Source organism: Nicotiana tomentosiformis, chromosome 10 (assembly GCF_000390325.3).
Source record: "Nicotiana tomentosiformis chromosome 10, ASM39032v3, whole genome shotgun sequence".
NCBI lineage: Eukaryota > Viridiplantae > Streptophyta > Magnoliopsida > Solanales > Solanaceae > Nicotiana > Nicotiana tomentosiformis.
Window position 1 is genome coordinate 15,578,726 of NC_090821.1, and position 72,089 is coordinate 15,650,814.

At 39.5% G+C, this 72,089-nt stretch overlaps 2 protein-coding genes across 4 annotated transcripts; one reads left to right on the plus strand and one right to left on the minus strand.

Annotated features, from left to right (window-relative positions):
• Nucleotides 1-11,984: 11,984 nt before the first annotated feature.
• On the minus strand, nucleotides 11,985-21,335 carry LOC104109377 (uncharacterized). Of its 3 annotated transcripts, none has more exons than XR_001971826.3 (7): nucleotides 21,248-21,335; nucleotides 20,052-20,429; nucleotides 19,584-19,660; nucleotides 19,119-19,479; nucleotides 18,627-18,839; nucleotides 16,939-17,531; nucleotides 12,558-12,650 (listed from the first exon to the last, which is right to left on the minus strand). XR_001971826.3 is itself a non-coding variant. In XM_009618655.4 (6 exons), exons 2-6 carry the CDS (start codon nucleotides 20,403-20,405, stop codon nucleotides 12,324-12,326), a joined length of 1,332 nt encoding a protein of 443 aa, XP_009616950.1. In that variant the 5' UTR covers nucleotides 20,406-20,429; nucleotides 21,248-21,335; the 3' UTR covers nucleotides 11,985-12,323. The 3 variants fall into 3 exon arrangements, 1 of the variants encoding a protein (XP_009616950.1); XR_004510296.2 differs by having other exon boundaries at nucleotides 13,485-17,531; XM_009618655.4 differs by lacking the exon at nucleotides 16,939-17,531 and having other exon boundaries at nucleotides 11,985-12,650.
• Nucleotides 21,336-30,494: 9,159 nt separating this feature from the next.
• Nucleotides 30,495-34,145, plus strand: LOC138899801 (uncharacterized). The gene is made up of 4 exons (XM_070186496.1): nucleotides 30,495-31,075; nucleotides 31,298-31,529; nucleotides 31,704-32,057; nucleotides 33,687-34,145. Exons 1-4 carry the CDS (start codon nucleotides 30,495-30,497, stop codon nucleotides 34,143-34,145), a joined length of 1,626 nt encoding a protein of 541 aa, XP_070042597.1.
• Nucleotides 34,146-72,089: the final 37,944 nt, after the last annotated feature.

Here is a 72,089-nt window from a genome sequence, read left to right on the forward strand (position 1 = left end):
AAAAATTTTGCTGCTGAGGTCGGGGTAATCTTGGAGCTGGTGCCCGTACTTGTTGATTGGGAGGATGAGCATATGATTGAGCATTAAACACTGTATATTGTGGCGGTCCCACAGAGTACTGAGGAATTGGTGGGGGATAGTAATGTTGAGGGTAGCTGGATTGCCCCTGCTGAATTTGCACATAAGGATGCGATGCCCCTCTTTTAACTTCCCTGGATCCCGAAGTCATCATGGACCCTTTATCTCTCTTCTTCCTATTTGCCAAACTTCCCGACCCATTTTGGATAGCTTGGGTGGTGGATTTGAGAGCAGCTTGACTTACAATTCTGCCAGTCTTGAGGCCATTTTCGACCATTTCTCCTATTTTGATCGCTTCTGCAAAAGGTCTACCCATTGCGGACATCATGTTCTGAAAGTAATCTGGCTCTTGGGCCTCCAGAAAAACAGTGATCAACTCGTGGTTATCCATGGGTGGCTTAACTCTAGCTGCTTGCTCCCTCCACTTGATTGCATACTCCCTAAAGCTTTCAGTCGGCTTTTTCTTCATATTGGACAGGGAATTGTGATCCGGCGCAATATCTATGTTATATTGAAATTGTTTGACGAAGGCTTGGGCCATGTCGTCCCAGACATGCTAGTGAGAGATATCTTGGTCAATGAACCATTCAGAGGCTACCCCCACAAGACTTTCTCCAAAATAAGCCATCAGCAATTCTTCTTTTCCACCTGCACCCCTCAGTTGGTTACAGTACCTTTTCAAATGGGCGATAGGGTTGCCGTGTCTATCATATTTCTCGAATTTTAGGGTCTTGAACCCTGGTGGCAAATGGATGTGAGGGAACATGCATAAATCACTGAACGAAACACTTTTGTGACCCCCTAATCCTTGTATGTTCTTTATGTTCTGTTCAAGACTTTTCATTTTCCTGGCCATCTCATCCGACTCAACCGTCTTGATAGGCTTTTCATTTTCCACTGGTGGCTCGTACTGAGGAGTCTGATTATATGGAGCCGAGACCCCGAAAGCCATGTTTGGAGAGTAGTATTGGCCATCATAAGCATGAGATGGTGGCTCGTTGATTGGCCTCATCACAGGATGTGGAGGCGGGATTGTGTATGCCGTCGCTCCAGACACGACTAGAGGAGTGTTCCTGACCGGTGCGACTGGAGGTCGCACATTAGAGGTACCAGGAGCAACATGGAGGCTGTAGTTTGGCACATACCCTGGTGGTAGGATGTGGTCGCTCGTTGCATGGGGCGGTGGTTGAGTAGCCAGGGGTACGGTGGAAGTTCCCTCTGAGGGACCACGGGGTGGAGGCTGACCAGACACCCAAGCTTGATACACATCAGACAATTGCTGTCTCAATTTTCTTATTTCCTCTGACTCCTGTTCAACTGATTGACCCTGGGGGTCGTCACTGATCAACTCGATCTCATCATCGTTGGCCATTACTACCGCTCCCTTAGATCTAGTGAAGTAATGATGTGTTGCCAGTTTCACCACAAACCAACCACCTTAAGCTTACTAAATAAGAGACAGCAAACGTGTTAGGGTTAAGCATTTTATAGATATGAATCACACATAATGTGCCATGCTCCTATCATTGTCACTATTTCTAACATGCTTTTGGAGGCTTCATGTTTCATTCCAACTTATGGGGTAGCTTCTTATTGACGCTCTTATTATTTATTTATTTTTATTTTATTTTATATATATATATATATATATATATATATATATATATATATATATATTTTCACTCACGCCTCATTTTGATCCCTCATCTTAGAATCATTGAAAAATATTTTGATCGAACCTTTTGTGGGTTGCCTACGTATCATGTCGCCGCATGAATCAGATCATTACGTAGTTCAGGGGGAAATAATAACAATTTTTTTTTTCAAATTGACTCTAAAGACACAAAAATGACTGAAAATGCGACAAATATAAAATTAAAAATACGACAAATGCAAAATGAAACTAAAAACTAATTGACTGCACTTAAACTTTAATCTTCAATGGCATTCTTTCTTAAACTGAAATCATCAATGGTCTGCATCCCTTGGCCTCCACTCTCCCCCCAACATCTCGTACAAATTCTGAAACACTCCCGGCAATTGTGGAACGAGGGCACGTGCCTGTTGACCAACTTTCTCATTGTTTAGATGACGATGATCATCATGGATATATGCTGCTTTCTCTGCCAATTGAAGTACTTGCTCTCTAGCTTGCCCCATATTCATGTGACAATTCTGCAACCATATCTGGGTAGTGTTGAGGGCGTTACCCATCTCAGTCTCGCGTCCCTCATATTCTTCAATCCGGCGGTTTAGCACAGCTCTCTCAATCATCCACTGACGCCGCTCTACCTCAAAATCTACATGTTGATGACTTTTCATTTCTTCCAATTGTGCAAGAAACTGACCCTTTGAACGTATCGAATGGGCCCTTTCTCTTGCAAACTGCTCTCTCTGTTGATCAAACACCAATTGTTGTTGGTGCGCATCCTCTTCAATGATACTCAAGTCTTCTTGCAGCTTATGCATTTCAGCATTTTTATTTGCCTCAACTCTTCTAACTAAACCAATAGTGCTTGCCAATTCTTCTTCTAAGCGGGCCGCCTCATTTTTAGCATACTTTAGATCTTTATCCATGCCCTGTAAGGCCGATTGATAATCTTTCTCAATATTTAAACGAATCTGAGCGACTCCGGCTTGCAGTTGGGCTTGTTGTTTAGATATGGTCATCCGGGAATGCTCCAATTCCTCTTTTAACCTTTCTATAGCTCTTTGATCGTTTCTCCTCCTGTTGGATCCTTCAAGCCTATCTCTAAGAAACGAAGGGTTATGAAACCAGGTAATATATTCAGGGATCACCTCTCCATGATCTCGGTCTTCTACCATATCATTCAACTCCGAGACTTTACTTGCATACCAAATTTTCATAATTTCTTCTTCGTCATGAGGTTGATCTTTACCAAAATCATAACAGAACTTGCTCATATCTCGTGTTGGTGGCACCTCCTGTAGTCGTGCAAATTGGCGCATTACCCGAAGTGGAGCATAAGACTGAACACCATCCAATCCTATGAGTACCAAATAAGAGTGGTATGCAGACTCACAAATGACCTCTTTGGAGGAGAACCAATCGTAGTTCCAAGTGATCCGTTTGGCAGACAGAGTAAGAAGTAGTTCTTTCCAGGCGCCAATCCCCTCTGGTAAGTCACATTTATCAATTCTTTTCTGGTGATCATAAGTATGATTGGGCCATAGCTCACTAAAATTAGTGATCGTAGGATGACGATAGAAATGCTCCAAAAACCATATCTGTAACAAAATGTTGCAACCATCGAAGTTTCGCGCGCCCATTTTACATCTAGTTAAAGCACGAAAAATGCAAGAAAGAATCATAGGAACCAAAGTATAATCACTCCCTTCTGAGGTCAGAGCCTCAACTACACCTGCCAAGCGGATGTCAATGCGTCCCTCTCTTTCCGGGAAAACTACACGCCCCAAAAAAGTGACCATAAATGCAAACCTTCTATGTATCTTCCATGTTTCCTTATCTTTCTTTGATTTCAATTTTCCCACATTCCTTTCGAAATTGCATTCTAGGCCATACAACTGAAACAAAAGGCCCAACTTAACCCATTTGCCTCCTAGACCTTCATATTGTCCGTAATTTATGTTCAAAAGCTTCAGAAACCTACCCTCATTCATATTTTTTGGTACTATGGGCCTTTGGCGGCGAAGATTGCGGCCCCACCCCCTGGAAATGGGAGATTTCCTCCAAGGTCGGAGTCATTTCACAGTCGGTAAAACGGAACACATTATTTTCAGGATCCCAATGCGGAATCAAAGCTTCAATCACATCCCTCCTGGGCTTTATCGTAATCATGTGAACCAAATATCCCAAGTATTTCTTTATCTGGTTCCGCTCATATTCCTTAAAATCTCTCCACCAATCCCACAACAATTGTGGTATCTGATCGACAATCAGAAAATCTGGTATCCCTTATGATCTGGGCCTCTTTTCAGACCTACCTCTTTCCCCACTCATGGTATACCTGTCTAACCAGACACGGGGTTAGGCCTTGATCAAACATATTATTAACACACAAAAATTCCGATTTCTCGGGTTTTGACTCCATAAAAGAATATAAATAAATAAATAAAAACTCAACTGTGGGACTATAAAAAATATTTTTGGATTTAGTATTTTTTTTTTTGATTTTCTAAGGAAAGAATTGTAAACGGGGAATTAAGGAAAGGAAAATATTTTTGATTTTTTTTTTTTTTAAAAATTGGGACCGGAACCGATGAGGTTTGCCTACGTATCTCACATCCGGTGAGAATCAGACCCGCGTAGTTCGGTGAAAACTGACTATGTACTTCTTCTCTTTTTTTTTTTATATGAAAATTAATCTTTAAGAACCATATGCACTAAACCACATTATTTTTTCTCTCTTCGTTCAACCGATATATGCTAAAGTCGGTCGACAGGTAAGCCTCCCAAATAATGCAACAAGTAGCACATAACATGACATAATGGTCTCCACAAGGTACCTGTCCTAAAACAGAACTTGGCCCATGAGTCGAGCGCTGCTAAGTCAAATGCACATGATACAAATAAAGCGTAGCCTACTAGGGATATTCATTGCTTGTGGCTTGTTCTTCTAAGTATATAAATCCTAAAGGAGATGGTATCTAAACCTGGCTTACCCGGGCGGACAACCCGAGCCGAGGAGCGTCAAGCATTACCAGTAGTAGAACAGCACTGGCTAGCTAACGGCTCTCCCGCCTAAACATGTGTGACTAAATCCTTCACCAGAAGCTGGTAGGCTAACTGGCTTTATCTCAAGACAGAAATTTTGTGATGCTGGTAGGCAAACACAACATAACTAATTATCAGAAGACTCAGTGGGATGCGAGAGAGGATACAATTTATATATACAGTTCAACAATATCAAGACAGTAAAAAATGGACAAGTAGCACATTAGTCCCAAATAAATCACAATATATACAAAAATTAATAAAGCCAAATAAAGTCAATGTACAAGCTCGAATTCTTGAAGTCCCCAGCAGAGTCGCCATAGCTGTCACACCCCTTTTATGCCTCCCCCAAAGATAAATGTGTATTATGGATGGTGGGTTAAAGAGTTTTTCCAATTAAAGTGACAATTTTTTGAAATAGGGATTATTTTATTTACAGAGTCGCCACTCGGAATTGATTTTTGGGTGTTCCAAGTCACCTTTTATTTGAATCCCTAGTCAAAGAAAAGTTTGACTCTATTATTATTGGTCTGCAAAAATAAAGTCCGGGTAAGGAATTTTATTGACGGGGGAGAAGGTGTAAGTCATTCCTCGAGTCTCGTGGTTCTAACACAGTCGCTTTATTGACTACAACTTGGCTTGATTTAATTTTGGATAACACTGTGATTTATTAGTTTCCATATTTTATTTATCCGCTTTTAATTATTAAAAAAAATAATTATGTAGTTTATTTAAACAAGACGCGGTGTCGCGCACTTGTTATTTTTTGTACACATCGCAAATCATGCTACGTAAAATGTACCCGTCATTCACAACAAGTTTGTTTTAATTATTTGAAGTTATGGTCGAGTCACGTGAAACACACACTCGAATTGGGGATTATGTATCACGACCATGCCACGGGAACCGTAACTATAGTCGTGATAATTTATTATTAATCGCGTTTAAACCATACTAACGGTGTTTATGAGTTGGTTCATTTTTTAAGCTGATTTGAAGTTATGAAAAATTATGTGGGTTAACGCGTGAGTTCTATTAAAAGGATGTCTGAACTTTAGCACAATAGATTTACTGACTAACCTGTGTCTAAATTATAAATTATACTAGTACTGACCTATGGCCAAAAAGAAAATTACTCAACTGTAATGGTTAAAGGCATCACCAAACAATTCTAAATATATGCTACTACACACTTAGCACAAGTCCTGAAAAACAATACCAAACATCTTTCTTGGAGAAGGATTAAGATAATAGCTATTTGAGTATCAAGGTAATCAAAACCATTTTGACAACAAATGAAACGCTCAGCGCAACACCTCCTGTTTTCAGCAACGCGCTTCTCACTTTTCACTAATGTAACTCAATCATGTAACGACGTACTCTTTTAATAATAAAGACAAACAGAGCAAAAAAACAAAGGAGTAAAACAACAGAATTATACATACAATTACCATCTTAAAGAAAACTTTTGATTGAATGCAACTATATTGGTTTTTCAACTTAAAAGAAAATGCTTACCCGAAAATATAACACAAAAGATCTGGAAAAGAATAGAGCGAGTCAATTTGGGTCTTGATTTCCTCTATTAATGAACCTGAAGTTGAGAGCTTGTAACTCAATAGACAAGATGAGACAACGACCAAATGAACAACAAATAAACTCAACCAACAGGAACCATCGACCGGAGAACTTCTACGTCGACCTCGACGGACTCGAACTCAATCTTGAAGCTGCTATTTTTGTGCGAAAAGAGGGTGTTCTGGGCCTGTTTTGGGAAGTTTTAGGGGGCCAAAAGAGGGCTAGTTTGACAGCAGTTTTGTTAAAGATCTTGGTCGTTGTTTTGGTGTTGTTACCTTTGTTTTTATGAAAGAGAGATGAGAGCCTGGTCTTGTGTGATTTAATGGCTGAAAATAGGGTATGGGGTTTGTGAGTGGGGGACAAGCATGAGGGACAAGGAGTGGGGAACAATGGAGAGTGGAGTAGGGAGCAAAGTGTGGAGTGGACAAGCATGGGGAACAAATGGAAGTGGAGTGGGGACACGCCTGGGAAGATGGGAGCGGAAAATATTCAAGTACGGTAAAAAATTAGGTGCTCACAACCGATATACCACTGCTCACAATAACAATGTTCACAATACCAATATTCACAATACCAATGTGCACAATATCAATGTTCACAATACCAAATTTCGTTGAACAAGATAAAAAATCATAAATAACACCGAAGCAAGTACTCCAGTATTGAAAATCTCACAAAGTGGTGTACGAAATCTGAAGTTATTAATGAGAAATCTTCTCTTGAGGGACTGAATGAAACACCTAAGGATCTTTGATTCTTTACTTTATTTTTCTATTTTATATTTGGGTGTATTGATTTTATTGTTAATTTTTTTTAATATTTTGTTGGTTTTCTGGTAGAGGTATGGTTGATTTTACCGGAAGTGTTGTATGTCTGCTTCAATAATAATCCCTGGCTTATTATTATTATTATTATTATTATTATTATTATTATTATTATTATTATTATTATTATTATATGTAAGCTCTCATCAATGCTTTATATCCTTTACGGGTATTTTTTTATTTATATGATTTCCTTGTTAGTGATTGTATAATTATAACTGGTGAATTGGATGGAGAGAGTCACAATTTATGGATAGACACGTATGCAAAATTATTAGGAAAGTTGTTACGTGGGAATGGATTCCTAGAAGCATGTGATTCACAATATCTTTCTTTCAACTCCTAACAATTCGTGTATCTTTTAATAGTTTTCTTAAACTTACTTTAAAGAGTATTTTATGAAGATTAGTTTATTATTTTGTTTTAATTTTTTTATTATTATGGGTGTTTTAATTTACAGTAAAAAAATATTACTTATTCTTAAAGTTGATTCTCTGCTTCACTTCGACAATGGAATTTGAGCATAGAAAATTACTCTCTCCAACTTTGGCTGTAGTTAAGAAGCGGGAGTGATTATGGCTTGAAGTACAAGAATCCATCATCTTTAGTTACAAAGAAGGAATGCAAATTATCCCGTTGAGTGAGCAGCTATAGCATTTAGTTCGGTAAGTGTTTCTTTTAGAAGTTTAATTGATAATTTATATTATTTGTTTTTTGCTATTCTTAAAGTCAGTATTTCTACAATTTATTTCTCTACAAATAGTATCTATTATTAGGTTTAGAATTAGTAGTAGGTAGTTATTTGAAGTCTTTATTTGAAATAAGGATTTTCTTTACTATCTGTCTAGAGGAAAAGATAACAAAACTATAAAAAGACCAATCATAAGTAATGATGCAACTTATGATGGAGTAGCTTCATTGCCTATGTCTCGATGACTTTTGTTGAGTATGGTTTCTTCCTTTAATGTATTGGTTAACCAAGGTCATTTATCATTTTCATGAACTTAAATATTTTTCTTTAATTTTTATTTTATAATTTAAATATAATTTTAAAATAATTTATCAATGTGATTATTAAAAAGTTTATGTTTATTGATATGGGTACACGCACAAAGCGCTTACCCAAAGACTTATATATACTCTATACTATATTAAAAATACGAAACCCCTTATCGAAATATCGTTCGCTTTTTTAACCCTTGTTATGTGCATTTTAAGTTGGATATAATTGTAACTGTGATCATCAATAATTTTAATTTTGGAGAAAAATAAAAAACTGCCGTGCATTTAGGGATCGATAGGATTCTTTAAGTTTTTCTTTGGTTAGGATTAGGATTTGTAAAGTTAAATTATTAAAACTTGAATAGAACACAACAATTACATATTGGCTAAAAATAGAAATCCAAAAGTTACGACTAGGTCCCAATTTCTGACGACTCAACGTCTCCTATTTTCTTCTGACATCAACTTTGGCACTATATTTTCTATATATCTTCTTTCTAAGCTTGATTTATTTTTTCCTATTGAGTTGGTGAATATTATGTTATTTTCTTGATTTTATGACCAGTAGTCTAAACATATTGATCCAAAGTATCAAACGAAAATTAAGATGTTAAAAATAATAAACTGTCAAGTCTTGAGATTGATTTTGATAGCAGAAAGGTGGTGGAAAGAAAAAGATAAGAAAAAAATAAATTTAAAAAATAGAAGAGATTTCAGTGGGATATTTTGAAATTCACAAATGGGGATATTTTGGAATTCACAAGTGAGGTTGGCTAATTTTTAATGTGAAGCATGTATAGATGACAAATTGGTTCGATGTAGCTGAGATATTCCATTGAATACTAAAGATATGGATAATGGATTAGACTTTGATGAGTTCAATCACTATATTAATGTAATACTCATTTTACCATTTAAATGAATATAACGTTTATCTCGACGGCAATTGCTATTATCCATAATTCATTCTTACTCTATATTATATATTCTATATTTTTTTCTTGATAGATGCAAAATACACGTGCAACGCACGTACACTAATAGCATGTTTGGCCAAGCTTTTTTTTGGGTGTTTGGCCAAGCTTTTAGATGGAAAAAAGTGCTTTTGAGGAGAAGCAGAAGCAGTTTTTGAGAAGCAGAAAAAAATAGTTTCTTTCCAAAAGCACTTTTCTGAGAAGCACTTTTGAGAAAAATACACTTAGAAGCAGTTTTCAAAAGCTTGGCCAAACACTAATTACTGTTCAAAAGTGTTTTTCAAATTAATTAGTCAAACACAAACTACTTCTCACCAAAAGTTCTTTTTTGAAAAGTACTTTTGCGAAAAGTACTTCTTAAAATAAGCTGATTTTAGAAGTTTGGCCAAACATGTTATAAATCTAGTACTATATTAAAAGCACGAATGCCCTATCGAAATGTCTTTCGCCTTTTATACCCTTCAAAAGTTAATTTCACATTAGACAAAATAGTAATTTAATTATTTTTCTAATATCTAAGAATAGATATTTAATAATTTTTCTAATATTTAGTACTTCTTTCTATTCTTTTAGGTTTAGGAGACCTTTTTTTTTCTCATAATTTGATAACCTACTAAACTTTAAATTCAAAGGGAGACTTCTCTTCGTTCGTTCATTTTAGGTTTAGAAGTCGTTTTCTTTTCCATCATATTTTGGAACCTATTAAACTCTAATAATCTACAGAAACTGCAAGACATATCCGTAAATTATGAATTAATGTTGCAAATATGTATAAGTTGCAGATTGATGGCTTGACACGACAGGTTAGTAGTATTTCATAAAAACTATAATTCCATGATTTATTTTTTGAGATTGATTTATTTAGATAGCAGTTCTTCTTTAATTGCGGTTCATAATTTTCTAACACTATATTCTTCTTTTATGTTGGTGTTTAATCCATATCTATTAATAGAGTTTTGGAGAATTCTGTTGCAATAAAAGGAGCTGGAACAATGACTCCCTTATACTTTAAGACACAGATGTTGAAAAGCAAATATGGGTAGGAAGAAGCAATCAGTTGATATTGTCATGAAAAATAACTTGAAGGATTTCAAACTTTTGGTACCATTCTGAACTATATTTTTCTATCTTTTGGTAGGGTTTAGAACTACTTTAATTCGTTGGTGGCTATATATATTTAACCTTTTAGATTAGATTTTAATTACCACCCTTGATAGCCGGGCGATTGATATATTTTTACTAAGGACAAGAGACAAAAGAAATTTTGATAAGAGATTAGAGATGAAAAGAAACTTGATAATTTTAATTAGTTAATTATAATTATCTTTTATAACACACAAAAACTCGTAAAATGTATATATAGATAAAAATAAATACTTTAAACACTACTGTGATGATTTATAAGAATATTCATGTTATATTTGCATGAAGTTTTAATAGACACGAGATGACGAGAATTATATTACATTACGATACATTTCTTGTTGGATAAAATAATAATACACATTAATTTTCTACCTTATTTTTTTATGACAATTATTCTATTTCTTTCTAGAAACAATTTAGTTGGGGTTTAAATATTACTAATCCAATTATATTCTACGTATGTTAACTAAAGCTAACAATATGAAATTTCTTTTTATTTTTGTATTCTCTTATTTGAGTTTTGACGGGAATACTTGAAATTCATATTGGTTACTCGAGTAAATAAAATTTCTAAGTGCGACATTAATTAGAATACTTTTGCGTTACGCAATTTTTTCTTTTATTAAGTTGGCTAAATATGATTAATATTCTTTATTTTCAAAAGCTTGTGCTTTTTAAATTTTTATTTTATAACTCAATCAGATGGTTTATTATATTTGTATAATTTTTAAAATTTTATATTTATTGATATAAAGTACACGCGCAACGCGCGTACCCTAAAGCTAGTAGTTATATAAAGATGTAAATCATAGTAGTGAAAATATTCGTGATACACTATGTATATAGGTGTAGAAGATTCATCAAATACCTATAAATAATATATCAACCTTATATACAACAGTGTATAAGAGGTGTTTATACATTATTATACAAATGAATCCTATCAAGGGAGCTTCACGTGTTCTTCTTCTTCCTTGGGCATCCTCTGAAATTTAACTCAAATCAAGCTTAAACCTACTACAAATCAATTCAAATTTAAGTTTTGAACTTCTCTTGATGATTCCAATCAATTGGGACAACACCCAATCCAAACAACTACCAAATCGAAAAACCCAATTTCTGAAATCGAAGTTTCGAACCACCTTTAATGGTGAATTTTATTTTTCAAAATTTTAATCAACCATTGGGATTAAAATTACATGTGGAATGAGAATAAGAACGAGACAATGCCAACACCTTCTTTCTAATTTGATGATCCAACAACCTACTAAGTGAAACTCTTTAGAGCATGACAATAAACAGAGATTTCCCCATTCCAATGGAGGAAGTGATCTTCATATGACTCCAAAAAACTAATTCTTTTACGTATTTTTTTTCTTCTTCACCCAAATAGTGGTTATCAACTTTGAATCTGGAAGAAGAATTGGAGAATAACAATGGTAGAAAAATTTTGGGGTGCAAAGTCGTGACACGGAAAGAAGAACAAAGAGAAAAAAAATAATTAAAAGAGGGTGGGCTAACTGGTAAAAAATAATTTTCAAGTAATGTACAACCTAGGCTACACTAGGTAAGAGCTTCAAACGTGGGTCATTTTCTGACGGGTTGGGCCAAGAGATAAGAAGCGTAATTCTCCCTTTTTTTATAACTGGAAATCCCTTCTAACTTGAAACTCGATGGACAATGAACTCACTTCAATCATCATCCTCGTACTTCATTGAGATAATATATTCACAGGTGAAATAAGAAACAGATAATACATTTATGTTCTTAGTGCAGATATCATGCATACATCTGCATTGCTAAGTGCTAACTTCAGTCAAATGCAAGATGCGAGGCAGTAGCTGTTTAGTCCAGTTAAAATGCATAACTGTGTAATCAAAATGCGAAAATATATTAACTAGCCGCGTACCTCAGCATGGAAATTACATTTACAAGGAAAAGACATAATATACTCCTATGAATTATATTCTTAGTGCAGATATTATACATCTGTACTGCTAACTTCAGTCAGATGCCGCGTGTTAGTCAGTCGAGCTGTTTAGTCCAGTCAAAAGGCTCCCAAACTCGGGAAAAACTTGCCACAGCTTGTATTTGTGTCTCCATTGATTCATGCTGCCGACGCTGATGCATGTCCTTAGGCGGCTTCAGCATCCCTCTTATAACGTTGATGCCAAAACTGCTGCTGAACTGTTTTTCGTCATCGATTACATGAACAAACCCCTTGTTTAGGCCAAATTCGACATGGAAATAGGGAAAATCTTTTGGGATTGAAGCCCGCAACCCCTTTGCACTTGTATCTATGAGCTTCTTAGCATTATGTTGACTCCATTCGTCTTCTGCTTCATCAATCGCCTATAGTGAACAAAGTTGTTAGAAGCAAGTGTAAAAAAGAATATATCACCTCAAATAGACATAGCAACATAGATAGGACATGGAGGAGGCAAAGAACAAACACACAATCACTCTCATGCACAACCATGAATATATCTAACAGTCAACGTATATCTCATACTTGCAAGGGAAGACAACTGAACAACTTGATTCTAAACACAGTGACCAGTCTATTTAAGGGACAACAGGACAATTAAGTGTTCTCTCTCCAAGAAATAAATGGAGAAAATTAGAATTCGAATAAGCCTTGTACGTCCTAAAATAAAGTAACAGATAGAAAAAGAAATTCCCGAATACATGATGTTTAGAGAATATGTGATTCTTTACCAGATTATCCAAACTTCAAAGTAACTAAATTATAAAAGAATGATTCAAAACATCTTTTCAAATAAAATTCCTAATTATCATCTCCCCCCCCCCCCCCCAAGCCACCCACCCGTGTCCTTCCTTACTCCACCTCAATATCCATGCATGGGAATATCTGCGAGTCAATTCCTAGAACCTGTTAAGGGATGAGGAACAAACATGAGGAAACTAATTCACTTGTGAACAGCCCACCTAGTTGGTATGGTTAAACCCCAACCCTTCTTTTTAATATACTAGGTGAAGGGTGCAAAACCATTCTGGCGAAAACTGAAACAAGCATTTGTATTTCCAAACCAACAGCTTAACCAACAAAGCATTTCTATATAAGATTACAACAGAAATAAATGGATTCAAAAGCAATAACAACAACAACAACAACCCAGTATAACCCCACAAGTGGGGTCTGGTAAGGATAGAGTGCACGCATACCTTACCCCTACCCCCAGAGGGGTAGAGGCTGTTTCCGAAAGACCCTCGGCTCGAGAAGAAAAAAAATAAACAATAGACAATAGGTCAGTGACAACAATAGAAGATAAAAAATATTAACAGCATCGTAAAAAATAGAAAAATAGATGTAAAAGCAATAACTATAAACAACAATACTACCATAGAAAATAGTGAGGAAACTACATAAACCACTAACAACCCACAGCGAAACAACAACAGGCCAGCCCCGCCCCCGGAACAACCCTAACATACAACCCTAATGCTCGACCTCCACCCCTTCCTATCCAGAGCCATGCCCTCGTAGATTTGAAGTCGCGCCATGTCTTGCCTGATCACCTCACCCCAATACTTCTTAGGTTGTCCTCTACCTCTCCTCGTACCTGCCAATGCTAACGTCCCACACCTCCTAACAGGGGCATCTATGCTTCTCCTCCGCACGTGCCCGAACCATCTAAGCCTCGCTTCCCGCATCTTGTCGTCCATCGGAGTCACGCCCACCTTCTCCCGAATATCTACATTCCTAATCTTATTCAGCCTAGTGTGCCCGCACATCCATCTCAACATCCTCATTTCTGACACTTTCATCTTCTGGGTATGGGAATTCTTGGCTGCCCAACACTCAGCCCCATACAACATGGTCAGTCTAACCACCGCTCTATAGAACTTGCCTTTGAGTTTCGGTGGCACTTTCTTGTCACACAGGACTCCAGGTGCTAACCTCCATTTCATCCACCCCACTCTTATACGGTGCGTGACATCCCCGTCTATCTCCCCATCTCCCTGAATAATTGATCCAAGGTACTTGAAACTCCCTCTCTTAGGGATGACTTTAGAGTCAAGCCTCACATCCATGTCCGCTTCTCCCGGCTCATCGCTGAACTTACACTCCAGATATTCTGTCTTAGTCCTACTCAACTTGAAACCTTTAACCTCAAGGGTCTGTCTCCAAATCTCCAGCCTCTCATTAACGCCACTTCGCGTCTCATCAATCAGTACTATATCATCAGCGAACAACATACACCATGGCACCTCCCCTTGAATATGGTGTGTTAGCGCATCCATCACCAGGGCAAATAAGAACGGGCTGAGCGCAGACCCTAGGTGCAACCCCATAACAACCGGAAAGTGCTCCGAGTCACCTCCCACAGTCCTAACCCGAGTCTTAGCTCCCTCATTCATGTCCTTTAATACCCTAATGTAAGCTACCGGCACACCTTTCCCCTCCAGGCATCTCCAAAGAACCTCCCTAGGAACCTTGTCATACGCTTTCTCTAGGTCAATAAACACCATGTGCAAATCCTTTTTCCTATCCTTGTACTATTCCACCAACCTCCTGATAAGGTGGACAGCTTCCGTAGTGGACCGACCCGGCATGAATCCGAATTGGTTGTCGGATATAGACACTGCCCTCCTCACCCTTCCTTCCACCACCCTCTCCCAAACTTTCATGGTATGACTTAGTAACTTGATGCCCCTATAGTTGTTACAATTCTGGATGTCACCTTTGTTCTTGAACATCGGTATCATCGTACTCCACCTCCATTCATCTGGCATCCTCTTCGTCCTGAAGATAACATTAAATAGCGCGGTCAACCATTCCAAGCCTGCTCTACCCACACACCTCCACAATTCCACCGGAATTTCGTCCGCCCCGGTCGCTCGGCTCCTACTCATCTTGTGCATAGCTCCCACGACCTCCTCAACCTTAATACGCCTACAATACCTAAAGTCTTGGTGACTCCCGGAGTGACCCAATTCTCCTAGCACAATGTCTTTGTCCCCTTCTTCATTCATAAGCCGATAGAAGTAATCCTGCCATCTCCGCTTAATCTGGGCATCTTTCGTCAATACTCTACCTTCCTCGTCCTTGATGCACCTCACTTGATCCAGGTCACGAGCCTTCCTCTCTCTAGCCTTGGCCAGCCGAAATAGCTTCTTCTCCCCTCCTTTGTCCCCCAACTCCTCGTACAGATGACCAAACGTTGCATCCTTAGCCTCCGTGACCGCTAACTTCGCCTCTTTCCTGGCTTCCTTATATCTTCCTCTATTCACTCTCCTCTCTTCCTCGTTTGTGCTCTTCACTAACCTAAGATACGCTGCTTTCTTTACTTCCACTTTACCTTGGACCACATCATTCCACCACCAGTCGCCTTGGTGCCCGCCATAGTAACCCTTCGAGACCCCTAGTACCTCTCTCGCCGCCTTTCTTATACAGTCTGATGTAGCTGTCCACATCTCGCTAGCATCCCCGCTACTCCTCCAGGCTCCCATAGCCATCAACCTCCCCTCCAACTCATGAGCTTTATTCCTCGTCAAGGCTCCTCACCTGATCCTCGGTTGACCCTGGACAAAACTCTTCTTCCTCAATAATATACCGACGTCCATCACCAAGAGCCTATGTTGTGTTGCGAGAGTCTCACTCGGGATAACCTTGCAATCTACACACAGCCGCCTATCACATCTCCTGAGGAGGAGGTAATCAATCTGAGTCTTAGCCACCGTACTCCGGAAAGTAACCAAATGCTCCTCCCTCTTCGGAAAACTAGAGTTCGCGATCACCAACTCAAAAGCTCTAGCAAAATCCAACAGTGAGGTACCTCCTCCGTTCCTATCCCCAAAGCCGAAGCCACCATGCACCCCGCCATATCCATCAGCAGACGATTCTATATGCCCATTGAAATCCCCTCCTATGAATAACTTCTCCGCAAGCGGCACGCCACGCACCATCTCGTCCAGCCCCTCCCAGAAGCTTCTTTTAACCTCCTCATCTAAGCCCGTTTGCGGCGCATATGCGCTAATAACATTCAGAGTGATCCCACCAACTACTAACTTAATCGCCATTAATCTATCGTTCACCCTCCTGACCTCTACCACTGACTCTTTGAGTTCCCTATCCACCAAAATACCCACTCCAATCTTACCCTTCCTGCCTCCCGAGTACCATAGTTTATACCCGTCCGCATTCCTCGCCCTCGACCCTACCCACCTAGTCTCCTGAACACAAGCTATATTGATCTTCCTCTTCTGGAGGATCTTCGCCAGCTCTATAGACTTACCCGTCAATGTCCCTATGTTCCACGATCCAATTCTCAACCTATAGGCTCCCTTGGTCTCCTTACCCCCTTTTGGCCCCGTCACTTCCCCTATCTCCTGCCTTCTCCCCCGCCCACCCCGAGGACATGTCCTTACTCCACCATTACAGACCCCAGCCACTGAACGAATGGTAACCTAGGGAAAACGCTAACACAAACAACAACGGTCCAACTCTAAGCAAAAAGTAGTATCTACTGGCGCTCTACTAGAATGACTAAACTAGAACGTACCAATACGGCAACAGTATAACTACACGAGTATAACTAACACGAGAGGAATAGTCTAACTAACACAAGAGGAGGGCAAATAAAGAGCGGGAGGTACCAACTCCCGAGAATAGAACCTGGAGTGCCGACTTGACGTACACCCGAGACTGCGGAGTCCCTTAGTAAATCTCGCCGACCTGCTCATCTACGTTTGCGCGTGCGTCCCGCCCGTCTCCAAGTATCGCAACAAAACAACCTGAAAAACACTCAAACACCACGGGCCAACAAGAATGGGGGGAGGGGTGGCAGGGCAGTCACTGTACTGATGTGACATAGGGAGTCTGGGGTGGTCTGCCTTGGAGGCGCCGGACCGGACTACTGTCACCGGTCTGCAGTCGCCGGAGAAGAAGAAGATGCAGAAGCCAGGGTTCTGACTCTAAGGAAATAGAAGAAACAGGGGAGAAGGAGAGAAGGACAGGGGGAGAAGAGAGAATATAGAGAGAGAAGGGGGCTAGGACTGGAAAAAGAGAAGAAAAGAGAGTGGTCGGCGGCGGCACAGTCGCCGGAAATGCCACTGCTAGGGCTTTGAGAAGAAGACGAAGAGAAGAAAAAAGAAAAAAAGGGGACGAAGAGGTGGTCGGGGAGAGAAGGGAAAAAGAGAAAGAGGAGAGAGGGTGCTTACCTGGCCACTGGTTGTCGTCGGCGCCGGAAATGGATTCAAAAGCCATATCTCCAATTTGCATCACAGACCATGTCGGAAAATTACAGAGGCTATTTTAGCATCAATCATGACTTCAGACTAAATTAATGTACGTTTAAGTGAAAGTGCAATAAGAATCACTATTTGTTTACTAAAGTAGGATCACTATGGCTCTCCTAAGTGTAAACAGACAAGGGGAGAAGCTATCAACAGATATAGCAGACGTTAGAGGAAGTGAACTATTTGTGCATGGGGTTCGTAGTGCCAATTGTAGATATTATGGAGCATTCAAAACACCATATATTAGTTTTGGAGGGAGCTAGAGTGGGAGAAGAGTCCATGGGACTTAAAGTACATTTGTGACTTATAATTGTAGCAGTTTGATGCCTCTATTAATTGGTGAAATTCATCTTATGATATATTTAATTTTCTATAGCATGCATAATTATAGGTGATAGCATGCAGCAATTGTTGTGTCTCTAGTTGTTAGCCTTAGGGTGGAGCGACATGCTTTTCTCAAGTGGCATTAATTAGGAGATCATGGGAAACTAATTCATTGAGCAGAACTCTTGGTGCTGTATAACTAATAAAAGAAAAAAAGACTGAATACATCACAAGATGTAGTAATATCTCAACAGACCAAGGGAAATGACAATTGAAACTTAAATACTACTGTATCATAAAATAGAATTTTATATTTCGCTTATTCCAACCAAAATTCCAATTATATTTGACGAAAAGCCCAGTTATTAACCCCTTGATATCATATTTAGAAAAGACTATGTTCCAACAATAATATCAATAACTCAGCAAGAGAGTAGAAAACTAGACAGACAACTTCCGGCTCACTCCAGACCAAAAGGTGATATCAATAATCCCACTAGTGGGGTCTGGGGAGGGTAGTGTGTACGCAGACCTTACCCCTACCATGAGATAGAGAGGCTGTTTCCAATAGACCCTCGGCATCATTCCCTCCAAGAACTCCTCACTTTGCTCTTGGGGTGACTCGAACTCATAACCTCTTGGTTGGAAGTGGAGGTTGCTTACCATCAGAGCAACCCCTCTTGTGATAGACAGTTGCTCAAAAATAAAATAATGGCTGACGTAAAGGATAGGTTCACAAACCTTCTTAAAGAACAGGGGTGCCTGCTTTGCAACTTGCCGGGTCAAAGGAATGCATTCTACCAAACAATGGCGCCTTTGCTGGGCCAAACCCATCACAGTTTCAAGAAACACAAGATCCTTCTCCTGCTTTGCAAACATCATAACAAGGCATTTCTTGAAGTTCCGAATCTCCTCCCAGACATTATCATCTAAAGATCGTGTAGCTGATTCATGCTGTTCAGAGAAGGCAGGGGTCATTTACAACAAAAGCAGCAGAGAGAGCCATATGACAAAACTGCACAGCAATAATGTTCAGAAGTATCTAAAGAACAACATATACTTTCTAGTGACAAAAATAACTTCCATGAAAAAAGGTAGACAAATCGGGAGTTCAGCGCTGCTTATAGGACATCCTAGCCCTGGAGAACTAGCACATTAAAGACATCCTGGCCTACAAGAATGAACACAAAAGATAAAAATATAGATATATCATCAGAGAAGAATCAAAGTTACCTGTATAGTCAAGATGCAGCAATGACCAGGAACAATTGGCTGCCACATTGGCAATGATAAGTAAGTGAAATTAGCGATGGTAACCACCAGGTGCTTTGGTCTTGTTGGATTCTCAAAGCAAAATTGGCATCTCTCCTGCTGAGTCAAAATGTGCCTTGCATGATTACTTATGGCAGCTAATTTATGATTCTCCACACCCGCTTTCTTCTGGATCTTTCTCCTTGGCTCATCATCATAATCATATTCATCAGCCTGACAATATGCACTGTACTGTTTGTTTTGCACTATCTTCTGAGCAAGATGCACATCAGCATCCTCGCTTTTCTTCTTTTGCCAAGCAGATAGAGCATGCATAACATATCTAGACAAAGCAAAAGAGCCATAAATTTAACATGCTGGCGAGCATTGAGACAAGAACATCCAATTCAAGGCAAGCTTAATTTACAAATTCAGTTTCAAATTTACCTTGTGCTCCTATCAATCGGTTGTCTGCTTGACACATCATCAGCATTTTGCTTCATTTTCGCAGCCTCTTCTTTGTTCTGGATAAAGAAACAGAAACTCTAAGTTTGATATGGTTGTGGAAGCTCAAGCAATCATTCTCAAGACTAAGCCTCATTAAGTCTTCTATAACGTTCTAAAAAAACAACCAAAAGAAAAAGGTCATCTTTCCGTAGTTTACTTAGCTTAGAAGTCAACTGCCAACAGAGATAACTTCTTTAATTTGTCATCAATTCCAGTAAGCAGCAAAGAAAGCAAGAAGTTAAGGTCTGATCAATGCCATAAATTTCAAAAGAATATATACTAGCCAAGAATAAGATCTAGAGAACATGAAATATTTTGGCACCTACAATCAAGTTGATAAAACAGATAACACTTTACAGATAAGACTATGCTTTTGACTATCAAAAGAAAATGGAATATATTGCTTACCAAAAGTTTGTATGCTTCGTCATGCAACCCTTTCATGCGAAGCTGCAGCACTTTTGCAGCTAACTTATTTGAAGTCAAAGCTGGTTTGATGGTTGTTGCATCTTCACTTGCATTCTTGGACACTGGTGGATCTGGTTTTGATTGCAAGATTCCTTCTAACTTTGACTTGGAAGAATCATTAACATTGCTCGAGTCCTTCTTTTGATGCATAAATTCCCGCATCAAACTTCGATCACTGGAAAATGTATTCGCAATAGTTGGTCCAGCAGCGGTGAGCCCAATATCCATGCTCGATTTATTTTGAACTTTCCCTTTACCCCATGACGAGGAATCTTCAAGCTTAGGCATTTGCATTTAAAAATGGCAAGGGGATGAGTCCTGCAAGCACTTTTTTTGTGAGACTTCTAAGACTAGTGAAATAGACCACATAGCCATTGAAAAATTAATTTTCCTTTTGAATTCAAAAAAGAACAACTCAAGTAATAAAAATCAGTTTCATAGATATCAGACTACTCGGATCACATTAAAACAATATACAAACAGTAATGATGGAACTCATTAACTTGTCTTTTGGTGACAATAGAAAACACTAGGTGAATGCTAGTGGGAAATTTTCTTTAATTTGTTCAAGTAGCGAAATACTTATTAAGTAGCGAAAGTACCTTTGGTGGAGGGGGTTCAATCGAATCCCCATCAACGGAAAATTGCGCTGTGCAAAAAGGGTTAAAACAATTTTTTTTATATGTATATAAACTATTGAATCCCCTTGACATAGGTTCATATATCAGGTGTAACATTTTTGCATTTTTGGGAATCTTTTTACTCAAATTCCTGGCTGTACTAAATGATAGTGCAGGAGTAATACGCAAAGAGCATTTTTTGATAATGAAGAAGTTTAATTAATATTCAATAGATATTATTCATTACCTACGTACACATGTCTTGTGTTGAGAATTAACAAAGAAATTAATAGCAATCTAACAAAAAAGGCTATACGCACAAATAGAAACTAAACTATGCAGAACAAATCACCAGAGACAAGAAGCTACAATAGACAACCCAATAAACTACAGCAGAATTAAGCACAAAATAGCATACACAGAATATAGCTCGCACAAAATAGATAATTGTAGCAGAAATTTAGCCAAAACGCAAGGAAATAAAGCGATGAGAAACGGAGAAAGACAAAATCAAACCTCGGGCCTGGATATGTGACAGAGCGGGCGATGGAGATTGATCGATCAAAAACCCTAAAGCATTATGGTACCATGTATAGATTCTAAAAAGGAGCCCTCCCCCATGCGAATATATAGCACCATTTTAAAAGGCATTTTTGGGACTGGCTCAGCCTCGCCCTCGGTGCCCTGCAAAAGGGCTCATTTATGGGGTTTAGTTGTGTGAGGGCTTACTTCTGTGAGGGCTTGCGCCCAAGCGTTCAATCGTGCGCCCTAAACACGCCTAATCGCTTAGCGCTCGGGGCCCGCTTAACAGTTCTAACGCAAATCACATATTAAATTTCCTACTTAATATCGTTGACCCTTAAAATTCTTTAACAAATTAATGATAAAAATTCTATTCATCGATAGAAATATGAAGATTAAGCATAACTCTAATAATGAGATATAGTATTGCGAATTTATATCTTCACTTGTTATTGGTGGTGTCTTAGTTCATTTGTCCCTCCTTGTTATACACTTTTATTAATTTGATATCTTAAACTAATTTGTATTTATTCATAAAGGAGTAATATTTTAATTATCGTACTAATAAGACTTTATTAATTATTTACTTTTAGGAAGGTAAAATGTGGAGTTTGATCTTTTTTTTAAAAGAAATTATAAGTTTTAAATTATTTGAAAGTTAAAGACGTTATACGTGATTTGTATGCATTAGTTATACTTAAGAATCATGCTAGATATTTTTTTCTATGAGTTTCTTTAATTTTCTTTTAATTTTTAACTTTTAATTTATATTTTATATTTTTTTTGTTAATATGTTATTTTATTAATTTACAAATTAAAATTTTTAAAGATCCATGGGGCTTACGTCCCCCCCATCCCCCCTCCAGGCTTACGCCTCTCCCCATATCAAGTAAAACGCCCCACCTCCATATAGATAATTTTATTCTTTTAGACTCAAATTAATTGTGCTTGTAAGTAACGTATAATAGATTGTTTTGATTAGTTTTTTGTGGGGATGGAGCACACATATATATAGTTTTCTTCAATTTTTATGCAATTTTACTTGTTTATAAATATTTACTGTCATTATATTATTTTATAAAATATTAAAAATTAAATACATATGGGGCTTACGCCTCGTTGAGGCATATGTAAAAAGCCTCGCCTTACGCCCCTCGCCTTTTAAAACACTGATATATAGTCGACCTCTTTCCGATTCCCAAAAGGTTTTAATGTTTACCAATTAACATATAGCATTTCCTAAATCCCAACTTTTCTATTTTAGGAACGTTTATTGTCTGAAACTATATGATGACATGATTTGTTATTTTGTTTGGGTTTTCCACCTAGAGTCTCGTATTTGCAAACAGCTTGTTTGGATGGTTGTTTTGAATGTTTGATAATGTATATTATAGTATTGTATTGTTTTGTAGTTGATGTATATAATGTTTGGATGAATTATCTTATTTGACGTCATTTTATTATGTCATACGCCAATAATATGAATAAGAATAAACTCGCAGTATAAAGAAAAAGTAAGGTACGAGGTAATATTATCATATAAAAAGTTAAGGTTAAAAATAAAATGAGATTATTTAATAATAAAAAAGGGCAAGATGAGAGAAGAAATAAGATAACAATGCGAACACACAAAATCGGCCGTTTCATAAGGTGACACTTTTCGTCATTACGTAACAACAAATTTAGTGATACGATACAATAAAATTTAAGTAAAAAATCAAAACAAACATTGTATTTAAAATAACAATACGATACAATACAACATGTAACAACCATCCAAACAAGCTGGGCTTTGATAAAAAAGCTTAATATTTTTTTTTTTTGAATTTTTCACCTGAAGTCTTTGGGCTCCTATTAATTCAGACTTGTATCAGAAAGTTCTATTTTGGTAGATCAAATGCTTCATACCAAAGGTGATTACATTTTGATGGCTCAAATCTGAAAAGTCTCATAAAGTTTAGAGGGGTATTTTATCATTTCACCATAATTTTCTGTGATCTACCCTTGTCGAAAAACGCTTAACTTTGAATCTGATTTAATTTAGTGTGTTAGTGCTGATTTTGTCGCATCTAATATTTCTTTTAAGTGTTACCTTAGATTATTCATTTTCGGAAGAATCTATCAAGAAACATACTCATGTTTATTAATAGGAGCAAGTCATTTTGATTCTACCATATGGTTGGTTCTATAAGTATAGTTACCTTATGTATGCAATTTATCTTTTCTCATAAGCAGAATTTGAATATGTTATGCAAGAATTTATGTAATTTTGTACGTGTTACAAAACATAAATAAAAATATATGCATTAATAATACGTGGATTAAAATAACAAAAAAAATCAACAAAGGAGTTTTGACTTGTGAGCTTAGTGGAAATAAAATTCAACATGAAGGCATTTGTTATTTTATTTATTAGCTGCTATAGCTTCTTGTCTCGACTATGTAACTGCACTAGTCTTTTGACCTAGAACTAAATAGCCACGTATAAAGTTCTTCTTTTCTCAAAATAAAAAACAATTCGGAGCTTGTGTGGTTCTATTACCTTCTAGCTGGAGTGCTTCTGTTAATTTCTCTTGGTTCTCTATGTTATGTTCTACGCTTATTTTATTTTTTCTTCTATTTTTTATTTTTGTATTTTCTTGTATTATCCTTTATAATGTGCTTCTGAATCTATGTCAATGTAGATTTTCAGGCAAGCACACAAAATTATCGATGGCTATTCACCGATCTGTTGGTGGAAGTCAAACAATAATGGAGTATATGTTTCTTGGCCTTACCTTTAATTTCTCACATTTTCATCTTGGTATATCAAGTTTAGCTATATGACACAGTTGTTGATATAAAGGCGTTTGACGATTTATTTAGTTGGCATGTTATGATTTCTATCAGCAAACTGACAAAAGGGTTTTAAATATGTTTCTTTGATTAATCTTTCTTATCTTTTTCTTTGTCAAATCCTCCTAATAACTTTTCAACATGATTGCATTGACTTGCTTCATTTTGATCTTCACATTCACTCTATCTGACAATTTGATGTAGCGCATTCGACTTGTCTTTTTAATCGATAATGGAATCAAATTAAGTATGCATAAATCTATTGTTTTGTTAAGTTATGGTTATTGAACTATCATTGAATTCTTTTCAATAGAAGACACAAATAGTTTGCTAAATTTGGCTGAATATGAATTGTTACTTTTATCTTTTTAGTTTACTAGCTTTTGAGGTTGGACAAAACCAAAACAATAGTCCTTATGTGATAGTGCATGTTAGCAATCTTTGTTGAGTCAAATTACAAAGACACAATGTTGCTATATATTTTGAATTCTTCGGGTCTATTACACCTTCCAGTTACAGGTTTTACTAATATCTCCAACTAATTCAAATATTTTATCCTTTTAAATTGTCAATCTAGCCATAATCGTACTGATAAAAAAAGTTGGGAGGCAAGTGGTAGTACTATTAATGTAAATTATTATTTGATAGAGCCTCTATAAAATAAGAGTGTCACGACCCAAAATCTCACCAAGTCGTGATGGCACCTAACCTATACCGAGCATCTGAATCCTATCAAATCAACTCCGTTTTGCACCAAATTTTGCAGACAAGTCTTAAATAGTAAAATGAACTTATAACAAGTTCCGAAACCGAAATCCAAACCCGGTAGCAATAAAGTCAACCTACGGTCAAACTTCAGAATTCTTTAAACCTTCAAATTACTAGTTTTCAACAAATCACGTTAAATCAAGTTAGGGACTTTCGAATTCAATTTCGGACATACGCCTAAGTCCAAAATCGTGATACGGACACACCGGGATTTTCAAAATACCGATACGGGGTCGTTTACACAAAATGTTGACCGTAGTCAACTCAAATTATTTTTAAGGCTAAAATTCATGTTTTCTTCAATCTTTCACATAAAAACTTTCTGAAAAAAGACACGGACTGTACACGCAAATCAAGAATCACTAAACGGAGCTAATCAAGGTCTCAGAATTCCGAAATAAAGGCTAAAATTCAAAATGACCTATCAAGTCATCCAATATCCAACTTCAAACAGGTTCTCAAAACCTCTATTTAGGTTCTTTTTAAAAGCTCAAGCTTCTAATATATTCTCCGAATCACTACTTGGGACTTAAATATTAGTTCAATAAATCAAATTCATTTGGGTGGTGACAATTAAATTTTTAAGGTAATTCACCATTGTTCAACAAACTTAAATAAGTAGATTTAGATTTTGAATTTAATTTTGTGAGAAATTTAAAGTGGGTAGTGCTTAGACTTGTTAAAAATAGTCTAAGGAGGTTGTATACAAAATTTAAAGTCATTTGATGGAGATTTGGAGTGGTTTTAAACAAGAATTACAACTAAAAATCATAAAAGAAGTTTGTCTATAGACGCTTATATGCTTTAATACAATGTTATACACTTTTATACAAGGTAGGTACACTATGTATATAGGCATATAAAAGTATATAAAGATGTATAATCACATTAGTAAAAAATATGTTGGCGATACACTGTGCATGTAGGTGTATAAGAAGAAGAAGAAAATGTGCGTAATCCACCAAAATACATGTAAATAATATATCAACCTTGTATATAATAGTATATAAGAGGTGTTTATACATCCCTATATACTATTATAAAATATTATATACTATTATACAAATGAATCCTAATAACTGAGAAATTTAACTTAAATCTAGCTTAAATCTACTCCAAATCGCTTAAATTTATGTTTTAAATTCTTCTTGATGTTTCGAATCAATTGGGACAACACCCAATCCAATAACCAACAAACTCGAAGAACTCAATTTATGAGATCGAATCTTCAAACAACCTTTAATGGTGAACTTTTATTTTCAAGTTTTCAATCAACCATAATAAAGAGAAGCTCGACTTCAGCTTAAAAAGAACAAGGCTTAGATATTAAAACTTTAGATCTCATTTTTTTTTTTTAAATTTTGACTTTGACTCTTCGAAAATATCAAATAATGGAGGTTCAAGTTATCCTTTTAAACCTCTCAACCCACAAGCAGCGAATAAATCTCGGCTTTAAATATGGAAGGAGAAGTGAAGGAAAATAACAACGGAAGTATTTGGGGGTGCAAAGTCGTTAACATTGACGGAGAAGAAACAAGAAGAAGAAAAAATAATTAGAAGTGGGTCTTTAATATTGGACTAAGGAATGAAAAAGAAATTTCAAGTTATTTATAAAGTGGGACAAACCAGATAAAAGGTAAAAATTGATCAAATTTGATTCAGATATTGTCCAAAGAGAGTAATTTATTTAATCAAAAATTATATTGTGTAAGTAAACTCTTTTTTTCCACCAATTATATGTAATGACCCGATAGGTCGTTTTGAGAATTAGCATCCCGTTCGGTGGTTTAAGATCTCGAGTAGCTTTGTATTGTGTGTTATGACTTGTGTGTGGCCGGATTCGATTTTGGGGTGATTCGGGATTGATTCGGAAGAATGATTTATGTTTTAGAAGGTTAAGTGGTAAGAGTTAACTGAAGTTTGACTTTAGTGTTGATGACTCCGTAACGGGTTTTGATGATTCCAATAGCTTCATATGGTGATTTTGAACTTAGATGTATGTCCAGATTTAGATTTGGAGGCACGTAGGTTAATTTGATACATTTTGGCGAAAGTTGGACAATTGAAGGTTTGGAAGGTTGAGAGGTTTGACCGGGAGTTGACTTTGTTGATATCGGATTCAGATTGTGATTTCGGGAGTAGGTATAGCTCTGTTGTGCCATTTGGGACTTGCATGAAAATTTTAACGTCATTCCGGGTTGATTTGATATGACTCGGCGCAAGTTGTAGAAGTTGAAAATTCATTAGTTCATTAGGCTTGAATTGAGGTGTGATTCATAATTTTGATATTGTTTGATGTGATTTGAGGCCTCGAGTAGGTCCGCATGATGTTTTAGAACTTGCTAGTATATTCAGACGGGATCCCGGGAGCCTCGGGTGTGTTTCGGATGGGATACGGGCCATTTCTCCATGTTTTGGACTGTTGATTTGCTGGTGTCTGATGTCCTTCTTCGCGATCGCGAAGTGTCAGCCGTAATCGTGTAGGCTGTTTGGTGACTCACAATTTTTACTTCTTCACGTTCGCATTGTATGTTCCGCGATCGCGTACTTGTAAATATTGATTCGGCGCATTCGCGATCGCGTATTGGGCGATTGACAACTAGGAATTTTAGCCTATTACTTACTCTCTTTTGCTTTGGTTTTGGGTTAAAAAATGCTAAAAGGTAGTCTCGAAAACTAACATAATGTGCTTGCTTGCAGGGTTTGGTCAAAATGAAGCAAAGAAGCCAAAATAAGCTCATGAAGGAGTCAAACTTGCACAAGCCAAAGGCTGAAACTGAATCGCGGACCGCGATGGAAAAGCGCGGCCGCATAGGGTTCACCGATGAGGCGGATAATATTCCGCGGTCGGCGAGATAGAGGTTCAGAGAAGCTGCAATCCAGAGAAAACACCACCGCTGACCGTGCTACAACAGCGCGGCCGCGAAACTAGTGGCGCGGCCGCGAGGGAAATTACGCTGGCAGCAAGAATCGAGGTTCAGAGGCCTTAAAATCTTGGCTCAAACAAAGAACGCGATCCGCGTCTACATTACGCGGCCGCGAAGTTACCAGACGCGGACACGGTGGAAATTCCGCTGGGAGGGTGATAAAAGGTCCAGAGACTTGGCAAGTAAAACCTAACTGAAGAACGCGGTCCGCGAACATAGTACGCGACCGCGATTGAAGCTAACGCGGACGCGAATTTACGCTATTCGTGAAACCTAGTCCAGTCCAAGCCCAGTATTGAAGAAACGCGGACCACACTTATAATTATGCGGCCGCGAAAGCTCAAGCGCGGACGCGGTCAGAATTACCCGTCCGCGAATCCTCCACAGGGGCATTTTTGTCCGAAAATTTTAGCTGTGTATAAATAGATCTTTTTGACATTTTTAGGTCAAGTTTTGTAGAGCAGAGCACGTGAACGGCTGGTTTTTTTCCTTTTTGTACTTTAATATTATGGCTTATATTTTATCTTTACCTTTGATTTCTACTGTATTCATGAGTAGCTAGACCCCATAGCTAGGGTGGTGACCCAATCCTAGTGTGGGTATTTAATGGGTCTTGAATTTTAGGGCTTAATTGTTTATGGGTTAGTGATATTTAGCCTAATTCATGCTAAAATTGTAGAATTAGTGGTTGCAAACACTGATTCATGCCTTTATGACTTAGGCTTTTCTTGAGAAAGAGAGACTAAGTCTAGTAAAATTAGGCTAACAAGGAATTGGGGTGACTTCAAGAGATTGATAGCCCCGATTAAAGGGTTAAACCTAGAGATAGTAATACCCGACTTGAGCCAATTTTATTTGGATTGTATGAACACCCATTTGGGCTTGAGAAAGCCAAATCAGGCAAAGTCACTCAAACTACCGAGAGGTATAGAGTGAGAACTTATGTGTGAAGGTTATATCACGACCCCAATCATAACAAGCTTGTCCTAAATTCTTAACACCCATTAGATACTCACCTAGGCGGAAGTCACTACCCTAGTGCCTTTTAACACTTGAAAACTTTCACCAAAAATATTGTACTTAGCTTACACTTGGCATACAATAGTATAAAAATTAGAATAGAATCAATCACAACAATGTTTGGAAGTGCAATTAGAAATAACACGCACATCTAGATTAGTTAGATACCCGAATCCAAACCAAATTAACTCCCTGTGGAAATCGATCTCGACCTCATCGGGTAAAACTGCATCAACCACTCCTTGTCACTATATAGTGGTGTAGGTTTGGCCTCGATCACTTTTTGGCGTCGTTGCCGGGGAGTTAGACGGTGTTGACTATCTATCTAACTATTTGTGTGTCTTGTTTTTTTTCCTTTTGTTTTTCTAACTTTTGTGTATCTATCACTTTATGTACCAAATGGTTCATAATGATGCTCTCAGACATATTTTTTCGGGGGAGGAGGTAGATGACAATGGTGAGGATGAGGTTAATCTAGAACCTCAAGTCCAAAGAAGAGGCCGCCAGGCTAATGACAACATTCCAAACCCTCCCCCACCTCCTCCACGGGCAGCACACCAGGTGCTACCCAACGAAGGTTACGCAAGTGCAATTGTCCCACCCCGGATTCGGGCGGGAAATTTTCAAATTTCAAATATCATACTGAACCTATTGGAGCAAAGGGGCTTCTTCACTGGAGCTCCTCATCAGAACGCATACAAGCATCTAAAGGGTATTGTAGACACATGTTGGGGGAGCAAGCAGACGAATGTGTCGGAGGACGCTCTGGGATTAAGACTTTTCCCATTTTCACTTAGAGGGAAAGCTTTGGACTGGCTCGAGAGGCTACCCAACCACTCCATACACACATGGGATGAGTTGGCAGAAACGTTTACAGCCTAGTTTTTCTCACCGGGTTATATGGCAACATTGAGGGATGAGATCTTAGCCTTTAAACAAGAACCTAATGAACCCCTACATAAAATCTGGGAGCGATACCGGACAATGGTCAAAGAATGCCCAAATAATGATATGACTGAAGCAATGATTTAGCAGACATTCTATAGGGGCATCAACATGACCAACCAGTGTGTGGTGAATCAGCTAGCTGGGGGAAATTTATGAAGACGCCTTATGCCGATTCTTGTGACATACTTGATGAGATGGCTGACACATCTTCAGCTTGGCAGAGTCGGGCAAATATTCCTCAGGGTGACCCTAATGTCATCCATCTTCACAAGGAACTTCATAATCACGGACAAGCCATGTCCGAGTTGACAATTACTATGAATCAGTTAGCAAAGGCATAGCTTCAGTAAGTTCAAGAGACAAAGCAAGTAAATGCCATAGAAGGGGTAAATGTCATGATCAACAGGAGGAAACAACATGGTCAACAAGTGCAAAACAATCAAGATCAATATGAGCAAAGTGGTAGTGGTGACAATCAAGACGATTCTTATGATGATCAAAGTGAGGAAGTGTTATATGCTAATAACTACCAAGGTCAACGGAGAAATGCTCCAAATCAACAATAGAGATCGCAAGGGAACTATCAAAATTGGGGCAACCAAGGCCAAGGGAATTGGAACAATGGCAACAACAATAATCAGAATTAGGGGAACAACAATAACAATTGGGGCGGAAATGGAAACCAAGGGGGTTGGAATAATAATAATCAAGGCAACCGGGGGTCGGGAGTCCAAAGGCCCCCGATGTATCAACAACCAAACAATCCGCCTCCATATTCGTCTCAAGGGCAAAGTTCTTTAAACAATGAGATGAGGCGAATAGAGAATATGTTCAAACAAATGCTGGAAAGGAATGCTGACTCTGATGCCCAAATAGCCTCCCATACTACCTCTATTCGCAACTTGGAAGTACAACTGGGTCGAATTTCTCAAGCATTGAATACTCGCCCTAAGGGGGAACTACCAAGTGATACGGTAGTAAATCCGAAGGGTGGGAACCATATAGGCCATGCTATGGCAGTGATCACAAGAAGCGGTAGAGGTGGAGATGCAAGTACTTCTCATCCAAAGAAGATTATGAGTGAAGATGTTGTGTTGAAAGAAGATGATGAGGTTCAAGCCAATGATGAGAATGTGAATGATGAAGTGAGGATCGATAGCAATGACAGCATGGAGGAGACTCAAAATGATGTGAACCCGTTTAGGGAACACGTGATAGACATACTGGAAATGGTAGTGCCTAAAGCCAAGGCCCCTTTGCCAAGGCCTCCTCCGCCGTATCCTCAAAGGCTTGCAAAGCAAAATAATGAAAACCAATTCAAGAAGTTTATTGAGATGATGAAAAGTTTGTTAATCAATGTGCCCTTGGTGGAAGCTCTCGAACAAATGTCGGGATATGCCAAGTTCATGAAGGACTTGGTAACTAAGAAGTGATCTATGAATTGTGAGACCATCAAAATGACTCATCAAGTGAGTGCCATTGTGCACTCGATGACCCTAAAGCTTGAAGATCCCGGTGCCTTTACAATTCCATGCACCATTGGTAGAGCCGATTTTGCAAAAGCCTTGTGTGATCTGGGAGCAAGTATTAATTTGATGCCATATTCCATGTTCAAGACACTAGGTATTGGGCAACCAAGAGCTACGTCCATGAGATTACAAATGGCGGATCGGACAATGAAAAGGCCACTTGGTATTATTGATGATGTTCTAGTCCGGGTTGACAAGTTTATTTTGCCTGCTGATTTTGTGATTCTCGACTGCGAAGTCAACTATGAGGTACATATAATATTAGGGAGACCTTTCCTAGAAACATGGAAGGCATTGGTGGATATGGAAGCAGGGGAGCTCATCTTCCGAGTGGGCGATGAAAAAGTTGTATTCCCCGTGTGCAAATCAATGAGGCAACCAAATAACAATGAAGTTTGCTCTTTTGTGGATCTTGTGACGGAGGTGATAGTTGATGACACGAGTGCCATGATCAATGTGGAAGACCCTTTGGAATCTGTGTTGCTAAACCATGAGGAAGATGAAAAGGAAGGCTTGGTTGAATGTGCAAATGCGTTGCAAGGAATGGGATCCTACTCATATGGGCCTCGTAAACTTTCATTAGACTTGAAAAATCGGAAGACTCCACCAACAAAGCCCTCAATCGAGGAGCCACCAACATTGGAGTTGAAACCTTTACCTTCACACCTCAGGTATGAATTCTTAGGCCCTTTTTCCACATTACGTGTTATTCTTTCTGCTTGCTTAACTAACATGCAAGTAGACTCCACCCTTGCGGTGCTTCAAAGAAGGAAAAAGGCAATTGGATGGACTTTGGCTGACATTCGGGGTATAAGCCCCGCCTTTTGCATGCATAAAATTATACTAGAGGATGATTCCAAACCCTCCGTGGAACATCAAATAAGGTTGAACGAGGCTATGCAAGAGGTCGTCTAGAAGGAAATTGTCAAGTGGATTGATGTAGGGGCTGTGTACCCTATTTCGGATAGCTCATGGACTTCACCGGTACAATGTGTGCCGAAGAAAGGGGGTATGACTGTGGTCACAAATGAGAAAAATAAGTTGATCCCCACTCGTACTGTCATGGGATGGAGGGTATGTATGGACTACAGAAAGTTGAACAAAGTGACCCGCAAAGACCACTTTCCATTGCCCTTTCTTGATCAAATGTTGGACAGATTTGTCGGGCGTGCCTACTATTGATTTTTGGATGGGTACTCAGGATACAACCAGATTCTCATTGCACCGGAGGACCAAGAGAAAACCACCTTCACATGTCCGTATGGCACATTTGCATTCTCACGGATGCCGTTTGGTTTGTGTAATACACTGGCTACCTTTCAGCGGTGTATGATGGCAATATTTACGGATATGGTGGAGGACGTCCTCGAAGTGTTCATGGATGATTTTAGTATTGTGGGGGACTCATTTGAAGAATGCTTGGATAATCTTGACAAAGTGTTGGCCCTATGTAAAGAGACCAACCTAGTGCTTAATTGGGGAAAATGCCACTTTATGGTTGAGGAGGGCATTATCCTCAGCCATAAGATCTCAAAGGACGGTATTGAAGTGGACAAAGCAAAGATTGAAGTTATTTCAAAACTCCCTCCTCCTACTTCTGTCAAGGGAGTTAGGAGCTTTCTTGGGCATGCGGGGTTCTACCGAAGGTTCATTAAGGATTTCTCAAAAGTGGTGAACCCCTTGTGCAAGCTGCTAGAAAAGGATGCAAAGTTTGTGTTCAATGAAGATTTCATGAAAGCTTTTGAGCTTCTCAAGTATAAATTTACAACCACTCCCATCATCACCACACCAAATTGGAACTTACCATTTGAGCTCATGTGCGTTGCTAGTGACATTGCGGTAGGAGCAGTTTTGGGGCAGAGGGTCAACAAGATATTTCATCCAGTCTATTATGCAAGAAAAATGATGAATGACGCCCAAGTCAATTATACGGTGACCGAGAAAGAGTTATTAGCCATTGTCTTCGCCTTGGAAAAGTTCAGGCCATATCTCATGGGTGCCAAAGTGATTATGCACACCGATCACGCGACATTCTGTTACTTGATGACCAAGAAGGACTCGAAGGCTAGGTTGATGAGATGGGTTCTTCTGCTCCAAAAGTTTGACCTTGAAATCATTGATAGAAAAGGAAATGATAATCAAGTGGCGGACCACTTGTCCCACTTAGAAGAGTAGGGAAGGCCCCACAATGGCCTCGAAATCAATGATTTATTCCCGGATGAACAACTCCTCTCCGTGTCTTTGAATGGTATGCCTTGGTTTGCCGATGTGGCTAACTTTCTTGTGACCGGCATTGTCCCGAGTGAGCTCTCTTCTAACCAAAGGAAGAAACTCAAACGGGACAGCTTGGATTATTATTAGGACGAGCCTTATCTTTTCAAGATTTGCAATGATGGTGTGATTCAGAGATGTGTCCCGGAAGAGGAGAAAATGAATATTCTTGATGCTTGCCATTCCTCACCCTACGGTGGTCATCATGATGGGGAGAGAAGTGCTTCAAAGGTTCTTAGCTGTGGATTTTATTGGCCTACCCTGTATAAAGATGCAAGTGAGCTTGTTAAGAGGTGTGATGAATGCCAAAGAGCTGGTGGAATTTCCAAGAAGGATGAAATGCCTCTCACCGCTATTATTGAGATCGATATTTTTGACGTATGGGGGATAGACTTCATGGGGCCATTTGTGAGTTCCTGTGGTAACACTTATATTCTGGTTATTGTTGATTATGTTTTCAAGTGGGTTGAAGCTGTAGCTTTGCCCAACAATAAGGCACGGAGTGTGGTGGCGTTCCTAAAGAAAAATATCTTCACACGGTTTGGCACCCCTTGGGCAATCATCAGTGATGGAGGTTCTCATTTTCTGCAATAAGGCTTTCGACACTTTGCTTTCCAAGTATGGTGTCAATCATAAGGTGTCAACCCCTTATCATCCCCAGGCTAGTGGACAAGTTGAGGTCTCCAACAGGGAGATAAAGAGCATATTATCAAAAACTATCAATGCAAACCGGACGGATTGGTCAAAGAAACTTGACGATGTTTTGTGGGCTTATAGAACTGCGTACAAGACTCCGATTGGTATGTCTCCGTACCGGTTGGTATTTGGGATAGCATGCCATATTCTGGTTGAGTTAGAGCACAAGGCCATGTGGGCGCTCAAGAAGTTAAACCTTGAATGGGATGTAGCAGCCAACCTCCGGGTAGAGCAACTCAATGAACTTGATGAATTCTGGTTTCATGCTTATTCCAGCTCATCCTTGTACAAGGACAAGATGAAGTACTTACATGACAAATATGCCCAAAACAAAGAATTCAAGGAGGGTGACTTGGTTCTTCTATTCAACTCCCGGTTACGACTGTTTCCGGGAAAGCTCAAGTCAAAATGGAGTGGCCCCTTTGAGGTGGTGCACGTGACTCTGTTTGGTGCTCTTGACTTGAAAAACAAAAGTGGTGAAATCTTCAGAGTTATTGGGCACCGAGTGAAGCATTACCTCGACAAGTTTGATGAAAGCCATGTGGTGGCCTTGATCAATTTCCAATGATATTGGTAACATGCGTCGTGCCGCGACGTTAAATCAGGCACTTCTTGGGAGGCAACCCATGTGTTTTTCTTTATTCTTTGATTTCCTTCTTAGATCAGGCTTTATTTTGAACTAAACTGGTTGTGATCTTTGTATAGGAATTGTTTATGTAGTACAGGATTGTTGCTAGAAAAAATTGCCTAAGAGTGGGGAATTACGCGGACCGCGCTCAAAATTTTGCAATCAGCGAGAGCATTTCGCGGGGGCATATATTGTCAATGGACGCGGATTTGAAAAGTCTAGAATATCAACTCTCTGAAGTTCTATTCGCATCCACGTTCGTAATTTCGCGGTCGGCGTTGATATTACGCGGTCGCGCCCATTATTCCGCTCTCAGCGAACCTATTTCTGAAAAGGTTCTTCGAAAGGTAAAAAGCGCGGACGCGGCAGAATTATGCGGACCGCGCTCAGGTGACCTTTGGGGTTGGTATAAATATGAAGTCCTTAGGTCTTTTACACTTTTTCGAACCCACGCTCTCAGCGAAATAGTCCACTGTTCATCTTTCACTTCTTAAATCAACCAAGCAAGGCAATTAGGTATATGTCTATCCTAACTACGAATCCGTTCCCCGATGCCCGAGTTCAAGAACTTGCCCTACTCAATCCTATATGCAATATAGAATTCCCACTTTCGAGTTCAATTCTAGATTCGTAGATAGTATTCAATTGGTGATCAAGCAATTAAATAATTAAGCGCAAGATTGAATAAATAAACTAATATGATAAATCAAGAAGTCAAAATCAATATCCGAATAACAATAGTCATGAAAGAACCACAACCCTAGAACGTGAAGTTTAGCTCCATATAGACATGGTAGCCAAACAACAAATCATATAAAGAAACATAAAAATTACTAAGTTTGGTGGGAGAAAGATGAAACTCGATGAATTCCGGCCTCCACAGCTTTTTCGTGGCTTTTTCCCTCTTCCCAATATGTTCGATGACCTAAAAGAGGCGTTTTTGGTTTATATATTGCGTACAAAAGTCGTGGGCCAAAGCTCTCCTATTCCTAGTCCAATTCGGCTTAAGGGATTGATGCTAAGGTGGATGCGACGCATCCACCTTGTCCTCCATTTCTCAGCTTGCATGCGATGGTGGACGCGACGCATCCAGCCTTCTCTTCTACTTCCCAGTTTCGCACGCGATGGCGGACGCGATGGCCCAACTTCACTGCTAAGGTTGCATGCAGGATGATGTTTTCCTAGGTTGGATGCGACGCATCCAACCCTTCTTCCTCTGGCTACACCACCTTTTCTTCATATTTTGCACTCCGAACACCTTAAATCGTCACACATAACTTAATTAGTCATCAAACCAATAATTACACCATGTTGGGTGTTTTAAAGATTAAATAACATCAAGAAGTGGTTAAAACATGGGCAAAGTAACATCAACACATATCGAAATATGCCAAACATCACTACCCCACTATATAGTAGCAAGGAGTGGTTGATGCAGTTTTACCCGATGAGGTCAGGATCGATTTCCACAGGGAGTTAATTTGGTTTGGATTCGGGTATCTAACTAATCTAGATGTGCGTGTTATTTCTAATTGCACTTCCAAACATTGTTGTGATTGATTCTATTCTAATTTTTATACTATTGTATGCCAAGTGTAAGCTAAGAACAATATTTTTGGTGAAAGTTTTCAAGTGTTAAAAGGCACTAGGGTAGTGACTTCCGCCTAGGTGAGTATCTAATGGGTGTTAAGAATTTAGGACAAGCTTGTTATGATTGGGGTCGTGATATAACCTTCACACATAAGTTCTCACTCTATACCTCTCGGTAGTTTGAGTGACTTTGCCTGATTTGGCTTTCTCAAGCCCAAATGGGTGTTCATACAATCCAAATGAAATTGGCTCAAGTCGGGTATTACTATCTCTAGGTTTAACCCTTTAATCGGGGCTATCAATCTCTTGAAGTCACCCCAATTCCTTATTAGCCTAATTTTACTAGACTTAGTCTCTCTTTCTCAAGAAAAGCCTAAGTCATAAAGGCATGAATCAGTGTTTGCAACCACTAATTCTATAATTTTAGCATGAATTAGGCTAAATATCACTAACCCATAAATAATTAAGCCCTAAAATTCAAGACCCATTAAATACCCACACTAGGATTGGGCCACCACCCTAGCTATGGGGTCTAGCTACTCATGAATACAACAGAAATCAAAGGTAAAGATGAAATATAAGCCATAATATTAAAGTACAAAATGAAAATCTAAAGTTTGAAGGTAAATATATTATAAAATTGCCCAAGAAGGGAAAAAACCAGCCGTTCACGTGCTCTGCTCTACAAAACTTGACCTAAAAATGTCAAAAAGATCTATTTATACATAGCTAAAATATTTGGACAAAAATGCCCCCGCGGAGGCTTCGCGGACGCGTAATTCTGACCGCGTTCGCGCTTGAGCTTTCGCAGCCGTATAATAATAAGCACGGTCCGTATTTCTTCAATACTAGGCTTGGACTGGACTAGGTATCGTGGACAGCGTAAATACATTCGCGTCCGTGTTAGCTTCAATCGCGGCCGCGTATTATGTTCGCGGACCATGTTCTTCAATTAGGTTTTACTTACCAAGTCTGTGGTCCTTTTATCACGCTCCCAGCGAAATTTCCACCCCATCTGCGTCTGGTAACTTCACAGCCGTGTAATGTAAACGTGGGCCGCATTTTTTGTTTGAGCCAAGATTTCAAGGCCTCTGAACCTCGATTCTTGCTGTCAGCGTAATTTCCCTCGCGACGGTGCCACTAGTTTTGCGGCTGTGCTGTTGTAGCGTGGTCAACAGTGGTATTTTCTCTGGATTGCAGCTTCTCTGAACCTCTATCTCGCCGACCGCGGAATATTATCTGCCTCAGCGGTGAACCCTACACGACCGCGCTTTTCCATCGCGGTCCGCGGTTCAGTTTCAGCCTTTGGCTTGTGCAAGTTTGACTCTTTCATGAGCTTATTTTGGCTTCTTTGCCTCATTTTGACAAAAGCCTGCAAGCAAGCACATTATGTTAGTTTTTGGGACTACCTTTTAGCATTTTTTTAACCCAAAACCTAAGCAAAAGAGAGCAAATATTAGGCTAAAATCCCTAATTGTCAACTCCCCCAAACTTAAGCTTTTGCTTGTCCTCAAGCAAACAAGGTAATTCCCACCTCCGTAAGAAAAAGAAAGGAAAATCTCAGTTGTCCTAAGGTGACTTCCTCAAACATCAATTGGAACTAACAATTACCCTCGACACAAATGCATTATCAACAATATTATGCTACAACTTTTTGAGTTTCATAGGTCTAATGCGACACAAGAGCATCAAGAGTTGACTCAATTCATCAAGGAACCTCGCTCTCACGTAGGTCGTCATGGATCCCAGACTCTTTCTCCTCTACTCTCCATGAGCTCATCTCACCTTAAATAATGTGACACTCAAAACCGGGATTGTAAAAAAGTGCGCTCATCATTCTCAAAAGAATGCCACAAGTCCGGCTCTAAGTACCATAGGCTTGCCCCTCATGTAAATCACCACTAATGTAAGCTCACTCAACTTGAAATCCTATAGGGCTTTAGCAGGATGTAATGAAGGCTTTTTGGATCCAGGTCGGACCTAATAAACTACGATGGTATCATCTTTCCTTAAGCACTCCATTTTCTCAATTCGGCTCATGCTTTCTTGACTCTTTGAGTCATTTTCTTCTTCCTTGGGGGAACTAAAGAGACGCTTTGTCACTCTTTCTTCTCTATGACGATCATTTTTCTCCTTTTCTCATCATTCCAAGCCTTTCAACATTGTTTTCTTGAATCCTTTCAACCTTTGCTTTTCTTTTGACTTACTTCTCCCTTTTTTTAACATCATTTTTATATCCTTTTCTTTGCCTTTCCTTTTCATCAATTCCTTTTGTTCTTTGCATCATTCATCACTTTGAAATTCCTCGTCTCTCCCCCAAACTTATATTTTTTTGACTATTGTTCATCATGAATGCTAAGAAAAGATTGGGTGCCAAGAGAGGGTCATTATAGAACGGATGAAGGCTTGTAATGTGGTTATTGAATGAAAAAGGCTTAGGCTCAAAGGGGTTGACTAAGGACATCATAGTGGTAGGCTATGGAAGTTTTCTAATTCACATGGAACCAAGGAGAGCCTATAATCACTTCTCAAGTCGAGCTACACTTAGAATTTTGCCTAGAAAAACATTCGGGGGCAAGTTCTAGACTTGTTGGCACGGGACTTGGACTTTCAATGCAATACCTCACCTCTCAAGCTACTGGATTTTTAAAGAAAATAGAGTCGAGGGACCACAACAACCTTAGCTAAGATTGAAGATCACAGATGGCTCACAAAAATCACTTGATGATAGTTTTTGTCAACTCAAGAGTCTAAAGGTCACAACTAGAGCTAATCTCTTCAACCAACTTGTCTCTAACCATGAAGTCGAAGGTAAATGTGTTGGTACCAAGTGAAGCCTGCTTGAGACACTTTTATTCATTACTACTATATATCAAAACAGAAAGAAAAACAGACTCAATCCCTTAAGAAGGTTGTCACGCCATCCATCATTGGGAAGAGCCACCCGGTTCACACAAATTTCACCTTTGGAAAGAACCGTGGCATTAAGAAAACCAAAGGTTTATTGATCACGAAAAATTGTAAAAAGAAGCTACAAATTCAAAAAGAAACTATTAAATGAAATAAGAAGCTAATCTATTAAGGATAATTACAAAAGAAGTTATAAAGTAAAATACAGAAAGTAAACTGAATATGTACAATAGGGGATTGAAATGAATATACACAAAATAGGGATGAATATATACATGGAATGGTAATTTTATACACATACCAAAAGTGAAAAGTACGAAAATGAAAGTACAATAAGTAGAGAATAAAGAAAAATAGTATCAAAGTTATTACAGACCAATCATCAAAATCATCATATCAAAATAGGGCCACCCCTAAATAAAAATTAGCCTTGTCCTCAATGCTAAAAGCAGAAATAGAATAGGGGAGGGATAGAGAGTAAAGAGAACTCCCTATGAGGCCTATGTCTGCATGGGGTCCCTGGTGGGGTCCTGTGGCTGGCCAGACTCATCACCTCCCTCGGGATCCTCCAGCTCAATCTCCAAGTCCTCTGTCTGGGGTATCACCACTCTCCTCACCGGCTCTCTGTCAGCCTCCTGCTCTGGTACCTGTGCTAGCTGAGCTGTCTGTGCTGCAGGGGTAGTCTCTCCCATAAGGAGATCTAGAGGAATATCGCCGGCGGAAGTGTGCTTCGCCACCTCCTTCTTCAACTCTTCTTGACCCTTCTTCACTTTCCTCACCTGTTTACCCAACTCCTTGATTACCTTTTCATGCGCACCCAGAGACTCCAGAATCTTCTTTTGGTTTTCAAGAATTCTCTTCAATGACTCCTCCACTGATGGAGGCATCTGGAGTTGTGCTGGAACTGCCTGAGCTGCTACTGCACTGGATAAGGCAGATAGCTTTGATGTAGCTACCTGCATCCAGTTGTTTATGCCGACCAAAGTCTGATTTACCCTCAGTGCAGTCTGAGGGTAAGCTGATGAAGAAGGCACTGATGGTGGGATATAAGTGGATGGCCTGGAGAATGGATGTGGCATAGAAGCAGATGACCACTCGGCTGTGGAAGGCACGAACCCAATGGCTACTACCCCTAGCTCTTCAGACTGGCTAGTGGAGGTGGTGGCTTTGCCCTTGGACTTGGGGTTGTCTGGACCCTAAAGGATGTACCAGGAGAAGGGCCTTTTCGGCTTCACCTTTGTGTCAAAGTGTCTCCCCTCAACCCACTGATCCTCTAGGTACATAGTGATGAAATTGGGGTAAGGGTAAGACCATTCTTCCTTCCTGGTTGCCTTGGATATGTTCTGGGCCTTGAGGTTCCCCACATTTATCGGGTCCCTGCCATGATGGATGCTATGAGGATCGCTTGGGAAAGTGGAATGTCACTGTCATGCAGACACGGATCAAGGCGGCTGCAGACGAAGGTTCACCACCCTTTTGCTTTAAAGCTAAGGGTGTTTCTGGCAATTGAGACTCCCGGTGTAAGCCAGGGCGGTGTTGTCCCTGGTATGGCTATCACCTCTGCTAACCATGGACGGCCTGCTTAATCTAATGCCAACTTCTGTATGTATAGAACATCGTCTATATCATCAAACCCGGCATATGTATTCAAAGTTTTGCCATCGAACCGGATCTTCTTGTTTCGTACCTTAGTCACATGGGTGCCCTTTTTGATGTGGGCAACATTGGCGTAAAATTCCTTGACTAGGTACACATTTGCTTCCGGCAACTTGCTAGTGAAGAATTTCCATCCCACTCTTTCATCAAATTGTCTCTTCACATTCGGGTTGTGAGGGAGAAAGTCTTTTTCTATGAAGTGACGCTCAAGGGTGAGCGTCCTTTGTGGCCACCATTCCCGAAATTTGTGGTAGGCCTTCTCACTCACAAACCGATCTTGCCACACTGCCGACTTCCTTGATCTACTCAACCTCCCTCATGTGTATCAACTCCTCTAACATCATACGGAACCTCTTCTTCATCATAAATGTCAATAGGGGCAGCTGTTGAGGCCAGAGTTGCAGCAGGTGAGGGAGAAGGTGCTGAAGTCTCACTATTTCCGTCTGAGCTATCATCCGGCTCAGATACGGAGGTGGGTTGATCGATGAGACGGAAAGGTTGAGATTGCATCTCGGGTTGTTGTTCAGATTCTTCCTCGGAAATCTCCCGGGAAGGGAGGTATTCACTAATGTCCGAGGAGTCAGCCTGAGATCTCACAGGTGGTGCCTTTTTGCCAATAGTCTTCTGAGGTGATAAGGATGCAATCTGCTTCCCTTTGCCTCGGCCGCGAGAGGATTCTCCCCTCCCTTTGGATTTGTCGGGACCACCACGAGATCATACCATTATCTGCACACACATTTAGTGAAAGATCATTAGTATTATGGTTCAATGAATTGGCAGAGGAAAACAGATGAAATGATCAAGGGGTTTCTCAAAACAGGGTTCCACTGACATCATAAAAGAGGCACGGCCGCGGAAGGGTCAGCGCGGTCCGCGTAAAAATGAGTGCGGTCCACGAAAAGGTCAGCGCGGTCCGCGTAAAAATGAGCGCCGCCGCGAATGAGTTAGGATCAGACTACCAACTCTCTGAACATTGGTTTTCGCTGACAACGTAATTTGGGACGCGGCCGCGAAAGATCAAACGTGGACATCATAAAACTAGACGCGGTCGCGGAAGTAATTTCCAAACTCCCTGCAACTCATGAGCGCGGATCGCGAATTTTTGGACGTGACCACATAAGTTCAAATGCGGACCGCGGAAAAATCACCGCTCCCGCGAACATGCAACCGTACTCAGCTTCTCACAAATTAGAGAGCGCGGACCATAGTCCGCGAAATTCAAACAACACTGGCTCTGGCATATTTGAAACTTATGGCTTTCACTAAGTGCAAAAATTAATGCAATTAACATGTATAGTTAATAACCCTATCCCCCATTAGGTATGGAAAACAATTACCCACATGGATATATAAGCATCAATTAAGCATGATTTTGAGATTGTGGCATGTATTAAACCCTAACCTAAAAGAAAAATTAAAAGTAGAAGAAAAGAAAATCAAATATGAAATTAATGTAAAGATTTGAGCATACCAGATGTGGATTTGTAGTAGGAAATTGCTTCTTGACTAATGATATATGAAGTTGAAATTTTTATAATCCTAAAATGCAAAAAAACGAGTAACGATTTTGGCGAGGTGGTGACTATTATTCCTTAGGACGTTTATGATATTATAAATGCGTTCTTGTTGATTCTAACTCCATAGACATATAGGCGTTAGGTTAGCTTGAATAGGCGAGTAAGAACTCGACAGATTCTTATGAGCATTAACCCTGTCAACCAATAAGCTAGATAAATTAGTCGGTCAATTCAATTGAAGAATACAATAGGATTGTTAGATAGCCCATAACCCTAGATCGTTTTCATTACATTGATATCATTAAAATCTGCTCTTTCTCTGTTCAAAGTTTATTATTTATATTTTTCTTATTTAATTAGTTTAGAATAAAATATTTTTGGATTTAATTCTTGTTTAGATAATTGGGATAGTCTAATTTAGTTAATAGTTAATCATAAGTCCTCGTGGGTTCGACATCCGACTTTTAGTCACTTTATTACTTGACGACCGCGTATACTTGCGTGAGTGTGTTTGGTCGCAACAAGTTTTTGGCGCCGTTGCCGGGGACTTAGAAATTAGCTACGTGACTAAGTTAAGCTTTTATTAGATATTTGTTTTCAAGTTTTAATTTTCAGTTTGCCTGGTTTGTGTCAACGCAGGGTTTACTCTCGAATGCAGAGGAGTAGAAGTGCAAACAACCTCATTCCTCTTGATCCAGAAATCGAACGAACACTACATAGAGTGAGAAGGGAACACGAAGCTAGAACGAGAATAGAAAGAGATTTGGACATCGCAATCCAACCACAGCCAATAGATATGGCAGGCAATGAAGAGCGTCCGGTAATTGAAGCCGCAAGGCCCAATCTTGCGAATATGACTCAGGCTATTGTGAAGCCTGATATCACTGGGCATTTTGAACTCAAACAGTACATGGTACAGCTGATTCAGTCCACAGGACAATATGTGGGTCTATCTCATGAGGACCCGCAGAGGCATATTCAGAACTTCTTGGAAATCACGGACACTTACAATTATCCGAACGTCTCCAAGGACTATGTCAGGCTGACACTATTCCCTTTTTCACTGTTGGGGGAAGCTAAAGAATGGTTGCAAAAGGAGCCCGCGAACTCTATCCACACTTGGGATGATCTAGCAAGGAAATTCCTGATCAAGTTTTTCCCAACTAAGAAGACAAAGTCGTTGAGGAGCCAAATTCTTGGGTTCCAACAACGGGATGGCGAGACACTTCGTCAAGCTTGGGAAAGATACAAGAAGCTACTCAGAGACTGCCCGCATCATTGTCAAACTGATGAGGTATTGGGTCACACTTTTGTTGATGGGTTAGATGAAGCATCAAAGATGAATCTTGACTCAGCTTGTGGGGGTAGTTGCATGGCAAGACCGTATAGTGAAATACAACTCCTGCTAAATAATTTCACTGCTAATGACCATAATTGGCAAGGAGAGGGGGATTCACGAAGGGGAATTAAACAGAAGGCCGCCGGTTTGATTGAGCTTGATGACTTTTCCGCCATGAGAGCCGATATAGCAAAATTGGCAAATCAGATGAATAGAATGACAACACAACAAATGCAACATGTACAGCAGATGTCTATTTGTTGCGAACTATGCGGAGACAGTCATATGATTGACATGTGCCCCACGAATCCTGAATCTATATACTATGTGGGGCAACAAAACAGAGGTCCTATGAATCAACATGCGCAATATGGGAACACTTACAACCCAAACTGGAGGAATCATCCTAACTTCTCATGGGGCGGAAGTCAACAGAATCAGTATAGGCCTCAAGGGAATTTTACTCAACCTCAGAAGCCACCCCAACAAATGGAAGAAAGTACGAATGACTTGCTGAAAAAGTTGTTACTAGACAATCAACAGCTCAGGACCGATTTCAGAAATCTTGAGAGGCAAATGGGGCAGTTAGCAGCAAACCAAAATACTAGACCTACAGGCTCACTTCCCAGTGATACAGAGAAGAACCCTCAAATTAATGCAGTTACACTTAGAAACGGGAGGGAACTAGAGGAAGCGCCAAGGAAGATAAAAGAAAAACCTATACCTGGGGGGGAGTTGACACCTAAGGCAACACAAGAGTCAAAGGAAGATGATGCAAGTTCAGAGCGAATGGAGGTTACAAGGCCACCACCACCTTTCCCCCAAAGATTGCAGAAAAGGAATGACGATCGCATGTTCAACAAATTTCTCTCCATGTTGAGTCAGGTTCAATTAAATATTCCATTAGTGGATGTACTTCGTGAAATTCCAAAGTACGCTAAGTACATAAAAGACATAGTGGCTCATAAGAGGAAATTGACTGAGTTCGAGACGGTTGCACTTACTGAGGAGTGCACATCAAGGGTCCAAAACAAGCTTCCCCAAAAGCTTAAGGACCCTGGCAGCTTCACCATTCCAGTACAAATCGGTAATATTAACGTGGGACGTGCTCTGTGTGATTTGGGTGCAAGCATAAATCTGATGCCGTTATCCTTGTTTAAGCAATTAGGTCTGGGAGCTCCGAGACCAACCACCGTGATGTTGCAATTAGCTGATAGGTCCATAGCCTACCCCGAAGGAGTGATTGAAGATGTGCTGCTGCAAATTGGAAAATTCATCTTCCCAGCTGACTTCATTATTCTAGACTTCGAGGCTGATGAACAAGTTCCAATCATATTGGGACGACCTCTCTTGGCTACTGGCGATGCAATAATTAAAGTGAGAGAAGGGAAAATGATTATGAGAGTGGACAACGAGGAGGCAGTCTTCAATGTCTACAAAGCAATCCAACTCCCCCGCCACTATGAGGAGCTCTCTATGATATCTGTGGTGGAGGTGGATGAGAAACTTCTTGACACGAGTGTATATCTAGGCGACTGTTTAGAAAAAGCAATCATGATGTTTGATAGCTTGGAGATGGATGATGAGGTTGAGGAGATGAAGGGAATCCTAGATACATCATGTGGTTACATGCAAGGAATAATCCCGTTTGAGCCCCTGAATAGGCCAAGTGGCCCCCCACCAAAGCCGTCAATTGAAAAAGCTCCAAATTTGGAACTTAAACCCCTACCCCCTCACCTTCAATATGCTTATTTGGGAAGTTCTGACACTTTACCTGTTATTATTTCTGCTCACTTGTCTAAATTACAGGAAGAAAAGCTATTAAGGGTGCTACGTGAGCACAAGCGAGCAATTGGGTGGACAATGTCTGACATTAAAGGCATTAGTCCAGCTTTCTGCATGCACAAAATCCTCATGGAGGACGGACACAAGCCAAGTGTAGAACACCAACGCCGACTAAATCCAATCATGAAAGAAGTGGTAAGGAAAGAAGTGATTAAGTGGCTTGATGCAGGTATTGTATTTCCAATCTCTGATAGTAAATGGGTAAGCCCCGTTCAATGTGTGCCGAAGAAAGGGGGGATAACCGTAGTAGTTAATGAAAATAATGACTTAATTCCTACAAGAACTGTAACTGGATGGAGAATTTGCATAGATTACAGAAAACTGAACAATGCCACCCGGAAAGACCACTTTCCCCTTCCTTTTATTGACCAAATGCTTGATAGATTAGCTGGCCAGGAATACTACTGTTTCCTGGACGGTTATTCGGGGTATAATCAGATTGCTATAGCCCCAGAAGACCAAGAGAAAACTACATTTACATGTCCTTATGGCACGTATGCGTTCAAGAGAATGCCCTTCGGTCTTTGTAATGCACCTGCGACTTTTCAAAGGTGTATGATGGCTATTTTCACTGACATGGTTGAAAGATATGTAGAAGTATTCATGGACGATTTTTCTGTGTTTGGATGTTCTTTTGATAGTTGTTTGATGAACCTTGATAAAGTGCTAGCTAGGTGTGAAGAGACGAACTTGGTGCTAAACTGGGAAAAGTGCCATTTCATGGTACGTGAAGGTATAGTTTTGGGGCACAAGGTTTCAAAAGATGGTCTACAGGTGGATAAAGCAAAGGTGGAGACGATCGAAAAATTGCCCCCGCCGACATCCATCAAAGGCATTCGCAGTTTCTTGGGTCATGCAGGTTTTTATCGTCGTTTCATTAAAGATTTTTCGAAAATTTCTTCCCCTTTGTGCAGGCTTCTAGAGAAAGACGTTACCTTCAAGTTTGATAATGCATGTCTGAAAGCATTTGAGGAGCTGAAGGGAAGATTGGTGACTGCACCAATTATCATTGGCCCCGATTGGGCACAACCATTTGAGTTGATGTGCGATGCAAGTGACATAGCAATTGGAGCGGTGTTGGGGCAAAGGAGGGATAAAATCTTTCACTCCATTTATTATGCAAGCAAAACTATGAATCCAGCTCAGATAAATTATACAGTGACTGAAAAGGAGTTGCTTGCAGTGGTGTGGGCGTTTGACAAGTTCAGATCCTATCTAGTGGGAACCAAAGTCATCGTCTACACAGATCATTCAGCTATCAGATACCTATTTGAAAAGAAAGACGCCAAGCCGAGGCTGATTCGTTGGGTCCTCCTCTTGCAAGAATTTGACTTAGAGATCCGAGATCGAAAAGGGACAGAAAATCAAGTGGCCGATCATTTGTCCAGATTAGAGAGCCGGAACCATGTAGCTGAAGGAGGGTCAATTAAAGAAACATTTCCGGATGAGCAAATATTAGCAATCACCTCAGGTGAAGCCCCATGGTATGCAGATTATGTGAATTTTATCGCAAGTGGGGTAACGCCACTAGAATGGACAGCTGACAATAGAAGAAGATTCCTACATGATGTAAGGTTCTACGTGTGGGATGAGCCATTCCTATATAGGCAGTGTGCAGATCAGTTGGTGAGAAGGTGTGTTCCTGAGGAAGAGATGAAGGCTATACTACATGACTGCCATGCGTCACCATATGGAGGTCATCACGGCGGGGATAGAACCGCCCAAAAAGTGCTACAATCAGGTTTTTATTGGCCAAAATTGTTTAAGGATGCACATGCCTTCGTTAAAAATTGTGATAGATGCCAAAGAACTGGAACTATCACGAGGAAGCACGAGATGCCCTTGCAAAATATACTGGCGGTAGAACTTTTTGATGTTTGGGGGATTGATTTTATGGGACCATTCCCATATTCTAACGGACACAGATACATCTTGGTGGCGGTCGACTATGTTTCTAAGTGGGTAGAGGCCATAGCTCTTCCTACTAACGACGCAAAAGTTGTGGTAGGCTTTGTAAAGAAGCACATCTTCACACGTTTTGGGACCCCAAGAGTGTTGATAAGCGACGGGGGAACTCACTTTTGTAACAAACTGCTGAATAATATTCTTGCAAAATACGGAGTCAAGCACAAAGTTTCCACTGCCTATCATCCCCAAACGAGTGGTCAAGTAGAAGTTTCCAACAGAGAGGTCAAGCAGATTTTGGAAAAGACAGTAAGTATGAATAGAAAGGACTGGGCCGGGAAGCTGGATGACGCATTATGGGCATATCGCACTGCGTACAAGACCCCAATAGGCACTTCTCCGTACAGGTTGGTTTATGGGAAGGCCTGCCATCTGCCCGTCGAGCTTGAACACAAAGCATATTGGGCGATTAAAAAGCTAAATATGGAGATGGACTTGGCCGGTGAGAAGAGATTGCTACAACTCAACGAGCTTGATGAGTTTCGATTGCATGCGTATGAAAATGCCAAATTGTATAAAGAGAAGACCAAAAGATGGCATGATAAGCATATCCAACATCGTGAGTTTGAACCAGGTCAAGAAATTCTACTGTTTAATTCAAGGCTAAAGCTTTTTCCAGGAAAGCTTAAATCTCGATGGTCGGGTCCGTTTGAAGTGGTTAGTGTGAAACCTCATGGTGCGATAGAATTGTGTGATAAGGGGTCCAATACGACATTCTTGGTAAATGGCCAAAGAGTAAAACACTATTGGGGTGGTGACATTGCACGTCACAAGACCACAATGGATTTAGTGGAGGCATGAAGAACATGTTGCGTCGTGCCGCGACGTTAAATCAGGCGCTTCTTGGGAGGCCACCCAAGTTAGTTAGTTTATTTTTATTTTATTTTTAAATTTTTTTTTCTTTCTTTTCGTAGGACATAGATCTTATTCAAAAAAATAAAATAAAATAATAATAATAATAATAAAACTAAAAAGTTCCCCAGATATGAGAAAACGAGGCGGATGCGTCGCGTCCCCCTCAGCAAAAAAAAAAAAAATTTTTTTTTTTTGACGGGCCAATTGCTCAAGGCAGTGAAGTCTGCCTATCGCGCCCGTATCGCGTCCGAAAATTTTTGAAGGAAGACAAGGGGATGCGTCGCGTCAAAGCTCGCACGCACAGGTAAGTAATATATATTTTAACACATCTTAAGATAACCTATTCGAAAAAAACGTTTCTTGCGACGCATCCACTCGTCTCGTTTTGGCGACGCCTACGAACGCAGAACAGAATTCTCTCATCGAAATTGTAACGCAATAAGCTCAAACGCGACAGGTACGCATCATCCTCTTCGTTCTTCCGTTGGCTTCTCTCCTAATTCGTCTCTCCTCCCTCCTTCAATGGTAGCAACAAGTAGGTTTTGCAATTTCAAGATTTTTAGGGCTGTCGTTCTTGGTAGTTGTAATGGTTGCGAGATGATAAACTATAATTCCCTTCATCTCGTCCAATTTTGGGAGGGTAGTGGCATTGCTCAACTGATAGAATGAACTAGGCACACTTGTTGCATACCACATGTTCGACGAATTGTCCCTGAGAAAAATTTAGGCGTCGGTGAAGTCTGAGTAACCGAGCAACATTGGTGTATGCTTGAGAATAAGTGTGGGGTCGAGTGAGGGGCTATGTGAAATTGAATTTTTGAAGAGAGTTATCACATACTTGCTGAAAGTCATGAGCTACAATTCCATGAAGAGTGAATGGCATGACTTTACGAATAAATTGAAGTCTGCAAGCTGTTGCAATTGCTTTCAAGCTGAACTTCGCTGTTTCATCTGCTAATTGTTGAATTCTTTGCATTGCAGGTACTTAGATTCGTAAAATGACAGCAGCGAGTAAACCATCCAAGCAACAAGACAAAGATGGTAACAAGCAACCGCCCAAAAAGCCTACCGGAAGGGCAGCGGGCGGTCCAAATCCACAGAAAAAAGGAAGCGGACGGAGAAGGAAATGGAACTGCTGCCTAGGCAGTTAAGTGATGATTCAGAGCAAGAGGAGGAGGAAACATTGGTCAGGAGGACAGTGAAGAAGGGTATTACACCAAGCAAAGGAATAGAGATACGAGAGCCTGTGACATACCAAAGAAAAGCTTCGAGAATGAGTGCTCCAACTGATAAAGGGAAGGAGAAGATTACTACAGAATCTGAATCCGATTCCGATTCGGACAATGACCACCTACAGATCAACATGAGTGATGAAGACGAGGGTGAACCCATAGACCGAGTTGATTGGGAGAAATACTTTGTTAATGAGAAGGCATTCCGAGCCTATAAGAAGATACTGGTTTCAAAGAAGTATATTCCGGAAAAGCCGATAAACATCGGACCACTTAAGACAAAGTACTCAGAGTTTCTCAAGTCAATTCGAGAGGTGCAAAAATGGGGACCCATTCTGAAAGGTCATGGCAAAGCCAACCTCACCATTGTTAGAGAGCTCTACGCCAATTGGCATCACGCAAGGGGAAACATTGTGCGAGTAAGAGGGGTAGATATTAATGTGTCAGCTGAAGCTCTGAATAACTTCTTAAGGGTGCCACACACACTCACAGACAGGTTTGACGCCATATGCAAAACACCAGATTATGCACACATTAAGTCTGTCCTATGCCCTACCAGGAAGGATGCAGAATGGAAGCATGGGAGTATGGAGTACCACTCTATAGCAAAGGAATTCATGAGTGCGTTAGCACGTGTGGCCCTAAATTTCATTTGTAACCGCCTGCTGCCATGCCAACATAAAACTGATGTCCCTCGTTACCGCGCACTCGTATTATATGCTTTATTAGAGGGGATACCACTCAACTTCGGAGCCATCATGCATGATCAAATGCAGCGAACCAGGATGAATTACAAGTGGAGGCTGTTCTTTGCTAATACCCTAACGGCTTTTTTAACAGAGAGGGGAGTACTATGGGACAAGGAGAATGACGACATTGAGGCTAAAGCTCCAGGACCATATGATGTCACTCATGTTCTAGAGCCGAACAAGGGAAGGTCTTCTAAGCTCACCATCCAACAATTATTTGAGCATATGCAAGCAGATATGCAAGAGAACAGGGCTGAGCTGATAGCGACTCGTGTCGAGTTGAGTGCCACCAGGGATGAGTTGAGACAGACTCGTGCGGATCTAAGCCGAGTTCAGACCGAGCAGGCCACGATGATGAAGGAGATATCATTACTCCTCAGAGCTCTGGTTCAATGTGCAGGTACAGACATCTCCCAGCTGATTGCATCATCCACTGCCGGACCATCCACTCCTGTTCCTCCCATAGTCACCGAGGCTCCACTCAACAGGCCTATTGAGGTCGCTGTAACACCTGATACAGAATCCGCACCAGTTGTTGATGATAGGAATGCTATGGATGCAGATGCTCCTCCACAGACTGCGGATGAGCCCTCCACCTTGACTTGAGGGAGTTCTTCTCACCCTACTTTACCTTGTTTGTGTGCGTTGGGGACAACGCACAGTCCTAAGTGTGGGGTGGGGGTGATTTATGTTTGATGTATGGATGAATGTACTAATATATTCACTGGATTAATGGCATAAAATAGCAGTAAATTCATCTATATGGAGTAATTATCAGTTTATCTATCAGTTTATCATTATGAAAAAAAAAATATATATATATATATATATATATATATATATAGTATCTTTGTAGATAGTAATAATCCCCTGTGGTTTTTCTTTGTGCCTCGGTTCTTTTCCATGGGATGTAGTTTGAACCGGGTAATTTTGTTTTCTTTTTAGAGTAGGAATGTAGGGAATAAAAGAAGTAAGAAGGGACCCTTCTCACTCTGAAATTAGGGACCCTTCTCACTCTGAAATTATTGATGATGCCTTGTTAAAACGGATAGCATGTTTTATGGCGCCTATTTCTCATTTTCTTGACTTGTGTTCACTTTGCGCTTAATGCTTAATATCTCGTTGCTCTGTGAATACTTGCATTACTTGAGAGTCGGAATGTAACCGTCCTTAATGAGTCATGTGCCATGTGTGGTAAGGTTTTTGTATTGTCCATGTATTGTACTTGTGTCTAGAACTTGCCCGGTATGTGAGTTGAAGCGAAATTTTAGGTGATGCTCGGTTTGAAAAATGATTTTAGGCTTTCTTTCATCTTTTTGAGCTTATTGCTTATCACAAATAAAATCTATCCCTAGTTAAACCTTTTGAGCCTGTAGACCTTTTATTTGGTACCCACATTACAAGCCTATACCCTTTTTATTCGTAATTGACATTGTTTTGATCCTTTTACCTCTTAAAGCACTTTAATTGTTAGATGAGCGCTAAAAGAAGTAAGAAGGGAATAAGTGTGGGGTGACTTTTGAGTGAAACCAATGAAAGAAAGAAGGATGCACTTATTTTGTAAAATAATACACCACTAGCGGAAATTAAAAAAAAAAAAAAGAAATTGAAAGAAAAAAAAAAAGAAAGAAAAATATAGATGAATAAATTGTTGTCTTGTTCTTGCTAGTGGGTATGAATTAAAGTAGTGCTTAAAGAAAGAGGAAATATTGTTGGGGTGATATTATTTGTGAAATTGAAGTGGTGTTGAAGAATTTGCGCTTAAGTTATTTGATGATGTGTTAAAGTGCTTAGGAGGGTGAATCACTATTCCTTAAATATATCCTACCCGTCCCTTAGCCCACATTACAACCATGAAAAAGTCCTAATTGATTTTAGATCGAGCGAGCTTACATTAGTAGAGATTTACATTAAGGGCAAGCCTATGGTACCAACTGCATGCATGTGACTTCTTTTGTGAGAGTGAGCGATTTTCTTTGTGAGCATGAGATTCGAATGTGTGGATTGATTCTACTCTCTTTGCTTTAGTTGTGAGGGCACATGGTTTCACGAGGGATAGGTAACATTACTAGACTTCTCTATGATGTTGGTTGTTCAAGCCATGAGTGCATTGTGACATTGAGTCGGTTTTTGAGGTTAGGATTGTTGTGAGCATGTTGTCTTTGTTCGAATATGTTTAAAGAAGGGCATAAGAAAAGGGAAGTGTGTTGATGCATAGTCTAGAGCCTAATTGTAGCAAATAACCATGGTCATAGATGTAGTGTGCTTTGAATGATAAGAGCTTAATTTTATTTTGTTTACTATAGTGATGGTTTGTTCGAGGACGAACAAAGGTTTAAGTGTGGGGTAGTGATGTTTGGCATATTTCGATATGTGTTGATGTTACTTTGCCCATGTTTTAACCACTTCTTGATGTTATTTAATCTTTAAAACACCCAACATGGTGTAATTATTGGTTTGATGACTAATTAAGTTATGTGTGACGATTTAAGGTGTTCGGAGTGCAAAATATGAAGAAAAGGTGGTGTAGCCAGAGGAAGAAGGGTTGGATGCGTCGCATCCAACATAGGAAAACATCATCCTGCATGCAACCTTAGCAGTGAAGTTGGGCCATCGCGTCCGCCATCGCGTGCGAAACTGGGAAGTAGAAGAGAAGGCTGGATGCGTCGCGTCCACCATCGCATGCAAGCTGAGAAATGGAGGACAAGGTGGATGCGTCGCATCCACCTTAGCATCAATCCCTGAAGCCGAATTGGACTAGGAATAGGAGAGCTTTGGCCCACGACTTTTGTACGCAATATATAAGCCAAAAACGCCTCTTTTAGGTCATCGAACATATTGGGAAGGGGGAAAAAGCCACGAAAAAGCTGTGGAGGCCGGAATTCATCGAGTTTCATCTTTCTCCCACCAAACTTAGTAATTTTTATGTTTCTTTATATGATTTGTTGTTTGGCTACCATGTCTATGTGGAGCTAAACTTCACGTTCTAGGGTTGTGGTTCTTTCATGACTATTGTTATTCGGATATTGATTTTGACTTCTTGATTTATCATATTAGTTTATTTATTCAATCTTGCGCTTATTTATTTGATTGCTTGATCACCAATTGAATACTATCTACGAATCTAGAATTGAACTCGAAAGTGGGAATTCTATATTGCATATAGGATTGAGTAGGGCAAGTTCTTGAACTCGGGCATCGGGGAACAGATTCGTAGTTAGGATAGACATATACCTAATTGCCTTGCTTGGTTGATTTACAGGAATTATAAATGCGTTCTTGTTGATTCTAACTCCATAGACATATAGGCGTTAGGTTAGCTTGAATAGGCGAGTAAGAACTCGACAGATTCTTATGAGCATTAACCCTGTCAACCAATAAGCTAGATAAATTAGTCGGTCAATTCAATTGAAGAATACAATAGGATTGTTAGATAGCCCATAACCCTAGATCGTTTTCATTACATTGATATCATTAAAATCTGCTCTTTCTCTGTTCAAAGTTTATTATTTATATTTTTCTTATTTAATTAGTTTAGAATAAAATATTTTTGGATTTAATTCTTGTTTAGATAATTGGGATAGTCTAATTTAGTTAATAGTTAATCATAAGTCCTCGTGGGTTCGACATCCGACTTTTAGTCACTTTATTACTTGACGACCGCGTATACTTGCGTGAGTGTGTTTGGTCGCAACATGTAGGTTTGGCCTCGATCAGTGACCATGCTAGTGTCACGACCCTAATTTCCCTCCGTAGGATGTCGTGATGGCACCTAGTCTCTAAGACTAGGTAAGCCTAACAAACATGCGGAATAACTGAAATGATAATTTAAATCTCAAAAATATCAACAACTATATGAAATAAAATCTGCAACTCAACATGTACATCTCCCAAAACCCGGTGAAAATATAAGTCACAGGCTCTAGATACAGTACTGAACACTCATATACATCAGTGTCTATAAAGATGTAAAGAAATAAGAAAAGAACAGGGTAGAAAGGGACTCTGAGGCCTGCGGACGCGGGCAGGTGTACCTTGAAGTCTCCAAAGCAAGCAACTCAACGTGCTAATACCGAGGCTGATATGATGTACCTTGATTTGTACAAAACATGTGCAGAAGCATAGTATTAGTACACCACAATGGTACCCAATAAGTGCCAATCCTAACCTTGGTAGAGTAGTGACGAGATCAGGTCGAGGCCCTACTGGAGATAATAAGAAGCAAGACAGAAAATATAATGATATACTGAAATAACAGGGAAGGGAAACAATAAAGAAATTACAGAAAATAATAACACGGAAATCAAGAAAGCTAATAAAATCACGAAAGGAAAACAAGGGTTTTACATGTTAAGGAAACAACACCCAAACAACACAGCAAATAGAGAAGATCAACAGGGGCACTCTCGAGGTACCGCCTCGTAGTCCCAAATCATAAAAATAAATCACAGTCTTTCCTTATATCACCGCGGGAGCCTTTACATTTAGTTTTGAAAATTATTTTTCTCGAAATAGCACCCCGCGTTTCAGCCCACCTTATCATACCGCGTGGCTTCTAGTAGTTCCCCTACTAGCCATGCGTATCAAGCCCACCTTATCTCACCGCATGCATTTCAACACCCAGACCTTATACCACCGTATGTGTATCAATAATCACAACAGCACAGCAGAAACCCCGTGCAAATAGTAACAACCGCACGGCAGAAACCTCGTGCAAACAATAACAACAGCATGGCAGAAACCACGTGCACATAACCAAACAATCACCTCAACAATAACACGGAAGCCAAAACGTAACAACTAAATAAAATGACACTTCACAACTTACACCTTGCCTCAATAGAAACCACGGCCTTTGCAACTCAACACCAAACTCAACAGCAAGATATTTCAAGGATATCAAATTTCAAGTAAAGAATTTCCACAGTTAAATAATGAATACGGAATTAAGAAAACAAGTAATTCCACTAAACATGTAGTACAAGTTGCAAATAAGAGATAAGACAAGTAGACATATGAAATTAGGCTAAACATGGTGACTATAACATGCTAAAGTGACTCAATTAGGGCATGAAAAAGAAATGTCACGACCCAAAATCCTAACCTGTCGTGATTGCGCCTATCGTGGTACTAGTCAAGTCGACATTACAGAATAATCCCAATACTTTTAACAGGAAAACAAATTAAAGCTTTTTAAATAACAAGGATTCTCATAAACAGGGATAATAGCCCAAACTCAACGTGGAATTTTCCAAATATCGGGGTGTCACAGAGTACATGAGAATCTATACATCACAAGTCTGGAAAAAACGGTCTATGAAGGAGACACAAGGTCTGCGAAACACTGCAGCTACCTCGGAATCTCCGGAATTTCAGTCTCTGAAGCAATCCTCCCGGTCTCTGATGCTCGTACTTCACCTATTGACAATTTAAACACCGAGCTACAAACCCAACTATAAATTTCTTCATTCGCCTCCACCAATAGTGCTGCCTCAAATCCTGATACATCTTCGCGACACCTAGATGAATGGACCGCGAACTGTGAGCCTCCTAGAGAATCAACTCACACAAACCATCTACATTAGGCATACATAGCATGCCCTGCATCCGTAATACACCGTCATCCCCAATGGTGACTTCCTTTGCATCACCGTACTAAACCGTGTCCTTAAGGACAAGTAGATAGGGGTCATCATACTGACGTTCTCTAACACAATCATAAAGAGAAGACTGAGAAACCACACAAGCCAAAACTCGGCTCGGCTTGAAAATATCCAATCTGACAAACTGGTTGGCCAAGGCCTGAACATCCAAGGCTAAAGGCCTCTCTGTTATGGGTAAGTAAGCTAAGCTGTCCAAACTCTCCGCCTTATGACTCAAGGCATCGGCCACCACATTGGCCTTTCCGGGATGATAGAGAATGGTGATATCATAATCCTTAATAAACTCCAACCACCTCCGCTGCTGCAAATTAAGATCCTTCTATTTAAACAGATGTTGTAGACTCCGGTGATTGGTATAAACCTCACAATGGACATGGTACAAATAATGCCGCCAAATCTTCAAGGCATGCACAATAGCTGCTAACTCAAGGTCGTGGACCGGATAATTCTTCTCATGTATCTTTAACTGTCTGGACGCATAGGCAATCACCATACTGTCTTGCATCAGCACTGCACCAAGACTAATACGCGATGCATCACAATACACAGTATAAGACCTTGAACCTGTAGGCAACACCAATACTGGGGCTATAGTCAAAGTTGTCTTGAGCTTCTGAAAGCTCTCTTCATACTAATCCGACCACTTGAACGGAGCACCTTTCTAGGTCAATTTAGTCAAAGGCAATGCAATAGACGAGAAACCCTCCACAATGCGACGATAATAACCGGCCAAGCCGAGAAAACTCCGAATATCAGTAGCTGAAGATGGCTTGGGCCAACTCTGAACTGCCTTTATTTTCTTTGGATCCACCTTAATCCCTTCACTGGACACTATGTGTCCTAAGAATGCCATAGAACTAAGCCAGAACTCACACTTAGAGAATTCTGCATAAAGTCTCTCCTCTCTCAGCCTCTGTAATACAATACCCAAGTGTTGTGCATGATCTTTCTGGCTACATGAGTACATCAGGATATCATCAATAAATACTACGACAAATGAATCAAGATATGGCTAGAATATACTATTCATCAAGTGCATAAATGTTGCTGGGGCTTTGGTCAGCCCAAAAGACATCATGAGAAATTCATAGTGACCATAACGGGTCCTGAATGTCGTCTTTAAAATATCCAAATCCCAAATTATCAAGATATGGCTGGAATACACTATTTTAAATACGGCATTCAGGACCCGTTATGGTCACTATGAATTTCTCGTGATGTCATTTGGCCTGACCAACGCCCCAACAACATGTATACACTTGATGAATAGTGTATTCCAGCCATATCTTGATTCATTTGTCGTAGTAGTAAGAGGAGTAGTTATGAACCTTGTAGACCATCCCCATGGGGGTGGTGAAGAGAGATCCCCAATTGGTTATTTATTGATGATATCCTAGTGTACTCATGTAGCTAGAAGGAGCATGCACAGTACTTGGGTATTCTATTACAGAGGCTGAGAGTGGAGATACTTTATGCTAAATTCTCTAAGTGTGAGTTTTGGCTTAATTCTATGGCATTCTTGGGACACATAGTGTCCAGTGAAGGGATTACGGTGGATCCGAAGATAATAGAGGCAGTTCAGAGTTGGCCCATGCCATCTTCAACTACTGAGATTTGGAGTTTTCTCGGCTTTGCCGATTATTATCGTGGCTTTGTGGAGGGTTTCTTGTCTATTGCATCGCATTTGACTAAATTGACCCAGAAAGGTGCTCCGTTCAGGTGGTCGGATGAGTGTGAAGAGAGCTTTCAGGTTCAGGGTCTTATACTGTGTAATGTGATGTGTCGCGTATTGGTCTCGGCGCAGTGCTGATGCAAGACGGTAGGGTGATTACCTATGCGTCCAGACAGTTAAAGGTATATGAGAAGAATTATTCGGTCCACGACCTTGAGTTAGCAGCTATTGTGCATGCCTTGAAGATTTGGCGGCATTATTTGTACGGTGTCCATTGTGAGGTTTATACTGATCACCGGAGTCTACAGCATCTGTTTAAATAGAAGGATCTTAATTTGCGGCAGCGGAGGTGGTTGGAGTTGCTTAAGGATTATGATATCACCATTCTCTATCATCCCGGAAAGGCCTATGTGGTGGCCGATGCCTTGATTCATAAGGCGGAGAGTTTGGGTAGCTTAGCTTACTTATCGGTAGCAGAGAGGCCTTTAGCCTTGGGTGTTCAGGCCTTGGCCAACCAGTTTGTCAGATTGGATATTTTCGAGCCGAGCCGAGTTTTGGCTTGTGTGGTTTCTAATTCTTCTTTTTATGATCGTGTCAGAGAACGTCAGTATGATGACCCCCATCTGCTTGTCCTTAAGGACACGATTCAGCACGGTGATGCTAAGGAAGTCACTATTGGGGATGACGGTATATTACGGATGTAGGGCAGGCTATGTGTGCCTAATCTAGATGGTTTGCGTGAGTTGATTCTCCAGGAGGCTCACAGTTCATGGTACTCCATTCATCCAGGTGCCGCGAAGATGTATCAGGATTTGAGGCAGTACTATTGGTGGAGGAGAATGAAGAAAGATATAGTTGGGTTAGTAGCTCGGTGTTTAAATTGTCAACAGGTGAAGTACGAGCATCAAAGACCGGGCGGATTGCTTCAGAGACTTGAAATTTTGGAGATTCCGAGGTAGCTGCCAGTGTTTCGCAGACCTTATCTCTCCTTCTCTATCTTCTTGCTTATTGTATTTAGTCTCAGACTATTATAGATCATGTTTTCCAGACTTGTGATATATAGATGCTCATGTACTCTGTGACACCCCGATAGTTGAAACATTCCACGTTGAGTTTGGGTTATTATCCCTGTTTATGAGAATCCTTCTTATTTAAAATGATTTAATTCATTTTCCTATTAAAAGTGTTGGGATTATTCCGTAAGATGTTAAACCCCAAATTTTCGTACGTGGAAGTACGCTATAAATAAATTTATGTAAGTTCGGGAATGAGATTAATTTGGGATTATAAGTATTACGTTATTTCAAACAAGTGATAAGTAAATTCGTGAAGGTGAGAGGGTAATCAAATCAAAGAAGATGAATTTCGTCGAAGTTTGACATTTTGAGATAAAATATGGCCCGAGCTAAAATACCTGGTATTTATGGACTAGTGTCATACAAGGTACATCATGGCCATAATAGTAAGGTGTATAAAGTGTATTAAAAGTGAGTATCATTTTAAGTAAATTAAGATAATTCTTAATTATGTGAATAATCGGGTAATTAATGATTTTTGGTGGGAGATTAATTAAGTAATTATAAAAATTTTGGATAAGTTTGACCCCCCCCCCCCTTAACGTGGCAGCCCATGTAGTGACTCTTAGTCATTAAAAATAGGTGGCAAATAGGGGCCTTTAGGCCAAAGCTTAGTCATCCTAATGTGGGGCCCACAAGGGCATAATCTTAAAAGCCTTTCTTACATTATGTAGTAAGATAGATTGGCTTAGTAATGTATTTCTCAAATACGACATTTCCATACATCAAAAATCAGAGGTTATGGTGCTAAGTAATGGTGGAAAAGCTTCAGCAAACTCTTTCATAAAAGATTAGATGTTGGCAACGTGGTTTTGCTACAAAAATCATACGAGACTACGTAATGTTATAGTAACATGATTTTATGATTCTAAAGGAGTACAGTACAATCTTTCTCAAGAATATCATACGGATCTTTTCCTACTTCGATCCGTCGTTACGTGTTGTCGTAATTGACGTGTGTTAGAGGGATTGTCAAGAAAATCGGTACAGGTATGTTAAGGTTATCCCTTCTTTCTTTTTGGCATGATCCAAATAATACAAATGAAACGAGCAAAATACACAACTTTCATAAATGACTCTATTCATAGAAATACTAGGGGTGTCTATATTCCTGATTCCCTATGTGCATTACTATAATATCTTCTGTTCATGGGTCTCAAAAAAAAATTACGTATTTGATAAAGTTTATCCGACAGGCATATTATTTTTATGACATTCCGAGAAATCTTATTAACGTATTTCTTATTCATTTCATGCATTTATACATATACATTGACCCATGACCAGATGGAGTTATATACGCATATATTTTATGTATATGGGATTTGGGAAAAGGTTACGACGTTATATACGCACCACTACCTGATCAGCTTGTATACGTTTATGAATTGCCCACAGTGGCCGAGATGATATGATGGGATGCCCTCAGAGGCTTGATGATGTTATGAACACATATACATATGCATGGTATGACATTTATAGGCATATGTATGGCTGTCCAACGGGACGGGACGTCCCGTCCCGTCTCGGTCCCACTTAATTTTAAACGGGATGGCCCCATGTTAAACGGGACACGGGATGGGACGGGATGGCCATTTCGTCCCGTTTATCCCGTCCCATTTCGTCCTGTTTCGTCCCGTCTGTCCCGTCCCGCCCGTCCCGTCTGTTTCATCCCGTCTGTCCCGTCCCGCCTGTCCCGTCCCATCCCGTGTCCCTTTTTTTAAATTATAGCCGTTGGGCAACGGCTATAATTGCAAAAATAGCCGTTCCCAACGGCCAAAAACGGTCATATTTGGCCCCCACTCCCACCAAAACACCCCCTACCCCCAAACTTTTAATATAATCCCTAAGTTTATTAAATTATACTTTGGCCCTATTTTCTACTATAAATACCCCAATCCTTCTTCATTTCTTCCCACAAAAATAAATTATTCTCTCTCAAATCTCTTTCATTCTATCTATATTATTCTCTCAATTTTCTCGCAATCAAGTGATAAGTTTCAAGTATTTGGACAAATATTTGGAGCAACTTTCAAGCTTCAAATTAATTTATCAAGTATTTGGAGCAATAGTTTGGGCAATTTCTTCAAGTTTCAATATTTAATCACGGTGCACTCGTTCCATCTCCTAATTTTAATATATATTTTTTGCGCATTATTTTAGTGCTTAATTTTTGTGTTTACTTTACGTGTTCTATTTTCGTATTTCATTTGTGTTTTTAATTTTTGTGTTAACTTTTTAAATTTAATTTCGTATTTAAATTATGGCACCTAAAAATGTATTTGGCGCATTTAAAAAAACTAGTAAAGGTGAAAGTAGTAGTAATCCTAATCCTAGTCCTAATCCTAGCCCTTCTCCTATAATTAGAAAACATATAGATGAAATGACTCATGTTGATGAAACTTCATTTTCCCAACCCCCGCATGTTATAATATTAATTTCGGAGAACAACTAGATCATGAAACTTTACAAAGACAATTTGGCAAGGATATTTTTATTGAGGACGAAGAAAATGAGGATGAAGAAAATGAGGAAGAAGAATTAGATGAAATACCCACTAGTCCCGTAACACAAGCTCCAACTCAGAGTCAATCTCGATCTGGAGCTTTACCCCCTGTACCTCCTGTAAGGGGTAAGCCTAAGGGTGAACGTCCCAAAATATCACTTGTATGGAAATTTTTTAAACATGATAAAGTCAATCAACGTGCTACATGTGAAATATGTAAGCAACGATTTGTGCACACCAAAAGTGGTGGGACGGGGGGCTTATCTAGACACTTAGGTAGGGACCACAAAGCTTTATGGATACAAGCTAAAATAGAAGCCGGACAAATACCAGATCCTAGCACTGGTACTAGCACTCCTAGTATATCTGGCGGGGGTTCTAATTTTTTACAACAACAGCTTGACCCTGCTTCTGGTACGATTTTACGCCCATATAACAAAGATAGAGATCGTGAGAACTTAGCAAAAATGGTAGCTGTATGTGGCTTACCTTTTACCTTTCCTTCTCACCCTGCTTTTGTTCATTATATACAAGAAACTTATAATTCTTCTTTTCAAGGTTTTTCTAAGACTACAGTTAGAAATGATGTTTTTAAATTTCAAACTGAATATCTTCAGTATATTCGTTATGTATTTTTTCACTTAGATTGTAAAGTGTCCATCACATCTGATATAGGTCGTAGTCCTAATGGTTGTGATTATTTAACTGTTACATGTCATTGGGTTGATCATCACTTGAACATGCAAAAACGTATTATTGGTTATAAATTTGTTGATTCAAAACACACTGGAGCATATATTGCAACTACTGTTCTACAAGTACTTGATTTTTATGGACTCATTGATAAAGTTTTAACTATCACCTTAGATAATGCTTCTGCTAACACAACTGCAGCAACTAGTTTAAGAACTAGATTTTGTCCAATTAATCCGGCAATTTTTCATGTTAGATGTGCATGCCATATTTTTAACTTGGTTGTAAAAGATGGTATTAATTTATTTTCTGATGCGTGTAGTAAAGTACAACATGTTTGCGGCTATATTTTTCGGGCTAATAAAGCGAGTAGAATTCGTGAATTTGCTCAACAATGTGCTAGTGCTAACCTTCCATATAGAAAAGTTCCAAAAGATGTTTGTACCAGGTGGAATTCTACTTATGAAATGCTTAAAGTTGCTTATGATTATCGGGTGCCTATACAAAAGGTATTTAATATGCATAATGGTATTCCCGCTGATCAAATTGTTGATTCTGATTGGGATCAGATCAAAGAGCTTACTAAATTTTTAGAAAAATTTTATTATGCTACAAAATAATTTTCTGGTATATATTATCCTACTATTACACAAATATTATGGTATATTTGTGGAATTTCTGTTGTATTTGGTAAGTATAAAACTAATCCAACTTATGCACCGGCCATTAATGAAATGATTACAAAATTTAAAAAGTATTTTTTCCCTATTCCCCAAGTTTATTTAATTTCTACTATACTTAACCCATCTTTAAAATTAAGAGGTGCAAATGGACTTGTTCGTAAAATTTATGAGAATTTAGCAATTCAAGAAAATGAACAACCATCTCTCGAAGAATGCCAAGCAAACATATATTCTTATGTTAGATCAATGTTTGATAAATATAAATCTATGAAAACAACAGGTGGTGAAACTACTCCTTCTACTTCTAAGTCTAGAGTAGAAGTTCTATGGGAAGATATGGATGATATAACAGGTTTTGATTCCTCTATTGATGATGAACTTGATTCTTATCTTAATCAAGGATTGGAAAGTATTAAAGACGAAGAAGGCAACGAATAACTTTTGGCATGGTGGAGGGAGCGTGGCAAGGCTTTTCCAACACTTTCCATAATGACCCGAGATATCCTTGCTATTCAAGCATCATCAGTAGCATCGGAGAGTGCTTTTAGCGCGACAAGATTTCAAATTTGAGATCATAGACATTCATTAGCGGAGGACAGCCTAGAGATTTCCGTATTATTCAGAGATTAGATTAATTCAGAAAGAAGAAATCTTGGTTTTGAAAAATTAACCACTAGGGAAGAAGAAGAATACAATGAGATACTTAGCACTGGGAGCGATGACTACATGGAACTCATGGAACATCAATCAACATTGCCAATTCCAGAACAATGTCCGAGAGAAATTATAGATAAGTTACAACGAAGTTATATAGGAGCTTACAAATATTAGTATGATAATTTTTTATTGGCTACTAAGAGGCCTAGTTCAAAGTTCAAAGTTCAAACAGAACCCTTCCTAGAAGGTGGCTGCATAGATTAGGTGCTCTTCAAAAGAATTATATTTGTATGTGAGATTTGAAAGTTCTATTAATAAAATAAAAGGCTCTAAGCGTTGAATTTGTTTTATGAATTCTCTTACACTCGAAATTATATTAAATAAATTATAACTCTATTATATATTTATAATTGCTAGAATATTTTATTACAAATCTTTTGTTTTAATATTTTATAATTCCTTACTTAGTTTCCTAATTTTTGTTTAATTTTTAAATTTATTGAATAAGTCAAAAAATTAGATGTTGCAAACTTTAAAAACTTAGTCATTGCCAAAAGAATATCCGTTGTCAAACTCAATGCTTAAATATTTTTTTTAAAATGGCACTTAAGGCCCGCGAACTCGTCCCGTCCCATCTCGTTTGTTAGCGGGATGGGATGGGCCTACCGTCCGTCCCGTCCCGTCCCGTTTGTTAGCGGGACGGGATGGGCCTACCGTTTCATCCCGTTTGTCCCGTCCCATTTCGTCCCGTCCCGCCACCGTCCCGGCTAAATGTCATCCCGTCCCGTCCCGTCCCGTTAATTTTGTCTCGTCCCGTCCCGTTGGACAGCCATAGGCATATGCATGATATTATAAAAATGAAATGATTCACAGAGCTATGCATACGTACATGTCGAGTCTTTTACTCCATGTTTCTCTCATGTCTATTATTTACTGATTTTCATTCCTTACATACTTGGTACATTATTTGTACTGACGTCCCTTTTTCCTGGGGACACTGCGTTTTATGCCTGCAGGTCCCGATAGACAGATCGAGAGTCCTCTAAGTAGGCTATCAGCTCAACGGAAGATGTTGGTGCGCTCTATTTTGCTCCGGAGTTGCTATTGGTCAGTATGATTAGGATATATGTTGATTGGTATGTCGGGGCTCTGTCCCGACCTTTGTGACATTTATGTATCCTTAGAGGCTTGTAGATATATATTGTGTACGTGAAAGATTGTACGGCCTTATCGGCCTATGTTCAGTGAAATTTTGGTCTTATAGGCCCTATGTCACATGTATAAGTTTTTATGTCAAATTGGGTCGTCTTACATTAAGTATTCCCTTATGTTTATTCTGGTTAGCCATGACGGCCTCTTTGGCCCATTTTCCAATGACAGTACGATAAGAATAATATGTAATGTTGGTACTCGGTTGAGTAAGGCACCGGGTGCCCGTCGCGGCCCATCGGTTTGGGTCGTGACAAAAATGGTATCAGAGCAGTTCTGTCTTAGGGAGTCTACAAGTCATGTCTAGTAGAGTCTTGTTTATGGGTGTGTTGTGCACCACACTTATAAGCAGGAGGCTATAGGGCATTTAGGATTGTCACTCTTTCTTCTTACTCTAGATCGTGTGATAGAGCTCAGTTGTAAGAACTCAATTTTGTAAACTCTATCTCATTCATAATACAACGATGCCTACATCCAGAAAGATGCTTGGTAAGAGATAGAGCTATGGAAGAGTTGAGTCAGAGGAACTCGATTTTTCATGATGCTTATGATGAGTAAATGTGAGGTCTTCAACAGATCATGTGTGTACTCAGATGTGTAAAACTTCTTGATAAGGATTCCTAAGGCAAAAATGTCTATCCACTCTTATGGTAAAAAGGAATAAGAGAATCAGAAGGTAGATACAAGTTTTAGCAAGTAAAAGAAGCAAGATGAAAAAGGGTACGAGCTACCCAGCTAATGAAGATTATCGCAGAGGAATATAAGCCTTTTGAGTTACCTTCAACAATAACAGATGTATGTACAATTGGCCACACCCATCTCATTTATGCCCTATGGGGGCTAACATAAGTAGTATAAGAGAAGGCAGGATATCATGATCTAACTGGGGTTAGGGTAACCCAAAAATGGTGAATGTATTGTTTGTGTTAGTTGACATTTCCAAAGGATATTGCAAATGTGCTAATAGATCTCCTTGTGAGATGCCCAGATGGTGCACTCTAAAATAGTACAACTAGATATGAGTACTACAAAGATAGGCACTGGAAGTCTGGAAGGGATAAATATTATCTTAGTGTGAATTCCGTCCCTAGTAAAGAAAGAATGTTAGGCAACCCAAAGAGCCAGTAGATGGATCAAGAGGAGCTAAAAGCAAAAGAATGTCTTGTTCGAGTTTTCAGAATAAAGTGATAGACATAAATGTTAGCGGGGAATAAGAAGAGAGTTAATGAAGCATTATGAGTAAGATGTGATACATGTATGACAACGGTGGATCAAAAAGATGACAGTCTTACAGAATCTATAGTCAAGTGAAGGAAAGGACGAGAGGTGACAGGCCTTGAAACAACAAAAGATTATAGGCCATAAAGTCATATCCTCATTTCGAGAAATAAGTTCGTGACTCCAGCGTGACTAACAGAAGGAAAAGTTAGACCCCAAAGTAATAGAAATCAGTATGGGCTAGTGAACAAGATAAACTAAACATGAACTAGGGACTGAGTAATAGTCGGCATCATGAGAATTTCAGAGATTGCGTCCCGGCGATAATAGAATAGACGACAGAAGAATACCCTTTAAAGGTCATTCAGGAAGACGCTTCCCTAAAGCAAGCAAGGTGAGTAAAGTTAAGCTTAAGGGATTGTATGTGCCAGTTACACTAAGTGTCAGCCTCGCGAGTGAGGAATTTCGTTATCCTTGGTACAGAAAGATTACCGCGAGGCGAGTAAGGATCATCGATGATGTGAAAAGATGTCAAAGATGAGAAGGTAAAACATCTATACGTAGATCATCGTAGCACTAAATCTTAGTGCTCCCCTAAAGGGGGGAATATGGTGTGATGTGGCATTAAGTCAGAATTAAGTGGTTCTAGTAACTATGGAATGGTAAAGGAAGAATGTGATAAAAATGAGAAAGGGATGAGATTGCACTCATTCAAATCCTACAGATATGCTATGATTCCAGAATATTATGCAAGCACAACGTCAAGGAGAGGAAGTAAGGGTTCCTACCTGAGATGTTATTGATAGATAAGGAACCAGTACGAGACGTAAGTTAAGACAAAGGAAATAACCGAAGAAAGATTACGCGGAATATTGATATGAGAATGGGCCAACGAGCAGTTAGTAATTAATTTAGGAAGAGTCTAGTTATGTCTAGACAAGAGGTGACAGAAAAATCAATAGATCGTGCAAGATAAACATAGTGAACCCCAACATGGGAATTCAGTCTCGCAGATATCACATCGTTATCCTTGAGATATATTCAGATAGTTAGCTAAAGGTAAATAAAAGAGAATTCCACTAGGAAGACAGTCAAAAATTTAGTTTAGGAGCAACCCTACAAGCACAAGAGCATGGAAATAAGTAACTACGGATAATTATAGGCAACGAAGAACATCAAAAATTCCGTCAAGTATACGATGTAATAAGCTCGCAGCTTTACAAGAGTCAGAGAGCCTTCCCTAAGTACTACAACGAAAGACTAGCTGAGGAAATAATGAAGAAGGCTTCAACCTAAGCACAGTGACCTAAAGAGAAAATGGTCAGGTAAAAACAGTCTCACTACAACATTGTATGCACTCCATAAGAAAGTGGCACCTACCGTGGCTAATGAACTGGAAGTAAAAAATCAAAAGTAGGATTCGAGATCATATGAGTTGCACGAAAACTACGGCATGCGTGGGAACTAAAATAAGCTAAGTATGCACGCAACAATGGGGAAGAAAGACCAAGAAAAGTAATTGCCTACGTTTAAAGAAAGTTGAGAAGGAAAAAAAGGAATTATCCGATCAATGATCCAGAGCTAGTTATGTTATGAACGCACTTAAGATTTCAGAGTATTATCCATGCAACATATATATTGACATTCATACAGTCGTAGAAGACTCTGGTATAAATTAAAAGAAAGAATTGAGCCCAGGGCATAGACAAAGGATTGAATTGTTAGAAGATTATATCATGGATATTCCATAGCGTCCATGAAAGGCTAAAGTAATAACTAATACCAGGAGCCGCAGATCGGAAGATAGCTTAAGCCTACATAAAGGTTGATCAAAGCAACTAAAGAGTTACATTAACTAAGTAAATCAGGAGTTTGATTATTGGACCTAGAAAAGTGTTGACATCGTGATTGAGAACATTGTAGAATCACTCTTAATATGAGAGATACAAGAGAGACAATGCAGTAGCCATATTTTATAATGGCTCTACAATAAATCCAGTTAGAAGAGTACCAGCCTCATAAGAAGTCAGTATGAAGCTCTCACCGAATCATGTAAAGAGGTGCAAGTATTATAATAGAAGCTCAAGTTATGAATGCGAATTATACCTATGTGGAAGGGAGGTCATGAAAGAGATAGAAGATGTGATGCGAGACTTTAAGGTAAGTAAGGTAAAGGTGAACAACTTACGAGATACTCAAATACAGAGGGTTGTGAATAGCCCATACTTCGGATAGAAGGCTAGAAGCGCGAGGATTCAATATCCAGGAATGATAGAGGCATCGTCAGTGGCATATCTTCCAGCCTATAATTTTTAGGTGTTGAGAGGTCTAGTTAAGAGAGTAAAAGAAGAGTTAGAGACGATGTGATGTCTCACTTGATGTTCCAGAAAAGCATAAGAAAATCGGTCGCAAGCTAAAGTATGATAGAACGACAAGGTTTTAGAAAGACATGAGTAAGGATAAGAAAGGCCAAGTGAGAAGGTGAGGAAATGAATAAAGTCCTCGGGATTAAGCCCGTGAAAATAAGGGAGCTGATGGTTTCTCTAAGTTATAGAAAACTCAGTATAGCCTGAATGAACTCAAAGGAGTCTAAGCCTAGTAGCATTTAGAAGATATGGAATGATGCCCTAGTAGTAGAATGAGGGTGTAATTGTGATAGATGAAGGATAATATTTGGGCCTTCGATTGAGTAATGATTTCATGAATTATACAAGGTTAAAATACCCACGTAAGGTAAACCACATTGGGATGCTATGAAAATTGGTTATGGAAGTATAGTATCGTATCACCCCCATGTGGATCAGGAAAATCACTTCAAATGTTCCACGATGCAACGCGAGCCCTAGTGATTACGTAATAAGTTTCAAGTTATCAGTGGTATATTGTAGAACAATATCGAGGTGAATCAACAGTGGATGGACAAAAGTCACAAAGTATGAGATGAGATTAGGTCGTCATTCTTAAGATAAACAGTAATGAGAAAGCATTAAAGGACTTAGATTTATGCATATAGGATAAGCAACGAGAGTAACCTGGAGTTTTGTAGCAGACCTCAGTAACGATAAATTGAAGTAAAAGTTATGGTATAGTATGACCTACCTAGATGCAGTAAAGTCATATGAATGGATAACCGGGTCTATGAAATAAGATATAGCAATATTCGTAAGTTCAACAAAGTACCGAGCAGATAACTTTAGTGTACTTATAGATGCCCAAAGGGACATCTTATCAAGCTCTGTATATTCATACAAAGTGAGGCCTAGAGATTGGCAAAAAAAAACTGGAGGAAAAAGGAGAGAAGAGTCGCATAAGCGCACATACAAGGAAAACATCGTACATGCTGCATGATGGAAGGTAGCAAGAGTTAAGAGATTGAAAGAATTCCGACCACAAGTCGTGGTGTGAGAAAGAGGCCTAAAAGGGTGGAATGCCCTGGCCTTTGGATTTATTCACAGAACAGTTGCCTAGATGGCAAGGAGAGTACTAAAGTATTAGCAAGAGCTATAGGTTATGATAATGACAAGTGCACCAATCAACATTCGAGGACGAATGTTCCAAAGGGGGGAATGATGTTAAACCCCACGTTTCCGTACGTGGAAGTACGCTATAAGTAAATTTATGTAAGTTCGGGAACGAGATTATTTTAGAATTATAAGTATTACGTTATTTCAAACAAGTGATAAGTAAATTCGTGAAGGTGAGAGGGTAAGCAAATCGAAAAAGATGAATTTCGTCGAAGTTTGACATTTTGGGATAAAATACGGCCCGAGCTAAAATACCTGGTATTTATGGACTAGAGCCATAAAAGGTACATCATGGCCATAATAGTAAGGTGTAAAAAGTGTATTAAAAGTGAGTATCATTTAAGTAAATTGAGATAATTCTTAATTACGTGGATAATCGGGTAATTAATGATTTTTGGTGGGAGATTAATTAAGTAATTATAAAATTTTGGATAAGTTTGACCCCCCTTAATGTGGAAGCCCATGTAGTGACTCTTAGTCATTAAAAATAGGTGGCAAATAGGGGCCTTTAGGCCAAAGCTTAGTCATCCTAATAATCTTAAAAGCCTTTCTTACATTATGTAGTAAGATAGATTGGCTTAGTAACGTATTTCTCAAATAAGACATTTCCATACATAAAAGATCAGAGGTTATGGTGCTAAGTAATGGTGGAAAAGCTTCAGCAAACTCTTTCATAAAAGATTAGATGTTGGCAACGTGGTTTTGCTACAAAAATCATACGAGACTACGTAATGTTATAGCAACGGGATTTTGTGATTCTAAAGGAGTACAGTACAATCTTTCTCAAGAATATCATACGGATCTTTTCCTACTTCGATCTGCCGTTACGTGTTGTCGCAATTGACGTGTGTTAGAGGGATTGTCAAGAGAATCGGTATAGGTATGTTAAGGCTATCCCTTCTTTCTTTTTGGCATGATCCAAATAATACAAATGAAATGAGCAAAATACGCAACTTTCATAAATGACTCTATTCAAGAAATACTAGGGGTGTCTATATTCCTGATTCCCCATGTGAATTATTATTATATCTTCTGTTCATGGGTCTCAGCAAAAAAATTACGTATTTGATAAAGTTTATCCGATAGGCATATTATTTTTATGACATTCCAAGAAATCTTATTAACATATTTCTTATGCATTTCATGCATTTATACATATACATTGACCCATGACCAGATGGCGTTATATACGCGTATATTATATGTATATGGGATTTGGGAAAAGGTTACGACGTTATATATGCACCACCACCTGATCAGCTGGTATACGTTTATGAATTACCCACAGTGGCCGAGATGATATGATGGGATGCCCTCAGAGGCTTGATGATGTTATGAACACATATACCTATGCATGGTATGACATTTATAGGTATATGCATGATATTATAAAAATAAAATGATTCACATAGCTATGCAGACGTACATGTCGAGTCTTTTACTCCATGTTTCTCTCATGTCTATTATTTACCGATTTTCATTCCTTACATACTCGGTACATTATTTGTACTGACGTCTCTTTTGCCTGGGGACACTGTGTTTCATGCCCGCAGGTCCCGATAGACAGGTCGAGAGTCCTCTAAGTAGGCTATTAGCTCAGCGGAAGATGTTGGTGCGCTCCATTTTGCTCCGGAGTTACTATTGGTCAGTATGATTAGGATATGTGTTGATTGGTATGGCGGGGCTCTGTCCCGACCTTTGTGACATTTATGTATCTTTAGAGGCTTGTAGGTATATATCGTGTACGTGAAAGATTGTACGGCCTTATCGGCCTATGTTCAGTGAAATTTTGGTCTTATAGCCCCTATGTCACATGTATAAGTTTTTATGTCAGATTGGGTTGTCTTACATTGAGTATTCTCTTATGTTTATTCTGGTTAGCCATGACGGCCCGTTTGGCCCATTTGCCAATGACAGTGCGATAAGAATAATATGTAATATTGGTACTCGGTTGAGTAAGGCATCGGGTGCTCGTCGCGGCCCATCGATTTGGGTCATGATAATGTCGGCTTGCCTAGTACCACGATAGGCGCCATCACGACAGGTTAGGATTTTGGGTCGTGACACCCGGCCTCTCGCGGCCCTAACTGGTGGCTCTGGTGGCTGACCGTCTGATCCAGTAGTACGCGTTCTCACTATCTGTGAGAGAATAGAATAAAGAAATTTAGTTTCCGGAATCAACAAATTCGCACGACAGAATACAAGAAAGTGAAATTTTTCTAAGGATTCGGCAGCCCCTCGAAGATAAGTACAGACGTCTCTGTACCGATCCGTAAGACTCTACTAAACCTGCTCATAACTCGTGAGACCTATGTAACCTAGGCTCTGATACCAACTTGTCACGACCCAAAATCCTAACATGTCATGATGATGCCTATCGTGGTACAAGGCAAGCCGACATTACGGAATAATCCCAACACTTTTAATAGGGAAACGGATTAAAGCACTTTAAATAACAAGGATTCTCATAAACAGGGATAATAACCCGAACTCAACGTGGAATTTCCCAACTATTGGGGTGTCATAGAGTACATGAGCATCTATACATCACAAGTCTGGAAAACACGATCTATAATAGTCTGAGACTAAATATAATAAGAAAGAAGATAGAGAAGGAGAGACAAGGTCTGTGAAACACTGGCAGCTACCTCAGAA

Excerpts from the sequence above, each read along its gene's own strand:
- LOC138899801 (XM_070186496.1), top strand. The coding sequence starts at position 30,495 with ATGTATCAACAACCAAACAATCCGCCTCCATATTCGTCTCAAGGGCAA. Across the intron at positions 31,076-31,297 it reads AATGAAAACCAATTCAAGAA|AGCCGATTTTGCAAAAGCCT; the intron begins GTTTATTGAGAT and ends CACCATTGGTAG. Across the intron at positions 31,530-31,703 it reads ACTGCGAAGTCAACTATGAG|GTGATAGTTGATGACACGAG; the intron begins GTACATATAATA and ends CTTGTGACGGAG.
- LOC104109377 (XM_009618655.4), bottom strand. The coding sequence starts at position 20,405 with ATGCAAATGCCTAAGCTTGAAGATTCCTCGTCATGGGGTAAAGGGAAA. Across the intron at positions 19,661-20,051 it reads ACGAAGCATACAAACTTTTG|AACAAAGAAGAGGCTGCGAA; the intron begins GTAAGCAATATA and ends TTCTTTATCCAG. Across the intron at positions 12,651-18,626 it reads CACCCCTGTTCTTTAAGAAG|GCGATTGATGAAGCAGAAGA; the intron begins GTTTGTGAACCT and ends TGTTCACTATAG.